At 42.6% G+C, this 61,173-nt stretch overlaps 2 protein-coding genes and 1 pseudogene across 2 annotated transcripts; 1 reads left to right on the top strand and 2 right to left on the bottom strand.

The window, feature by feature from the left end:
- Positions 1-1,499: 1,499 nt before the first annotated feature.
- On the bottom strand, positions 1,500-19,421 carry LOC101830032 (annotated as a pseudogene).
- A 92-nt stretch (positions 19,422-19,513) lies between these two features.
- LOC121135293 lies at positions 19,514-25,938 on the top strand. The gene is given in 5 exon segments (XM_040733816.1): positions 19,514-19,555; positions 19,875-20,065; positions 20,524-22,861; positions 22,931-23,984; positions 24,056-25,938. Coding segments are annotated over 5 exon segments (5,508 nt in total).
- Positions 25,939-35,704: 9,766 nt separating this feature from the next.
- LOC121135294 (zinc finger protein OZF-like) lies at positions 35,705-39,959 on the bottom strand. The gene is made up of 3 exons (XM_040733817.1): positions 39,948-39,959; positions 39,387-39,513; positions 35,705-37,206 (listed from the first exon to the last, which is right to left on the bottom strand). Exons 1-3 carry the CDS (start codon positions 39,957-39,959, stop codon positions 35,705-35,707), a joined length of 1,641 nt encoding a protein of 546 aa, XP_040589751.1.
- Between the last annotated feature and the right edge of the window lie 21,214 nt (positions 39,960-61,173).

Below are 61,173 nucleotides of genomic sequence, written 5' to 3' on the forward strand. Positions count from 1 at the left end.
ATTGATCTCACCCTAGACCAAAATCAGTGAATCATCTAAGAAAGGGAAAGACTCACAGAGTCCCACCTTTAAGTCTCAACTGCTCTCTATGAACACATTTTAGGAGGAGATACATTGCCTTTAGCTGTAGTTTTCTCTTAAGCTGAAGCTCTAACACAAGCTCCATATCCTCTGTCTCACGAAATTCCCTGGTTAATTCAGTGGGTCTCAAGCAAAATCAATAGAGATGAACATAGTGGAGAGATTTGTTGGAATTGTGGACCAGGGTACTAGAGAGTTAGGGGGTGAATGTGGGCAGTATTTGAGGTGTGCATGCACAAAACACGAAGACAGTATGTGTATATATGCATATGTGTGGGTGGGAAATAGTCACTAATAAAATTATTTTGGTTTTTGAAATCAGGGTTTCTCTGTGTAACACTAGCAGTCCTGGAACTTGCTTGGTAGATCAGGCTTGTCTAAAAATCCAGATATCTGCCTAAGTCTCTGCCTTGGGAGTGCTGGAATTAGTGGCATCCACCATCCTATCCAGGTCAGATTTTTTAAAGTGACCATTACAGTCTGCACTTTCTTTTTGATTGTATAATTTTTTGTTTCATTTTTTGAGACTTTTTTCTTTCAGCTGGAAGGTCTGGGTGTCATTTATTGACAGCAACTTACATTGTGTTTTCTTTCCTTGATTGCTTCCTTTGGAGCACTTGGGGGGAAGAGCAACCTTCTAGAGGGGGAGCAGGAAGGCAGATGCAAATGTCTTTTGCAAGTTGCTGAGACCAGGCAGGATGCAATCCTTCAAGCTGGACTCCCATTGGGTACTTGAGGGGACAAATGCGGGGAGTGGAAAGGAAGTCTTCAACAGGACTTACATCTCAGTCCATGCCGCTTGTACTATTTCAAGTTCATCCCAGTTTTAGGACTCTGGTGGCGGCAGCAGAATTAGCCCCCCCCCACCTTGATGGGAAGCTTCTTCAGTCCATGCCCTGTCCACACACACCTGTTTCCGCTGGTCACAGTTAGAGGGAACAGGCGTTATGGTTAAGATAGACCGGGTCCTCTGGCCCTCCCTAGCTGTGTCTGTGTAGGTTCAAATGGCTGGAAAAATTGAGGGCTTGACTTTTTGGTTCAACTGTGTGTGCCACTGTCCTCAGATCTTCAATATATGGCAGGATGGAGGCTATAGGCCTACTCAGGCTGCCAGCTGTGCTACAACCCATCACACACACCGCCCTGCCATTCTTCTGCCAACTGTCAGTGCCTGGAGTAGAAGGCCAGACTCCAAAAGGCTCCAAGCCAGTCTGTGTAAACACTTGGCAATTCTGGATATGAAAAAAAGTGGAACAACAAAAATTTCCTTTGATAATTAGAGATCTGAAGTGACTTTGCTTTTAATTCCTTCATGTTAAGACAATCATGAAATTCCACAGTGATGTCTGGGGTGGGGCAGAAGGAAAGTGTATTCAGAATGATCGAGGCCACAGCCTGGTTAGCCCCAGCAGTTGCAATCAGGGGAGGGCGCTCGGGGGAACCTGGAGGAGCACCGAGTGCCCAGCTGACAGGTAGGTCAAATTCCAAGAGTGCAAGAGCTGGTAAGCAATGTCCAGAGCAGCTTCCAGCTCATGCAGCTCAATCAGGCCATCACCTGCCGTGGAAAGGTGATTGGCCATCATCTCCGCTGCCTTGGAGTCACCCTCTGCAGAGTTGATGGCTGCCTTCTGCTGCTGGTCAGCCTTTTCCACCACAAATCTGGCTCTCTCTGCTTCCTGCTAAGCCACCTGTTTTGCTTTCACTGCTTCTGTGAACTCCTTCACAAAGGTCATATGCCTCAGGGACACGTCATCTAAATGAGTCCAAATGTCACTGCTCTCTATGTGGTGTCATCGCTCTCCTGCCTGGAGACCCACTCTCGCTGGGTGATCAATTTTCCAACGTCAAAGCGAGCCACTACCGACATGAATATCTCTGTGGTGATGGATGGCAGCGCCCTCTCATCATAGTCCTCACCGATGCTGGTGTAGATATGAGGAAGCCGGCTGGCCTCTTGCCGGAAGAGGATACGTAGTGTGATGTTGAAGTTCTGCCAGTCTTTGCTACCTTGATGACTGGTACATTCCGTGCTTGTGAGCTGCAGTCAAAGACAAAAGGTTTCTGTACCTAAGGGATGAGAAAGTGAGTCCCTTCTCCTACCACAACATCCTGTACTCCTCGGAATCGGTCAAAGATGACAGCTCTGTGTCCAGCGTCAACATTATATAAGGCAGAGTTCACCACGCCCCCTGCAACTGCTAATGTCAGGCCGAACTTTCCGATGGACTCAAACACTATGACAGCCAAGATTCCTTCTGTTGCACCCACTCACACCTGCTTTCACGCTGACCTCCTGGAGACAGCTTTTTCCTGAGTAAGAAACAGCCCTGGATGTTCTGGAAGTCCCTTTATCGAAAAGGATGCTCTTGAACTCACTGATATCCTTCTACCTCTCTTCAGGAATGCTGCGACTAAAGAAGAATGCCACCACACCCTGCAAATATTCTGGTTTAATATCAGCTAAACTCAGAGGCAGGAGAATCTTCTTTTTTTGGTGTGTAGATTATTTTTGTTTGCTTGGTTTGAGTTGTTTTGTTCTGAAAAAGGCTTTAACTGTGTGCTCCTGGGTGTCAAGGGATTCTGAACACCAGGCTGCTTCTAACTCCCAAGTGCTCAGATTTAAGGCCTGTGCCACTTCCACCTAGACATCAAAAAGTATTTTAAGTAAATTTTCTGTTAGTTTTTCTCTCGATGTCTGAGAGGATCCTGTAAAAGTGATCATGAGGGTGTTTTAATGTTTGCATTTTTTAATTTTATTTTTAAATTTAAATTTAACTTAGAAGCAAGTTTGCTTCACATGTCAATTCCATGTCCCTCTCCCTTTCCCTCCCCTCCTCCCATGCCCTCACACTAACCCCCTCCCCAATATCCCCTCATTTCCCCAGGGAGGATGAGGCCCTCCATAAGGGTGTCCATAGTCTGTCATTTCATCCAGGGCAGGGCCTAGACCCTCCCCCAAGAGTTCAGGGTGGGAGTGCATTTCTCAATCTTGGATGGGAGCCCAAAGTCCATTTGTATACATGGGATAAATACTGATCTACTACCCAAGGCTCAATAGATTACCGAGGCCTCCTCACTGACACCCACGTTCAGGGGGTTTTGATCAGTCCCATGCTGGATTCCCAGGCATCAGCCTGGGATTCAAGAGCTAACCCTTGTCTGGTCAGCTGTTTCTGGGAGTTAACCAGCCCAGTCTTAACCCCTTTGGTCATCAGTCCTCCCTCTCTGTTACTGGCTTTCTTGAGTTCAGCTCAGTGTTTAGCTGTGGGAGTCTGCCTCTGCTTCTATCAGCCACTGAATGAAGGTACTGTTTCCCAGACTCTCTGGCCATGGGATTGTAGGCTGTCACTCCCCAGATCTATGTCTAAAATTAATGGTTGCATTTTATGCATCCTTCAGTCTCAATACTGATTTAATACACTTATTTCATGGGAGTTTACATTTCAAGTGTTATATTCCTGTAATTCAATTAGAGTTTTTGATGCAGTGTATCAGAAGTCTTTAATGTCCATTAACAAGGGATCCAGTTGATCCCTCATTTCAATTATATAGGTTATTCAGTTAGCTTGTGTAATTGTCAATACATGATAATTAGATATGTTGTAGTGGCAAACAGCTTTAGTCCCCCTCCTCAGAAGACAGAGGCAGACAGATTTCTGTGATGTCAAGACCAGCTTGGTCTATAGAGAGAGTTCCAAGTCAGGGAGGAGGACAGAGAAATAACAAAATGTTATGTATACTACAGCAAGGTCATGCATGTCTTTCAACCCAGCAGAAAGGAGACGTGGGCTGGGGAACTCTGAGTTCAAGGCCATTGAGACTTACATTTGCATAGTGAGTCTAGGAAAGTGGAAATATTCAGAGACAATGTCTCAAAAGAATACAAATACAAATTGCTCCATGAGGAACAGTTTTTCTGGTATCAGAAGTACCATATAAGCTTCCACAGGAGGAATCCAAACAAAAGTCCTCCTCTGATGCAAATGGACCACATCAATGTCATCCTGGAACAATATCCCTAAGGATATAGTAGTGGCAAAGTATAGCTGGCTAGTAACCTGAAACACAATCTTTTTTAACTTATTTTTTACATTCCAATCCCAGTACTCCCTCCCCCCTTTCCTTCCACTCCCTCCACACACCCTCTTCACATCTGCTCCATGGAGAAGGTAAGGCCTCCCATAGGAAGTCTACTAAGTCTTCCCCTTCATCTAGTTGAGCCGGGACCATCTCTCCACTCCCACACCTGGTGTCTAGGCTGGACTTAGTATCTCTTCATATAGAATGGGCTCCATTAAGTCCGTTTGTACATTAGTTGAAGTACAATCTTAATGACTCTTATTAATGAAACCTGGAGCCAGATGTTGAGGGCGAAAGCTAAAAGTTCAGAGAAGGGGAGGCAATCACCAGAAACTACTTACCTTTATGAAATCTCATATGGAATGTCAGGGAGATCCTGTCCCTATGAATCCTAAGATCCTGTCTGCACCTGTCTTATATTCTCTTCTCCACTTCCATAGTGCTAGGATTAATCATGTGATTCAGCCACCACTGTTCTGTTTCTCATTTACACAGATACCATTTCTTATAGCAAAGGATAGACTTTAACTCCTGCTTCGTTCTCCCATGTGCTGCTGTAAAGCTCTTTGCCACCACTGCCTGCCCATTTGGTTCACTAGTGGCTAGATCTACCCTTGGTACATTAAGAAATATTTATTTGTCAGACACACAAAAGATATCTTACAACAGTAACCAACATCTCTCTCATTGGACTTAAGACCCCCTTAACAAAAGAGAAACCATGATTGCTTCCTAGTGGTGCTGGTAAAGACATGAATCTTGTAGAATGACAAACAGCTACCACTTTACTAAACCATCATTATACCTACAAATAACTACACATTAATCTTTATACACATAGGGAAGCATAGTTTTCACCACTCATTACAATAACTTCTCTTTTCAACACAAAGTATTACAAAAAACACCACAAATCAAAATGAAGAGTATGGAGCCCAGGCTCACTGGCTACATCTGTAAAACACTCTGGCTACTAAGGCTCAAGCATCATTTTTGAAGAAGGGCTATGAAGGTTCAAAGAGGCAGAGGACCAGGAGTTTGTTGTGAGATTTTGTCTCCTAGTGAGCTATAGTTCTCTAGTGTAAGATAATTTAAAGAATGCATATATGTATATGTTGTATTGAATGATATACAGGTCGCTGTCCAGCTAATCCAACAGTTACTGTTATAGCAGGAAGTCCAAAAATCAAGCAGTTGCTTACTCCACAAGACTGGATGTCTGGGCTGGACTTCATTATATGCTGGAATCCCAAAAACTAGACTTCATCGTCTTGGAAGAAATGCATGTGGTAGCAAGGAAATGAACTAACAGACAGTGAGAAAATTATTCCTATTTTCATGTCCTTATATAGTATTATAGCAGATGGTGTGGCCCAGCCTCTATCATAACCAAAGGTGTGTGTCGTTCAGCTTAAAGATGTGGATGAATGGCATTTGTCCGCATATGCCACAGTTCCAGACTAGAAGTAGATTCAGTTATTTCCAAACTAGAAAAAATAATGTCCTTAAGGCATGCCCTCCATTTTTGGATTGTCATTCAATCCACATTTGACAACCAGAAACAACCATCACACCTAGAAATGCCAGGATCTGTCTATAAAATGTCACCACTGATCTCCCAGCATGAGCTGGACAAAGTCAAGAACAATGGACAGGCAATGTGGATGAGGAAATAATCACATGATGAGTCATGTTTTTTGGGATCCGCTGGAATCAGAACAAATTCAGAACAAGTATCAACAGACACTGGAAAATCTGATCATTTCCTTCCCCCAGTATACAGTGATGCTTTTAAAGTCCACAGGTCCCTCTGGGAAGACCTCTAGAAATGCTAACTGGAGAAATTTTGGGTGTTTAATGAGGATCCTCCCTCAGAAGAACCTAGCCACCCCCTTTCATTCTAGCAGTTCTGGGTGTTCAAACTGGCTCAAGTCTGGAAATTAATTCACTGGCCAAAATTGTCTATTTCTATGATCCCATGTAGCCTTTCATTCATATGTTTGAGAATTTTCCTGCTCACAAAGATGAAATGTAAGTGCAGTAGGATTCTTATCAATTTCATGCCTGGAAAGACAATACAAGTCATCCGACTACAAAATTCACCTTGCCTCCAGTGCCTGCGGGACTGCCTGGGGATTGCCACAGAGTCTCCCCTCCTGGAAGGAGGCAGGCACCCCAGATTGCTGGTCTTCTTCTCCACCCACTGGACCAGTACCTACAGACTGCCAGAGAGCCTCCTCTCCCTGTGGGAGCCACTCACCCCAGATTCCTGGTTTTCTTTTCCACCAGTGGGACCAGGTAAAACAGGCCCTGTATCCGGGCATTCCTTCCAGTTCCTATGGGCTTCCTGGAGACTGCCACTGAGTCTCCTCTCCAGGTGGGAGCCTATGCACCCCAGATTCCCTGTCTTCTTCTCCACCCACGGGACTAGGTAGAGGAGAACTACCAGAGTATTGGACTTGCTTCCACCCACTGAAAGGGAACTCTGGTCCACTAACCACCAGACCAGTAAGGGATGGGAAAGAGACAATGCAAAAACAAACTTGGCAACAGAAAAATAAATATGACAGAGCCAGATTCTAAAGACTCCACACCAGCAAGACTTCAATATTCCAATGCAAATGAAGCAGAAGAGAATGACCTTAAAAACAACTTCATGAAAATGATAGAGGACCTAAAAGAGGATAAAGGGAAATCCCTCAAAGAAATGGAAAAAAATCAAAAAATGCAAGAATTTAAAAAAAATGGAAACCAAAAATGCAAGAAATGGAAGAAAAAGCAAACCAAAATATGCTAGAAATGGAAGGAAAAACAAACAAAAAAACCCAAAAAAGGCAACAAATGGAGGAAAAGACAAAGCAAAAATTGCAAGAAACAATTCAAACAGTGCAGGGGATGAAAACTGAAATAGAGACAATAAAATATACAATCTGAAGGGAGACTGGAAATGGAAAAGCTGGGCAAATGGTCAGGTACTACAGCTGCAAGAAGAACCAACAAAATAAAAGAGATGGAAGAGAGAATCTCAGGTGTCCAAGATACACTAGGTGAAATTGATTCATCAACCAAAGAAAATCTTAAGCCCAACAAATCCCTAACACAAAACATCCAAGAAATTTGGGGCATCATGAAAAGACCAAATCTTTGAAAACCTGTACTCCACGAAATTCAAAAATTTAAAGGAAATCGACAACTTCCTGGATAGCTATCACTTGCCAAAATTAAATCAAGAACAGATAAACAATTTAAATAGACCTATAACCAATTCTTCTCAAAGTATTCCACACAATAGAAGCAGAAGGGTCTTTGCCAAACTGTTTCTATGAGGCCTCAATGACCTTGATCCCCAAACCACACAAAGACACAACTAAGAAAGAGAACTTCAGACCAATATCCCTCATGAACATTGATGCAAAAATACACAATAAAATACTGGCAATTCGGGTCCAAGAACACATTAAAACAATCATTCACCGTGATCAAGAAGGTTTCATCCCAGGGATGCAGGGATGGTTCAACATACGAAAATCCATCAACATAATCCACCATTTAAATTAGCTGAAAAATGGGAATAAACCTACCACAAGACCCAGCAAACTCCACTCTTAGGCATATATCTGAAAGATGCCCATTCATACAACAAGGATGTCTGTTCCACTATGTTCATAGCAGCATTATTTGTAATAGCCAGAACTTGAAAGAAACCTAGATGTCCCTCACCCGAAGAGTGGATAGAGAAAATGTGGTACATTTACACAATAGAGTACTATTCAGCAGAAAAACCAATGGAATCCTGAGATTTGCAGGCAAATGTATGACACTAGAAGAAACCATCCTGAGTGAGGTAACCCAGTCACAAAAAGAGAAACATGGCATGTACTCTCTCATATAAGGATTTTAGACATAGATCTGGGGAGTGCCAGCCTACAATCCCATGACCAGAGAGTCTGGGAAGCAGAAACTTCATTTAGTGGCTTATGGAAGAAGAGGCAGACTCCCTCGGTTAAGTACTGAGCTGAACTCAAGAAAGCCAGTAACAGAGAGGGAGGACTGATGACCAAAGGGATTAAGACTGGGATGGTTTAACCCCCAGAAACAGCTGACCTGACAAAGGTTAACTCTTGAATCCCAGGCATCAGTCTGATAATCCAGCATGGGACTGATCAAGGACCCCTGAATGTGGGTGTCAGTGAGGAGGCCTAGGTAATCTATTGAGCCTTGGGCAGCAGATCAGTACTCATCCCGAGTATACACACGGACTTTAGACTCCCATCCCACAATGTGAGATGCACTCTCACCCTGAACTCTTGGGGGATGGTCTAGGCCCTGCCATATATGAAATGACAGACTATGGACACCCCCATGGAGGGCCTCACCCTCCCTGGGGAAATGAGGGGATAATAGGGGGAGTTCAGGGGAGGTCATGGGAAGAGGGGAGGGAAAGGGAGAGGGACCTGGAACTGACATGTGAAGCAACCTTGTTTCTTATCTAAATTTAAACTGAAAAATAAATTTAAAATAAGGAAAGACCAAACCTAAGAATAATAGGTATAGAAGAAGGTGAAGAAAACCAACTCAAATGGGTAGAAAATATATTCAACAAAATTATAGAAGAAAACTTTCCCAACCTACAGAAAGACATGCCAATGAAGGTACAAGCAGCTTACAGAACACCAAATAGAGTGGACCACAAAAAAGTTCCCTTGCCACATATTAATCAAGACCTCAAATATATAGAATAAAGAAAAAATATTAAGAGCAGCTAAGGAAAATGGTCAAGTAAAATACAAAGGCAAACCTACAGAAAGTTCTGGAAGGAAAACTCCAAACCAAGGAAGGTAACTACAATGAGAAAAACATAGGAATTAGATAATCCACCTTGCCAACAGTCAAAAGAAAAAAGGGGTGGAATTCCACACATAATTCAACCAGCGCCAACCATTACAAATCAAAGAAGAATGATCAATCCATGGTCATTAATATCCCTCAATATTAATGGTCTTAACTCCCCCTAAAAAGACACAGGCTAACAGAATGGATTCAAAGACAGAACCCATCATCTGCTACATACAAGAAACACACCTGACCCTTAAAGACAGTTATTACCTCAGAGTTACAGGTTGGGAAAAGATTTTCCAATCAAATGGACCCAAGAATCAGGCAGGGGTAGCAATCTAATATCTAACAAATTAGACTTTAAACTAAAATCACTCAAAAGAGATGAAAGAGGTCATTACATACTCATCACAGGAGAAATCCACCAGGATGAAGTTTCAATTCTGAACATCTGTGCCCCAAATACAAAGGCATCCACGTTTATAATAGAAATATTACTAAAACTTAAATCACATATAAATCCCCACACACTTATAGTGGGAGGCTTCAACACCCCACTCTTACATCTAGACAGGAATACCAGACAGAAACTTAACAAAGAAGCAAAGGGGCTAATAAAAGTTATGACCTAATTGGGATTTATACATATCCATAGAACATTCCATACAAATAAAAAAGAACATACCTTCTTCTAAACACAACATGGAACCTTCTGAAAAATTGACCACATACTTGGTAACATATCAAACCTCAACAGGTACAAAAAATAGGAATAACTCCATGCATCTTATCAGACCACCTTGCGTTAAAATTACAATTCGAAAACACAAATTGCAGAAAGCCTACAAACTCATGGAAATTGAATAATGCGCATTTGCAACATTCCTGGGTCAAAGAAGAAATAAAAAAAGAAATTAAAGACTTCCTAGAATTCAATGAGAATGAAGACACAACATATCCAAACCTATATGACACTTTGAAAGCATTGCTGAGGGGAACATTCATAACACTAAGTATCCACATGAAGAAACTGGAGAATATTTACACTAGAGAATTAACAGCACATCTGAAAGCTCTAGAACACAAAGAAGCAAACTCTCCCAGGAGGAGTAGATGCCAGGAAATAATCAAACTGAGGGCTGAAATCAATAAAGCAGAATCTAGGAAAACAATACAAAGAATCAATGCAATGAAGAGTTGGTTCTTTGAGAAAATCAACAAGATAGACAAACCTTTGTCCAAACTTACCAAACAGCAGAGTGTGGACATGTAATTTAACAAAATCAGAAATGAAAAGGGGGATATAACAACGAACTCTAAGGAAACTCAGAGAATCGTCAGGTCATACTTTGAAAACCTGTACTCCACAAGATTTGAAAATTTAAAGGAAATGGACAATTTTCTGGATAGCTATCACTTGCCAAAATTAAATCAAGAGCAGATAAGTAATTTAAATAGACCTATAACCCCTATGGAAATAGAAGCGGTCATCAAAAGTCTCCCAACCAAAAAAAAAAGCCTCAGTGCAGAATTCTATCAGAAATTCAAAGAAGAGCTTATACCAATACTTCTCAAAGCATTCGATGCAGTAGATGAAGGAGGGTCTTTATCAAACTCTTTCTACAAGGCTTCAATAACCTTGATACCCAAGCCACTCAAACACACAACTAAGAAAGAGAACTTCAGACCAATATCCTGCATGAACACTGATGCAAAAATACTCAATAAAATACTGGCAAATCAGATCCAAGAACACATCAAAACAATCATTCAACATGATCAAGTAGTTTTCATCCCAGGGATGCAGGGATGGTTCAACATATGAAAATCCATCAATGTAATCCACCATATAAATAAGCTGAAAAACAAAAATCACACAATCATCTCACTAGATGAAGAAAAAAGCCTTTGACAAAATCCAACACCCCTTTATTATAAAGGTCTGGGAGTGATCTGGGATAAAAGAAACATACCTAAACATAATAAAAGCTATATACAGCAAACTAACAGCCAACATCAAACTAAATGGACAAAATCTCAATGCAATTGCACTAAAATCAGGTACACGACAAGGCTGTCTACTCTCTCCATACCTTTTCAATATTGTACTTGAAGTTCTAGCTAGAGCAATAGAATAACAAAAGGAGATCAAGGGGATGCAAATTTGAAAGGAATAGGCCAAACTTTCACTACTTACAGATGATATGAGAGTTTACCATATCATCCAAAAAATTCTACCAGGGAACTCCTACAGCTGATAAATACTTTCAGCAAATTGGCAGGATACAATATCAACTCAAGAAAATCAGTTGCCCTACTATATGCAGATGATAAAAGGGCTGAGAAAGAAGTCAGAGAAACATCACCCTTTACAATTGCCACAAACAACATAAAATACCTTGCGGTAATGCTAACCAAACAAGTGAAAGTCCTGTATCGCAAGGACTTTGAGTCTTTAAAGAAAGAAATTCAGAAGACATGAAACTGGAAAGATCTCTCATGCTCTTGGATAGGTAGGATTAATGTAGTAAAAGTGGCAATCCTGCCAAAAGCAATCTACAGATTGAATTCAATCCCATTAAAATACCGGCACAATTCTTCACAGACCTTGAAAAAACAATTCTCAACTTTATATGGAAAACAAAAGAACCCAGGGTAGCCAAAACAACCTTACTCAACAAAGCAACATCTGGAGGCATCACCATCCCTGACTTCAAGCACTATTATAGAGCTGTTGTCCTGAAAATAGCTTGGTATTGGTACAAAAATAGACAGGTAGACCAATGGAATCAAATTTAACACCCTGACATTAATCCATGCATGTATGAACATCTGATCTTGGACAAAGAAGGTAAAAATATACACTGCACAAAACTTAAGTCCAAATGGTTCAAAGATCTCAACATAAATCCAGCCACACTGTACCCTTGAACAGATTGTTACAGGAGAGAGCTTCCTGAAGATAACACCAGTAGCACAGACCATGAGGTCAACAATTAATACATAGGATCTCCTGAAACTTAGAAGCTTCTGTAAGGCAAAGGGCACAGTCAACAAGACAAAAAGTCAGTCTACAGAATGGGAAAAGATATTCACTAACCCCACATCTGACAGAGGGTTAATCTCCAAAATTTACAAAGAAATCAAGAAGCAAGTCTCCAAAACATCAAATGATCCAATTAAAAAGTGGGGTAAAGAACGAAATAGAGAATTCTCAATAGGGAAGTTTAAAATGGCTGAGAGGCACTTGAGAAAGTATCCAATATCCCTAGCCATCCGAGAAATGCAAATCAAAAAACTCTGAGGTATCATCTTACTCCTGTCAGAGTAGCTAAAATGAAAAACACCAACAACAAAGGGTACACTCCTCCACTACTGGTGGGAGTACCAACACATGCAGCCACTTTGAAATCAGTATGGAGATTCCTCAGGAAAATGGAAACCAGTCTACCACAAGACCCAGCAATTTCACTCTTAGGTATATACCCAAAAGATGCCCATTCAAACAAGGATGTCTGTTTCCACTATGGTCATAGCAGCATTATATGTAATAGCTAGATCCTGGAAGCAACCTAGATGCCCCACAACTGAAGTGTGGATAAAGAATGTGGTACATTTACACAATGGAGTACTATGCAGCAGAAAAAAACAATGGAAACTTGAAATTTGCAGGCAAATGGATGGCACTAGAAGAAACCATCCTGAGTGAGGTAACCCAGCCACAAAAGGACAAACTTGGTATGTACTCATTCATATTCCTATGGGTATAACCAATGTCTCTCTCGATTGGCTTAGATACCTAACTTATAAAGAGAAATTAATGCTTTGGTTAAAAATTCAATCTTGGGAATTATATGTCAGAGGAGTGAACCTCCTTCTGTTTTTTAATGATATTTTTGCTAATCTGTCATCTAAATACTCATGTTTAGAAATATGAAGTTTTACTACTCTCAACCTTGGTGAAAGATGTCTCCTCTTGAAGTTTATAGAGGATAATGCAAAGACTCGTAACAGGTTAAAGTACTAGGAATTAGCAGGAGCAGTTATGATTTCTTTCTGGCTGATGGAGGGTTCCAAGTGTCTCCTATACCTCCATGAGGGTCTATGGGCAGTTAATGAAATATTATTTATGTTTGTGTACTAAATATTTTCCCATTTTATTCATTACTTCCAAATTAAGTCTTGGATTTCCTCTAATATTTCTTTCTTTTTTTCATTGTTTTGCTATATGATATTGGGTTTCTCTGAATATCTCTAGTTGACTTGGAGTTTTAACTTTGAAACATGGTGAACTCTCAGTGATCTACTTGTTTCTGCCTCCAGAATTTGGAAATTATGCACCACTGATCCAAGAGTCAATGGGGATTTCATTTCTTTTTCTTTCCTTTTATTTATTTTTTGGATTTTTGAGACAGGGTCTCTCTGTATTGTTTTGGGGGCTGTCCTAGAACTTTGTTGACCCGGCTGCTCTTGAACTCACAGAGATCCACCTGCATCTGCCTCCCAAGTGCTGGTATTAAAGGCGTGCACTACCAAAGCCCAGTTCCTTTTTTCATAAATTAAAAAAAGTTCATTTACATACTTATCTTAGCTTCCTATCTCTCCAGTCCTCCAAATTGCCCTACCATCTCCAAATCCTACACTTTTTCACTTCTCGGAGAGAATGAGGCCTTCCATGAGGGATCATCAATCTGTCCCAATATTTGGCTCAGGACCAAGTCCCTCTCCATTGTCTCTTGGCTAAGAAAGGTATTCCTCCATAGGGAATGTACTCCCAAAAGCCTATTCATATACTAGGGATAAATACTAGTACCACTGCCAGTGACTGTAGACTCCCCAAGCACCCCAGTTCATATGCACAATGAGGGGCCTAGTTCAGTGTTTTGCAGATTACCCAGGTGTCAACCTTGAGTCCCTAAGCCCCCACTTGCTTAGGTCCTCTGATTCTGTGGGTTTCCCCAACGCAGTCTTGAACCCTGTTGTTCATCACTCCTCCCTCTCTACAACTGGAGTCCAGGAGCTCAATCAATGCTTAGCTGGGAATCTCTGATTCTGCCCCATCAGCTCCATTGTTGATGGTAATGCAAACTCATACAGTTACTTTGGAAATCAGTATGTGCATTTCTCAGGAAATGGGAATTGATCAACCTCAAGACACAGCAATTCCACTCTTAGTAATATAACCAAAGGCTACACACTCATACCACAAGGAAAAACAATGACAAGAATCTTCTTTTTTGCATATGTCAAGTAGTTTTATTTTTTGTTTGTTTTTGATTGTTTTATTTTGAAAAATGTTTTCACTGTGCATCACTAAGCCAAAGCCATTGGGGATTGCTAAGACATTTGTGACTATGCCTGTTATGTCTGCTGCTGATTGTGTGGTGGGCAGCCCATTTGGTTGACAGGTTGCAAAGGCAAGGTGTAGGTGAAGGAGGGCTGAATTAGACTTTGCTGATTCTTTGTGTATATAGAATTCACTAAACAGTGATTGATTCATTTTGTTCTAAAACATTTATCATGTCATTTTTTCCAGAGTTGTGTTGCTGAACACCTTTTTATATCTTTTAGTCATTCCCGATAAACTGTGAAAAAGCAGTTACCTATTACAATATTTTTTAATTACCAGCCCAATAACATAAGGTATAAAAATCTAGAGGCAATTGAAACCCATTCTCAGGCTGGCAATTCTTGATGTTTCAAGAATGCTAGAATGAAAAATGTCTTAAGCCAGCTCTGGCAAGTTGCCATTTGCCTAACAATGTTTTAATAATGCTTATTGGTCAATGTGTCTAAGAAAGATCCTTAGCCCAATCCTGATGCAGGTAATGTTCTATTTCTGGCATAAATACAATATTCATATTCTATATCTTTACAAATTTAATATATATGTGTAATCTTGGTAGTTTTATTCTGTGGTCACAGTAGCCCTGAACAAGCTAACTTTTCTAAAAAATGAAGTTCCTGACACCTCATTCTTTGATCAGTTTTCACAATATTCTTTTCCCATTGGTATGAATCCCTGTGTAGGGTAGATGTAGCTCTAGCCACTCTAAGGTTGTTACTGGGTATAACACATAATCGTCTGCACATACTGAAGGGAGACTTGGACTTTGTTCTGATTAACCTATTCTTGAGTAAGTACAGGCATGGATGTTTCAAGAATATCTCACAGCCTCAACAAGAGACCTCTGTCTTCTTTATGTGCATCACATCCTGTAAGGCATAAGGAAGACCTTTCAGTTGGATGAGGATATCTCCCTAAAATCAGAGAGGTTCTATGCACATGATATTCCTGGCTAAGATTAGAAGCAGTACTCCTGGGAGAAGTCATCAATCATTCAAAAGAATTTGCATCACTCCAAAATGTCCACATTTACAGATAGGAACCACCCCAAGCATGCAAGATGTGGAGATCAAAGCATAAATTCAGGTTGAGGGCATCATATAACTAAGGTTTGCTGTATCTTTATGCTGGGCTGGATCCATGATTTTCACCATTCCCATCAGAAATGGCAGGATGAACATGGACAGCTTCTCTCTTTACACTAACTCACCCTCTTTCTATTTTAGGATTTTGTTCAACTATGAAGATTTTGAAGTGAGCAAATGATGAGATCACTTTTTTGCATTTAATTTAGGGTGGGATTTGCTTTTGTGAGTAATTTGAACACTAGGGAAAGGATTTGTCTAATTGAATGTGTTGGATGGGTGCAACTTCTAATGGATAATGATGCATAGGTAGTATATATGATAAAAATTTATGTAGCTCTTAGAAATATGAGTTTTGTGATGTATAGCACAGAGATAATAATATTATTATAAGACTGGGTATGAAGTGCTGACAGCCCTAGAACTGAATATGTAGACCATGGTGACCTCAGACTCACAGAGATCTTCTTGCCTCTGCCTACCAATTTTTGGGATTGAAGGTGTGTATCAACTTGCATGACACTAATCTCAATTTTTGGATGTTGAACAAGATACATAGTTCACAGCTGTGTTTAAGTACAGCTTCAGGGAGTATGATGCCCTCTTCTGGCCTCCAACAAATGCATAGTGCCAGAAATTCTTTTTTTATTTTAATTTTAAATAGCTTGCTTCACATGTGAATCCCAGTTCCCTTTCCCTCCCCTCCTCACATACTCCTCCACCATCCCCCCCCATCTTCCCTCCCTATTGCTACATCCTTTCTCATAGGGGATATCTAGAGTCTGTCATTTCACTCAGGGCAGGGTCCAGGCATTCCCCTAAGACTCCAGGCTGAGAGAGCATCCCTCTTTGTGTTATAGACACACGAAGTCCATTTGTATGCCAGGGATAAGCACTGATCCACTTCCCAGGGCCTCATAGGTTGCCCAGGCCTCCTCACTGACTCTCACATTCAGGGGGTCTGGATCAGTCCCATTCTGGCCTCCCAGCTGTTGGTCTGGGGTTCAAGAGCTCTCCCCTGTTCAGATCAGCTGTCTCTGCTGGTTTTGCCAGCTCATTCTTTGCCAATTTGCTCATCGCTCCTCTCTCTCTCTGACACTGGGTTGCTTGGGTTCAGTTCAGTGTTTAACTGTGGGTGTTTGCCTCTGCTTCCATCAGTCACTGATGAAGGTTCCAGGATGGTTATAGACATCAAGTTCATTATCAGGAATGGGCATTCAAGGTGGTCTCTCCACTATTGCTTAGCTTGCCAGTTGGTGTCATCCCATTAATCACTAGAGGTCTCACTGGTGCCAGATCTGTCTTCTAACCTATGATTCACTCTTCCCCCTGTTCTACCCCCACCCAACCTTCCTGTTCCCCCATGACCAACTCTGTCTTCTTCTTCTCCCCCTCTTTTCTTCCCAGCTCCCACTCACCCCCACCCCTCGCCATGTGCTCAATCTGTTCAGAAGATCCTGCCTCATTCCTCCTCTCTGGGGTACCATGCACATCTCTCTTAGGTTCTTTCCTGTTTCCCAGACTCCCTCTGTAAGTGGAAGTGCAGACTGGCACTATCCCGATCCATGTCTAAAATCCATATACGAGTGCGTACCTACCATGTTTGTCTTTTTCTGACTGGGTTACCTCACTCAGGATGGTTTCTTCTAGTGCTATCTGTTACCTGCGAATTTCATGATTCCATTGTTATTTTTCTGCTGAGTAATACTCCATTGTGTAAATGTATCACAATTTCTCTATCCACTCTTCAGTTGAAGGGCATCTAGGTTGCTTCCTGATTCTGGCTATTACAAATAATGCTGCTTTGTGCTGCACCTCCTATGCAGCCTGTATCCGAGAATGTGTGGAGGGGGTCGGTTTTGATGACACAGAGACACATTGGTGGTGCAAAAAACTTTTAAGAAGGCTTCCAGAAGGCTCATCAAGAAGGCTCTACTTTATTACTACCCTGGCTGGTTATATATACCCTGACACCAGAGGCAGTGGTGGGTGGGTCAGGAAGAGGCGTTTCTGTGGGCCAGCCCATATGAGGAACTTATTGCTCAGGGCACTGTATTGTTTTTAGTAAACATTGTCTTGCAGCTGTCTGCTCCCATGCTGATGGGGAAGTGGGCCTCCAGCCAAGGTTTGTTTTTCTCACAGCTATGAACATAGTGGAGCAGATGCCCTTGTTGTATGAATTTTCATCTTTTGCATATATGTCTAAGAGTGGAATTGCTGGGTCTTGTGGTAGATTGATTCCCATTTTCCTGAAGAATCTCCATACTGATTTCCAAAGTGGCTGTACGAGTTGGTACTCCCACCAGCAGTGGAGGAGTGTTCCCCTCTCTCCACATCCTCTCCAGCATAAATTGTCTTTGGTGTTTTTGATTTTAGCCATTCTGATAGGAGTAAGATAGTATCTCAAAGTTGTTTTGATTTGCATTTCCCTCATGGCTAAGAATGTTGAATATTTTCTTAAGTGTCTCTTGGCCATTTTAGACTCCTCTATTGAGAATTCTGTATTTAGTTCTATACCCCATCTTTTAATTGTATCCTTTGGTGTTTTGGAGACTTGCTTCTTGAGTTCTTTTAAATTTTGGAGATTAGCCCTTTGTCTGATATGGGGTTAGTGAATATCTTTCTTCATTCTGTGGACTGCCTTTTTTCTTGTTGACTGTGTCCTTTGCCTTACAAAAGCTTCTTAGTTTCTGGATGTCCCATTTGTTAATAGTCGATCTCAGTGTCTGTCCCACTGGTGTTATGTTCAGGAAGTGGTCTCCTGTACCAACTCGTTGAGTGTCTCCCACTTTCTCTTCTAAGAGTTTCAGTGTGGTTGGATTTTTGTTGAGATCTTTGAGCCATTTGGACTTAAGCTTTGTATAAGGCGATAGACATGGATCTATCTGTAGTCTTCTGCATGCCAATACCCAGTTATGCCAGCACCATTTGGTGAAGATGCTTTCTTTTTTCCATTGTATAGTTTTAGCTTCGTTGTCAAAAATCAAGTGTTCATAGGTGTGTGGGTTAAAATCAGGGTTTTCAATTGGGTTCCATTGGTCTACCTGTCTACTTTTGTGCCAATACCAAGCTGTTTTCAGGACTATAGCTCTGTAATAGTACTTGAAGTCAGGTATGGTGATGCCTCCTGAAGTTCCTGTATTGTATAGGATTGTTTTGTATTGTATAGGGCCTTTTGTTTTTCCATATAAAGTTGATTTTTGTTCTTTCAGGTTCTGTGAAGAATTGTGCCAGAATTTTGATAGGGATTGTATTGAATCTGTAGATTGTTTTTGGCAAGATTGCCATTTTTATTATGTTGATCCTACCAATCGAAGACCTTGGGAGATCTTTCCATTTTCTGGTGTCCTCTTTGATTTCTTTCTTTAAAGACTCAAAGTTCTTGATATGCAGGTCATTCATTTCTTTGGTTAACATTATCCCCAGATATTTGATGCTGTTTATGGCTATTGTAAAGTGTGATGTTTCTCTGAATTCTTTCTCAGCCACTTCATCATCTGTATATAATAGGGCCACTGATTTTTTAAGTTAACCTTGTGTCATGACACTTTGCTGAAGGTGTTTATCAGCACTAGAAGTTCCCTTGAGCAGTTTTTCAGGTCACTTTGAAAGACCCCTTCCCGATATAGCCTACCAGGAACTGTCTGAGTTCACGCTAAGGTCGAGGGCCCCTGGCGCCTCGAGGGCTTGACAAACAGGATATCAGTGGTCGGCCATCTGAAACTGGGGAGTTTCCCATCCACAATGTGCCCGAGATGAAAGCTAAGTCAGCCATCTGCGACTTCCTTGTATTCAAGCCAGGTGGCCCCAGTCTAACCTCTCACCTCATTAAAATTGACCAATGGAAATCCTGTGACCATGCATCCGCTTCTGTACCCATGCTTTTTGCTATATAAAGCATCCCCGTTCCCCATCTGGGCGCGCTTGGTTCCCGAGACCAAGATGCCCGGGTACCCGTGTGTGTGATCAATAAAACCTCTTGCTGATTGCATCCATACGTGTGGCCTCGCTGATCCTTGGGGGGGTCTCTCAGATTGAAAGTATCCCAGGTGTGGGGGGTCTTTCATTTGGGGGCTCGTCCGGGATGAAGACCCCTGCCCAAGGACCACCGACCCACCACTGGGAGGTAAGCTGACAGTGCGGATCCGCTGTTTGTCTGGTGTCTAGTGTCCTCCAGTGTCTGCCCGCCCGATAGTATGTGTCTCTGAAACCGCGCCTGCGTCTGTAGTACTCAGCTGTGTACATCTGTAATTGGCGGTAGGGGAGGAACCGATGGGTTCGTAACCCCCCTACTGAGGCTCCGGGAGACGTCAGTAGGGGGGTTACGAACCCATCGGTTCCTCCCCTTTGCTACTGAGGCAGGTAGGACCCATCTGCGTCTCTATCGCCAGTTGCTCATAGCGGGTCTCTGAGGGGCAGCTTGGCGCCCCACCAATTTGGCTCAGGTAAAACAGGTTTTGCAGCAAGCAGAGGAAACGCCCGCCGCGTTCCTCGAGAGATTGAAGGAGGCATACCGCATGTATACGCCTTACGATCCGGAGGACCCAGGACAAGCCACTGGTCTTGCCATGGCATTTATCTGGCAGTCCGCCCCAGATATCTGTAATAAGTTACAGAGGCTGGACAATTTACAGGGGTATATGGTCCCTGATTTGCTAAAGGAGGCAGAGAAGGTATTCAATAATAGAGAGAGCCAGGAAGAGAGAGAAGAACGTTGGAGAAGAGAAAACATTGAGAGGGAGGAAAGGCAGCGAAAGGAGATGGAAGAGAGAGAAAATGCCAGGGATAAAAGGAGACAGAGGGAGCTTTCACGGTTGATGGCCACTGTAGTGTCAGGACAGAGACAGCGGCAGGATAGACAGGGAGGAGATCGAAGAGGACCCAGGGTAGATAAAGATCAGTGTGCCTACTGCAAAGAACGGGGACATTGGGCATGGGAGTGCCCAAAGAAGCAAAATCGGAACAGAAATACAAGACCCCAGGCCTCAACTTCTCTCCTAAATCTAGAAGACTAGGGGAGTCGAGGCCAGGAGCCCCCCCCTAAGCCGCGGCTAACCCTACATGTAGGGGGACACCCCGTCACCTTCCTGGTAGATACAGGGGCGCAGCACTCCATTTTGACCAGGTCCCCTGGCACGTTGAGCGGCCGCACACGGCCTGGGTCCAGGGAGCCACAGGAGGGAAGACCTACCGCTGGACCACCGACCGGCAAGTGCAACTAGCGACTGGCAAGGTAACCCACTCCTTCCTCCATGTCCCAGACTGTCCATACCCGTTGCTGGGTAGGGACTTATTAACTAAATTAAAGGCTCAGATACATTTTGAAAAGACTGGGGTTAGCATCACTGACCCATCGGGAAAGCCCTTGCATGTCCTCACCTTGTCCATAGAAGATGAATATAGACTACATGAATGAAGCAAAAAGGCCCCAACCGATATGGAGGGATGGCTACTCAAGTACCCCCAAGCATGGGCAGAGACCGGGGGCATGGGTCTTGCCGATAGCTAGCCACCCATAATTGTGTCCCTGAAAGCGAACGCCATCCCAATCGCCGTGAAGCAGTACCCAATGTCCAAGGAAGCCAGAGAAGGCATAGCTACTCACATCAATAGACTGTTGGATCAAGGGATCCTCGTACCCTGTAAGTCCCCCTGGAACACCCCTCTATTACCCGTCAAAAAACCAGGAACGGGGGACTACAGACCAGTCCAGGACCTCCGAGAGGTTAATAAATGGGTTGAAGATCTACACCCCACAGTACCCAACCCCTACAACCTCCTTAGTGGGCTATCGCCTACCCTCGTCTGGTATACGGTCCTGGACCTCAAGGATGCCTTCTTTTGCTTGAGGCTCCACCCCAACAGCCAGTTGTTATTTGCCTTTGAATGGAGAGACCCAGCTCGGGGAATCTCCGGTCAGCTGACCTGGACAAGGCTACCCCAAGGGTTTAAGAACAGCCCCACTCTCTTTGACGAGGCACTGCAACGGGATCTAGCTGTTTTTCGGGTCCAGCACCCCTCTCTGATTCTACTCCAGTACGTAGATGATTTGCTGCTGGCGGCTATGTCAGAGGAAGACTGTCGCCGGGGTACCGAGACCCTACTCCAGGTCTTGGGGAGTCTGGGGTACCGGGCGTCGGCCAAAAAAGCCCAGCTCTGTTTAAAACAAGTCACCTATCTGGGCTACAAAATAAGGGAGGGGCAGAGGTGGCTAACTGAGGCCAGAAAGCAAACCATTCTAAACATTCCTGCCCCAAGAACCCCCCGACAATTACGGCTGGGGACCGCAGGGTTCTGCCGCCTCTGGATCCCGGGTTTCGCTGAGTTGGCCGCCCCCCTCTATCCCCTCACGTGGACCGGTATCCTCTATAACTGGGGAACAGACCAGCAGCAGGCCTTTGAGAATATCAAACAGGCCCTCCTACACTCCCCAGCCCTGGGACTGCCCGACTTGCTGAAGCCCTTCGAGTTATACGTTGACGAAAGACAGGGCTACGCGAAAGGGGTGTTAACCCAGAAGCTGGGACCATGGAGGAGGCCAGTGGCCTATTTATCCAAGAAACTGGACTCAGTGGCCGCAGGATGGCCACCCTGCCTCCGGATGGTAGCAGCGATAGCAATTCTGGTTAAAGATTCTGGCAAACTGACTATGGGTCAGCCCCTCACCATTCTGGCCCCACATGCTGTCGAAGCAATCATCCGGCAACCCCCGGACAGATGGCTCACCAATGCGAGAATGACTCATTACCAAACCTTACTATTAGATACCGACCGAATCCGGTATGGGGCCCCGGTGGCCTTAAATCCGGCCACCCTCCTACCTCTCCCTGGCACCCCCGAACACCATGACTGTCAGCAGATTCTGGCCGAGGTACATGGCACTTGCCCAGACGTCTCGGACTTGCCCCTCCCCAACCCTGAACACGTCTGGTACACGGACAGGAGCAGCTTCGTGGAGCACGGAGAGCGGCGGGCCGGAGCGGCGGTGACCACGGAAGATCAGGTAATATGGTCCCAAGCCCTACCTGCAGGAACCTCCGCTCAGAGAGCGGAGCTCGTAGCTCTGACCCAGGCCCTAAGACTGGCAGAGGGAAGGAGATTGACGGTGTATACCGACAGCAGATATGCCTTCGCCACGGCCCACATCCATGGCGAAAAATACAGAAGGAGAGGTTTGCTTACCTCGGAGGGAAAAGAGATTAAAAATAAAAAAGAAATACTAGCCTTGCTACAGGCCATCCATCTGCCGCGAGCTCTCATTATCATCCATTGCCCAGGGCACCAGAAAGGGGACACTCCAGTTGCAAGAGGCAACAGGATGGCCGACTGGGCGGCGAGGGCGGCCGCCACCGAGGGAAAATGGGTCGAAGCCCTATCGGTTGACTCTAGACCGCATTATGATGACTCCCGATGGGAATACACGGAACAAGATGTCAAGGCTCTGCGCTCCCTGGGAGCACGGGAAGATCTAAAAACAGGAAAATGGATGCACCAAGGAAAGGTAGTGTTGCCCTACAAAATGGGCCGCCATTTGATCTCCTGGCTGCATCGCCTCACGCATCTCAGCTACCAGAAGATGAAAAAGCTTCTAGAATGGGAGGAAGAGGTTTACTTCTTTCTACAGAAGAACGATCTTCTCAAAGAAATCACTGAACGTTGTGACGCCTGTGCCAGGGTGAATGCTTCTAAGATCAAGCTGCCTCCGGGTATAAGAACCAGAGGTCACAGGCCCGGCACTCACTGGGAAGTAGACTTTACTGAAATAAAACCGGGTAAGTATGTATATAAATATCTGCTGGTTTTTGTAGATACCTTTTCAGGATGGCCGGAGGCATTCCCGACAAGACACGAGACTGCCGCTGTGGTGGCCAAGAAGCTATTGGAAGAAATCTTCCCCCGATACGGAATGCCCCAGGTAGTAGGGTCAGATAATGGTCCCGCCTTCATCTCTCAGGTAAGCAGAACAGTGGCCACCTTGTTGGGGATTGATTGGAAACTACATTGTGCATACCGACCCCAGAGCTCAGGACAGGTAGAGAGAATGAACAGAACGATTAAGGAGACCTTAACCAAGTTAACGCTTGCAACTGGCACTAGAGACTGGGTCCTCCTGCTACCACTTGCCCTGTATCGGGCTAGGAACACGCCCGGATCACATGGGTTGACCCCATTTGAGATCCTGTTTGGGGCCCCGGTGCCCATTGTTAATTTCTTAGGCCCCGATGTTTCTGACTATGCTAATACCCCTTCTCTACAAGCCCATCTACAGGCCCTCCAGCTGGTCCAGAAGGAGGTGTGGGAACCTCTAGCCCAGGCGTACCGGGACCAAAGAGACAATCCGGTCGTGCCCCATCCGTACCAGATTGGAGACGCTGTCTGGGTCAGACGCCATCAGACCAAAAACCTCGAACCTCGCTGGAAGGGACCATATTTGGTTCTGTTGACCACCCCCACCGTGGTGAAGGTTGACGGGATTGCCGCTTGGATCCACGTGAGCCACGTCAAGCTGGTCCGATCAAACGACCCTCAGCCACAAGGAACATGGACAGCCCATCGCACTCAGAACCCTCTAAAGATAAGACTCTCCCGAGTTGTTTAATTATTTTACTGTGCTTTGTGCGAGTAGAGGGAAGCCCTCACACCCCGCAACTCTTAACTTGGCAGGTGTTCTCCCAGACGGGGGAGATGGTCTGGTCTCTCTCAGGCTACCACACGCCGGGTACCTGGTGGCCCACCCTCACTCCCGACTTCTGCCACCTGGCCGCCGGGCTGGAGACCTGGGACATCTCCACAGTCGGGGCCCATGAGATGACTCAAAATATACAGTCTCCCCTGCCACCCCTAGGAAAGACCTGGCCACAAGGATGCCGCAATCCTAGAGCTAGATGTCTCCTGGCACAAATGGACTTCTACGTCTGCCCTCAACAAAGACAGTCTCGAGCCTTAAGATGTGGGGGATACGAGAGTTATTTCTGTGCCAATTGGGGTTGTGAGTCCACGGGGGATGCCTACTGGAAACCCAGGTCATCCTGGGACCTGATTGAGGTACACCGTAATTATTCACGGCCCCCTCTGGGCCGCTTTGACTGTGATTATGGCTCCAGTAGATGGGGCTCTTGATCCTGCAACTCAGCCACCTGTCTCCCCCTCAACATTACCTTCACCCAAAAAGGCAAACAGGACTATACTCAATGGTTAAAGGGAAAAACCTGGGGACTGAGATGGCACATGCCATGGGAAGATAGAGGCGTTATTCTCAAAATCCGTTTGACCGCCCAAACTGGTTCGGCCCCTATCGGGCCAAACCCCGTGCTGGTGGACCAACGGCATCCCTCCGACCCATCCGCCCCTAAGCCAGAATGCCTTCCCTCACTGAACGCCACCAATTCGCCCCCCGCCAGCACCACTGAGGCTGCCCAACCCGGCACGGGGGACCGGCTTATAGGCCTTATCCAGGGGGCCTACCTAGCCCTAAATGGGACTCAACCTGACAAGACTCAGGATTGCTGGCTCTGCTTGATGTCAAGCCCTCCCTACTATGAGGGCACTGCAGTGGTCGGGAACTATTCCAACCACACTTCCCCACCGCCTACGTGTACCGAGGGATCCTCACACCGATTGACCCTAACTGAAGTCTCAGGACAGGGTACATGTCTAGGGAAAATTCCTCCCTCTCATACCCTCCTCTGCAACTCTACCCAGACCTTGGGCCCAGGAACATACTATTTGGCCGCCCCTAATGGCACTTACTGGGCATGCAGCACAGGTATGACTCCCTGTGTATCTGCCGCCTTTATGAACATGTCCCGGGACTACTGTGTCCTAGTCCAGCTATGGCCGAGAATTACTTATCATACCTCAGAATATTTTGTCAGCCAGTTCGAAGAAAGATCCCAACTTCGAATTAGGAGGGAGCCGGTCACATTAACGCTGGCCCTCATATTGGGGGTTGGGGGAATAGCGGCTGGGATAGGCACTGGGGCTAAGGCTCTTTCAGAAACCACCCAGTACCACCAACTACAGACAGCCATGCAGTCGGACATTAGAATCCTTGAGGAATCGGTAACGGCCCTCGAGAAGTCACTCAAGTCTCTGTCTGAAGTAGTCTTGCAGAATAGGAGAGGTCTGGACCTATTGTTCCTTAAGGAAGGGGGATTATGCGTAGCTCTAAAGGAAGAATGTTGCTTTTACACCGACCACACTGGAATCGTGAGTGACAACATGGCCAAGCTGAGGCAGAGATTAGATCAGAGGCAGAAATTCTTAGATGCCCAACAGGGTTGGTTTGAGGGCTGGTTCAATAGGTCACCCTGGTCTACTACCCTAATTTCTGCCACAGCAGGGCCCATAATGGTTCTCATTCTCATTCTGATATTGGGGCCCTGCCTTCTTAACCATTTAACCCAGTTCGTGAAGGATAGGTTCTCTGTCATACATGCAATGGTTTTAACACAACAGTATCAACAACTTAAACAGATGGACCCAGGGCTGACTAAACCACTTGAATGAAGGATTCCATTCAGTCGCAAGAGAAATGGGGGAATGAAAGACCCCTTCCCGATATAGCCTACCAGGAACTGTCTGAGTTCACGCTAAGGTCGAGGGCCCCTGGCGCCTCGAGGGCTTGACAAACAGGATATCAGTGGTCGGCCATCTGAAACTGGGGAGTTTCCCATCCACAATGTGCCCGAGATGAAAGCTAAGTCAGCCATCTGCGACTTCCTTGTATTCAAGCCAGGTGGCCCCAGTCTAACCTCTCACCTCATTAAAATTGACCAATGGAAATCCTGTGACCATGCATCCGCTTCTGTACCCATGCTTTTTGCTATATAAAGCATCCCCGTTCCCCATCTGGGCGCGCTTGGTTCCCGAGACCAAGATGCCCGGGTACCCGTGTGTGTGATCAATAAAACCTCTTGCTGATTGCATCCATACGTGTGGCCTCGCTGATCCTTGGGGGGGTCTCTCAGATTGAAAGTATCCCAGGTGTGGGGGTCTTTCAACTTATGTAAATTATCATATCATCTGCAAATAGTGAAAGCCTGACTTCTTTTCCTATTTGTAACCCTTTGATCTCGTTTGGTGTCTTATTGCTGTAGCTAGGACTTCAAGTACAATATTGAAGAGATATGGAGAGAGTGTACAGCCTTTCATGTTCCTGATTTTAGAGGAAATGCATTGAGTTTCTCTCCAATTAGTTTGATGTTGGCTGTTGGTTTACTGTATATTGCTTTTATTATGTTCATGTATGTTCCTGTTATCCCTGATTTCTCTAGGACCTTTATCATGAAGGGGTGCTGGATTTTGTCAAAGACTTTTTCAGCATCTAGTGAAATGATCATGTGGTTTTTCTTTTGCAGTTTGTTTATATGGTGGATTACATTGATAGATTTTCTAATGTTGAACCATCCCTGCATTCCTGGGATGAAGCCTACTAGATCAAGTTGGATGATTTTTCTTATGTGTTCTTGAATCCCATTTGCTAGTATTTTATTGAGTATTTTTTGCATCGATGTTCATGAGGGAAATTGGTCTATAGTTCTCTTTTTTAGTTGTGTCTTTGTGTGGCTTAGGTATCAAGGTAATTTTAGCCTCATAAAAAGAGTTTGGCAGTGAGCTTCCTGCTTCTATTGTGTGGAATACTTTGAAGAGTATTGGAATTAGCTCTTCTTTGAATTTCTGGTAGAATTCTGCACTGAAGCCATCTGAGCCTGGGCTTTTTTTCTTTGGGAGATTTTGATGACTGCTTCTATTACATTAAGGGTTATAGGTCTGTTTACATGGTTTGTTTGTACTTGATTTAGTTTTGGCAAGTGATATCTATCCAGGAAATTGTCCATTCTCTGGATTTCCTCAGTGTTCATTGTTATGTCCGTCTTTTCCTTTCTGATTTTGTTAATTAGCCTGGTCTCTCTCTGTCTTAGGGTTAGTTTGCACGGAGGTTTGTCTATTTTGTTCATTTTCTCAAAGAACCAACTCTTTGTTTCATTGATTCTTCTCAATGTTTTCCTGATTTCCACTTGATTGATTTCAGCCCTCAGTTTGATTATTTCCTGTGGGGACACCAGACCTTGGGCAGAGACCCACCTCCCCATCAGCCTGGGAGTGGGCAGCTGTAAGACAATGTTTACTAAAAACATGTTTACTAAAAACAATACAATACCCGGGGCAATAAGTTCCTGGAAAAGGCCCACCAGAACTGCCCTGACCTACCTTTTCCAAATTCTAACCACCTCTACTGACACACCCAAGTCAGATTCTAGTGTCAGAGCAGAACCAGCCTGGGGTAAGGAGAGAGCAGAAACTTTTCTGGAGTGAGTTCTGGGAAGTTTTCTTGAGCCTTTTTGGGGCCTGCTTAATGTTTTCTTTACATCGTTGAATGAGTCTCTGTGTGGCAATCCCAGACACACTCAGCACATTCTCGGACATAGGCTGTGCAGCGCGTGTGACAATTACCTGGCATCTGCTCCTCCTGGGTGAGTTTGCTTCTTTTTGTTCTAGAACATTCAGCTGTGCTATTAATTCTCTAGTGTGAGTTTTCTCCAGTTTCTTCATGTGAGCACTTATTGCTATGAACTTTCCTCTCAGCAATGCTTTCAGGGTGTCCCATAAGTTTGGGTATGTTGTGTCTTTATTCTCATTGAATTCCAGGAAGTCTTTGATTTCTTTTTTTTATTTCTTCCTTTACCCAAGGATGGTGCAATTGTACATTATTCAACTTCCATGAGTTTATAGGGTTTCTGTGATTTGTGTTATTTTTGAATTCTATTTTTAATGCATGGTGGTATTGAAAGACCCCGAATTTATAGAAATAAAATATAAGCTTAAACAGGGAGGGCACCCCACTAGAGAACTTGGGAAGTGAACAAAGGACCCCATCCCAGGAACCAGCCATACCACAGAATGGAATGTATGGTCTAGCAACTTTAATTGCAGAAGGGCTGTAAATCCACAAAAGGCCAATTATGGGCTGCCGACCATCTGTGAAGAACTGACCAGGGCGTCAGAGATGGGCAAACAAGACTAGTGGGAAACAAGGAGATAACACTATTTACTTAGGGAGAGATAATTAACTCATGCCAAGGTTTAAGGAATTTACAACAAGAAGGTCAGGAAGACATCTACTTCCCCAGGACAGGAGTCACGTACCCCCTTCCCCCATCATGAGATAGGGACCCCTCCCAAAAGCTTGTGGTTTTTGTCTTTAAAAGCTGATTGTAACTGAACCTCGGGGCCAATTGGTCTAAAAGATGACTGAGAGGCCCATCTGCAGATGCCTAATTAAAGCCTCTTGCGTGTTGCATCAATTGGTGTGTGGACTCTTGATTCTTGGGGTGACGAATCCAGCTTGGGGACCCCTCCTCAATTTGGGGTACCCCAACATTGGAGGTCCCACCGAGATTGTGTCCCCCAGACTCAACTCCACTGCCAATTGGAGGTAAGACTGAGCTCAAAATTTATGTTCTGTGTGTTCTCTCCTGTCTGAGTCTATTCTGGTGCGGGACCTGTATTTGTGCTCTGGGGGGCCTGTATTACCCGGATTTAGTTTTTGCACCCCAGAGACCTGTATTGTGCCCTGGGATGAAAGTTCCAGGGACCTGTATTGTGCCCTGGACAGAGGTGCCAGGGACCTGTATTTGAGCCTCAGATGAAAGTCGTGAGGACCTGAAGTGCCTACAGGACCTGTATTTCGTGCCCCACTGCAATCTCCTTTATAGCCGTGGCCTGTCTGTCATCTTTCGTACTGTTTGTCTTTATCTGTACCCATGGGACAATCTCTAACAACCCCCTTAAGTTTGACTTTAGATCATTGGCCAGACGTCCTGGACCAGGCCCACAATGAAGCGATGGAGGTTCAAAAGAAGAGATAGTGAACTTTCTGTTTTCAGAATGGCCCACCTTTAACGTGTGCTGGCCTAGGGATGGTACCTTTAATATCACCATTATTTTGCAGGTTAAAGCTCAGGTTGTTCAACCCAAACCTCAAGGCCATCCTGACCAGGTCCCTTACATCGTCACCTGAGAAAGTCTGAGCTGCAACCCACCCCCCTCTACCAGGCTGCAGCCAAGGAAAGATCGAACAGCAGGAGGGAGCCAATAAGCCTGGGACCTCCCAGGCTTTCCCACTCTGCTCGATGGGGGGAGGGAACTACCAATACTGGCCCTTCTCCTCTGCTGATCTCTACAACTGGAAAACTCATAATCCTTCTTTCTCACAAGACCCCCAGGCCCTAACAGGTCTCATCGAGTCCATCCTCAAGGGCAGCTACTACCTACAAACTCTCCTCACAACAGAGGAGAGGCAGAGAGACCTACTGGAAGCTAGAAAGAACGTCCAGCCCTACCTAGCTTCCCAATGAGATAGAAGCACACTTTCCCTTAACCCGCCCGGAATGGGACTTCAACACACCACACAGTAGGGAGCATCACCGTCTCTATTGCCAGACCCTGTTGGCGGGTCTCAAAAGGGCAGGGAGATGCCCCACAAATTTGGACAAGGTATGTGCAGTAACTCAAGGTAAGGAAGAAACCCCTGCTGGGTTTCTAGAGCGCCTCATGGAGGCTTACAGAATGTATACTCCTTTTGACCCCCAGGCCCAGGAAAGGAAAGCTGATATAATCATGTCATTCATGGGACAGTCAGCACCCAATATACGCCTTGAGGGGCTGCAGGACTTAGTAAAGGAGGATGAAAAGATTTTTAACAAAAGGGAAGCGCAGGAAGAAAAGGAGGAGAGGCTATGTAAGTTGCAGGAGGAGAGAGAGGACAAGAAAGATAGAAAGCACAATCAGAAATTAACAAAAATTTTGGCCACCGTAGTGCAGGAGTCTAAAAATAGGCCTAGACAGGCGAGAGACCTGGGAGACAAAGCAAGACCAAGCTAATGCAGTTGGGTACCCTTAAACCCTATCATAGTCCATGGAACACTCCCTTCCTCTCTGTGAAGAAGCCAGACACAGGGGACTAGAGGCCAGTGCAGGACCTCCGGGAAGTGAATCAGAGGACAGAGGACATTCATCCAACAGTACCCAACCTGCCTCCAAGCCAAGTCTGGTATATGGTACTCAACCTTAAAGATGCATTCTTTTGCCTCAGACTGAGCCCTCAGAGTCAGCCCCTATTTGCCTTTGAATGGAAAGATCCTGGGACTGGGTTCTCTGGCCAGCTCACATGGACGCAACTCCCTCAAGGGTTCAAGAACTCACCAACCCTCTCTGATGAAGCCCTGCACCAAGATTTGGTGGACTTCCGAGTCCATAACCCCAATATAATTTTACTCCAATATGTAGATGATCTCCTTCTGGCCACAGAATCAGAACATAACTGCTTCCAAGGTACCCGGGTGTTATTACAAAGGTTGGGGGAATTGGGATATCAGGCATCAGCAAAAAAAGGTTCAGCTCTGTAAGAAGCAAGTCACCTACCTAGGGTATCGGCTTCAGGACGGTCAGCGCTGGCTGATGGAGGGACAAAAACAGGCTGTAGCCCTGATTCCCCCACCCAAAAATTCCAGGGAGGTGCATGAGTTTCTGGGTAGCATGGGGTTCTGCTGCCTTTGGATTTCTGGCTTTGCAGAATTAGCAGCCCCACTCTACCCTTTGACTAAAGTTATGGCCCCTTTGTATGGAAAAAGGAGCACAAGGAGGCCTTTGACAATATCAAAGGGCCTTGCTGTCTGCACCTGCTCTGAGTCTCCTCTACGTGGATGAAAGGGCAGGACTGGAAAAAGGAGTCCTAACCCAGCAGCTTGGGCCATGAAAGAGATTGGTAGCATACTTCTCAAAGAAACTGGACAATGTAGCATCAGGATTGCCCCCATGCCTCCGAATGGTGACTGTAGTGGCTGTCCACGCCAAAGATGCAGACAAATTGACTTTAAGTCAGCCACTCACAGTGGTGGTCCCCCATGCAATAGAAGCTGTGGCCCGACAGCCGCCTGGTAGATGACTTTCAAATGCACAAATGACTCATTATCAGGCACTGCTCCTTAACCCTGACAAGTTGTGGTTCGGGGCAGCCACATTCCTAAATCCAGCTTGGGGACCCCTCTTCAATTCGAGGGACCCCAACATCCAAAGAACTCCTACTCCAGTTACATCGATGGACCCACCTTGGACATAAGAAACTCAAAGACAAGAGGAGCAACCTCAACAGCCTCCTTCAACAAATCACCAGTTCCTGCTGTGCTCCCTGCGCCTAAGTAAACACAGGGCGGGCGGCTCAACCTGCCTGAGTCAGAGCAGAGCCACCCGGAACCAACTGGGAAGTCAACTTCACTGAAATCAAACCTGGAAGCCTCTGAAACAGGTACCTTTTGGTTTTCATAGACACTTTTTCAGGATGGACTGAGGCATTTCCCACCAAGCATGAGGCTGCACAAGTGGTGGTCAAGAAAATCCTTAAAGAGATCTTCCCACGGTTTGGGCTACCCAAGGTAATGGGGTCTGGTAACAGACCTGCCTTTGTCTCTCAGGTGAGTCAAAATGGTTTTTTTTTTTTTTTGTGGCCAAAACATTGGAAATTGATTGGAAACTACATTGTGCATGCAGACCCCAAAGTTCAAGACAGGTAGAGAGGGTAAATAGGAAAATTAAAGGGACCTTAACCAAATTGACCATAGGAGCTGGCACTAGAGACTCTGTATGACTCCTACCCATGGCACTGTTCCAGTTCGGAACACTCCTTCAGTGCATGGGCTAACTCCATTTGAGATCCTATTTGGAGGGCCCCTGCCTATCCTGAGTACACTTCCCATAGACCCTAATCATCCTATTGACCCCCCCATCCCTCCAGGCCCAGTTACATGCCCTTCAACTTGTTCAGAATCAGATGTGGAAACCACTGGCTGCAGTATACCAGGCTGGAAATCCCACAGTGCCCCACCCGTTCCAGATCGGGGACTCTGTGTACGTCCACCACCACCAAGCTAAGACTCTTGAACCCCGCTGGAAAGGCCCTTACACTGTGATTCTGATGACCCCCAAAGCTCTCAGTGTTGACGGGATTGCAGCATGGATTCATGACTCTCACGCCAAGAAGGCCGTGGCCAGTGGAGGTTCAGCAGAGGATAAAAACCGCTCAAGCTAAGACTCTCACAAACTGCTTGATTGTCTTGTTATGCTTAATGCTTTTCTGTTTCCCCACCCCAACTGAGGGAACCCCACATGCTCCCCAACAGCTGACCCTCACCCAAGTCTCAGGAAAGGGCACATGCTTGGGAAATGTCCCTAGGTCCCACCAGGAACTCTGTAACCAAACCCTCCTACAACCCAAAACTAATATGGGCTCTATGTATCTGGTACCCAACCCCAGACTATGGTGAGCCTGCAATACTGGGCTCACCCTCTGTCTCCTTAACAGGCTTTTGCAGTTTATATGAGAGAGGTTGTCTATTACCCAGGCCCTCGTCCTAACCCAACAATATCAAGCTGTATCTAACATTGAGGCCCCTAAAAAGTTTTATGATTAAAACTATGCCCTAGAGAAAAGGGAGGAATGAAAGACCCTGAATTTATAGAAATAAAATATAAGCTTAAACAGGGAGGGCACCCCACTAGAGAACTTGGGAAGTGAACAAAGGACCCCATCCCAGGAACCAGCCATACCACAGATTGGAATGTATGGTCTAGCAACTTTAATTGTAGAAGGGCTGTAAATCCACAAAAGGCCAATTATGGGCTGCCGACCATCTGTGAAGAACTGACCAAGGTGTCAGAGATGGGCAAACAAGACTAGTGGGAAACAAGGAGATAACACTATTTACTTAGGGAGAGATAATTAACTCATGCCAAGGTTTGAGGAATTTACAACATGTAGGTCAGGAAGACATCTACTTCCCAGGGTCAGGAGTCATGTACCCCCTTCCCCCATCACGAGATAGGGACCCCTCCCAAAAGCTTGTGGTTTTTGTCTTTAAAAGCTGATTGTAACTGAACCTCGGGGCCAATCGGTCTAAAAGATGACCGAGAGACCCATCTGCAGATGCCTAATTAAAGCCTCTTGCGTGTTGCATCAATTGGTGCGTGGACTCTTGATTCTTGGGGTGACGAATCCAGCTTGGGGACCCCTCCTCAATTCGGGGTATTTCAACAGTCTGATAAGATATAGGGGGTTATTCCATTTTTTTTTGTATCTGTGCAGATTTGCTATGTTTCCTATTATGTGGTAAATTTTAGAGAAGGTTCCATATGGCGCTGAGAAGAAGGTATATCCCTTTGTGTTTGGGTGAATGTTCTATAGATGCCTGTTAAACCCAGCTGAGTCATAACTTCTATTACTTCTTTTTTCTTCTCTTTTTTAGATATTTTTTATTTTTAAATATAAATTTAAATTTGAAATAAGGTTGCTTCACATTTCAATTCCAGGTCCCTCTCCCTTTCCCTCCCCTCCTCCCATGCCCTCTTCACCAACCCCCCCAATATCCCCTCATTTCCCCAGGGAGGGTGAGGCCCTCCATGGGGGTGTCCATAGTCTGTCATTTCATCCAGGGTATGGCCTAGACCCTACCTCAAGTGTCCAGGGTGAGAATGCATCTCTCATTGTTGGATGAGTGACCAAACTTCATTTGTATGCCCAGGATAAATACTGATCTACTACCCAAGGCCTCTTCACTGACACCCACATCCAGGGGGTCTTGATCAATCCCATGCTGGGTTCCCAGGCATCAGCATGGGATTCAAGAGCTAACCCTTGTCTGGTCAGCTGTTTCTGGGGGTTAAACCAGCCCGGTCTTAAACCCTTTGGTCAACAGTTCTACCTCTCTGTCACGGATTACTTGAGTTCAGCTCAGTGCTTACCCGTGGGAGTCTGCCTCTGCTTCCAGCAGCCACTGAATGAAGGTTCTGTTTCCCAGACTCTCTGGCCATGGGATTGTAGGCTGGCACTTCCCAGATCTATGTCTAAAATCCATATATGAGAGAGTACATGCCATGTTTCTCTTTTTGTGACTGGGTTACCTCACTCAGTATGGTTTCTTCTAGTGCCATCCAATTGCCTGCAAATCTCAGGATTCCATTGTTTTTTTTTCTGTTGAATAGTACTCCATTGTATAAATGGACCACATTTTCTCTATCCACTCTTCGGTTGAGGGGCATGTAGGTTGCTTCCAGGTTCTGGCTATTACAAGTAATGTTGCTATGAACATAGTGGAACAGACATCCTTGTTGTATGAAGGGGCATCTTTTGGATATATGCCTACGAGTGGAGTTGCTGGGTCTTGTTTTAGGTTTATTCCCATTTTTCTGAGGAATCTCCATACTGATTTCAAAGTGGCTGTACATATTGGTACTCCCACCAGCGAATGTTCTATAGATGCCTGTTAAACCCAGTTGGGTCATAACTTCTATTAGTTCTTTTGTTTCTTTGTTAAGTTTCTCTCTGGAGGTCTTGTCTAGCAGTGAGAGTGGAGTGTTGAAGTCTCCTACTACTAGTATGTGAGATTTTATATGCGATTTTGGCTTTAGCAATGTTTCTTTCACAAATGCGGGTGCCTTTGTATTTGGGGCATAGATGTTCAAATTTGAGACTTCATCTTGATGGACTTTTCCTTCGATGAATATGAAATGTCCTTCTTCATCTCTTTTGATTGATTTTAATTTGAAGTCTAGTTTGTTAGATATTAGGATTGCTACACCTGCTTGTTTCTTGGGTCCGTTTGATTGGAAAATCTTTTCCCAACCCTTTACTCTGAGGTAACATGTGTCTTTGACATTTAGATGTGTTTCTTCTATGGAGCAGAAGGATGGGTTCTGTCTTCGTATCCATTCTGTTAGTCTTTTTATAGGCAAGTTGAGACCATTGACATTGAGGGATATTAATGACCATTGATTGATGATTCTTGTTTGTGCTTGATTTATTGGTAGTGGAGTTATTGTGTGTAGGTTCTCCTCCCTTTTTCTTTTGATGCTTTGTAAAGTGGGATTATCTATTGCCTGTGTTTTTGTGAGTGTAGCTATCTTTATTGGGTCTAGGTTTCCCTTCCAGCACTTTCATGAAGTCAAGGCAACCACACCCATTTAAAGTAATTCACGCACTTACATTGTCAGAATTTTATTTCAGTATGAACTCTGTGCAACTTTATAAGTTTTAATACTTATATAAAGGCTTTACAAATTTCCATATCTTTATGTTTCCATTATGCATATCTGGGATTTTTAAGTCAAGAACACTGTATAAATGCTATGGCACATTATTTACAATGATATTTTTCTGTCCAGTTTGAACTCTCTGATGGCTTCTAAGATTAGAATGGTGGATATAATACATGCTATAACCTTAACTTTTGTTTAGTTTCTCTGTGATATTAATTTTCTGATGTGCTCCAAGATATGAGCAGCTACTCAAAATCTTCTTACATTCCTTTTGTCCATAATATTCCTTTCCAGTGTGAACTCTCTCAGGTGCACTAAAATATCTTGTGTAGGAAAAAGATTTGCCACATTCCAGATTTTTTTTCACTTTCCTTTCCATATGGACAATCTGATGTGTACTAAGATTTTTCTTGAAGGATAAGGATTTCTCACATGGTGTACATTTGTACAGTTTCTCTCCCGTATGGACCCTGTGATGTTTTTTAAGATTTGACCTCTGGACAATGGACATGTCACATTCTCCACATTTGTAAGGCTTTTCTCCAGAATGAATTTTCTTATGTTTTCTAAGATATGTGAATGTAGCAAAAGATTTGCCACATTCTCCACATTTATAAGATTTCTTTCCTGTATGAATTTTCTGATGTTCGCTAAGATATGTGCATGTAGTAAAAGATTTGTCACATTCCTGGCATTTGTAAGGCTTCTCTCCTGTATGAATTCTCTGATGCACTCTAAGATTTGACTTCAGAGTAAAAGATTTGCCACAGTAATTACATGTGTACGGTTTCTCTCCTGTATGAATTCTTTGATGCTCTGTAAGAGTTGACTTCACAGTAAAGGATTTGTGACAGTCTTTACACGTGTAAGGCTTTTCTCCTGTATGTATTCTCTGATGCACTCTGAGATTTGACTTCAGAGTAAAAGATTTGCCACAGTAATTACATGTGTACGGTTTCTCTCCTGTATGAATTCTTTGATGCTCTGTAAGAGTTGACTTCGCAGTAAAGGATTTGTGACAGTCTTTACACGTGTAAGGCTTTTCTCCTGTATGAATTCTCTGATGCACTCTGAGATTTGACTTCAGAGTAAAAGATTTGCCACAGTAATTACATGTGTACGGTTTCTCTCCTGTATGAATTCTTTGATGCTCTGTAAGAATTGACTTCATAATAAAGGATTTGTTATAGTCCTTACAAGTGTAAGGCTTTTCTCCTGTATGAATTCTGTGATGTACAGTGAGGTATGCAGTAATGAAGCATTTCTTACATTTCCCACACTGGCTCCGTTTCTCTCCAATGTAGTTGCTTGTTGCTTGTTGCCAAAGAGTATTTGTAGTATCAAAACATTCATCATCTTCTCCCTCTCTGTGTTCTTTCTTTTTAGTGTAGAGTCTCTGGTCTTGAGTAATGCCTGAAGTCAAGTCTAAGGGTTTCTCAAAATCTTTAGAATTGCAAGGTTTTTCTCCTGTGTGTACGCTTTCATGTATATCTGTATTTGATAAGTCAAGAGAGGCATCTCCAGGACTACTGCATCTACAGTCATTAGAGGTTTCTGTAGTTTCACTTATTCGAATAAGTGCACATGTGGAGGGGTCATGAAGAATATCCCCAAACTGATTACACCGACAAGACTCTTTTTCAGTCTTCCCATGTTGATGGACAGGATAACATGTGAAATAGTTCTCTGGAAAATGATTAAGCTCATATTAGTAAGGATTTTCCAAAATAAAACATCTGATAAATAATCATCTCTCTTTCTTATCTCGTTAAAAAATGTCAGCCATCAAGCATTTAGAGATGTTTCTCAAACACTAATTGAATGCATTCTCACAAAATCAGACTGATAATCTTCAATGTCAGTGAATTATAACAGACATCTCAACCTTATGAATATGTGTAATCACACCAGATAGATCAGGGAAATGAGGAAGAAATAATTAGCTTTGGGATGTGCTCATTGATTCATTAAATCCAAAATATATGTGTTTCTGTTTAATTCATTCCTCTGAAATTGGATTAAACTCTCCTTCCTCTATCCCAGGTTCACAGTATTACACTATTAAATGAGAGGCAATGAAAAGTAGTGTTCATAAGTACAGATTCCTTAAGAGATTTAAGTCTTACTTAAAAGTATCAAAGAGTTTATTTTTTCTCTAGAAAAACACATTAGATTCTTCAAAAGTAGCAGAATGAAAGGCAGTATACTGGCAGTTATCAGGGACTCAGATAATTTGAGACAGGGCTGTCATAGTCATTGATGGGTTATTTGTATTCTCCATTGTCTGAGATCCATGTGATGGAATGTTTCCTTATCTTTCTTCATATGGTTATTTAAGTCTAGTGGGTACACCACCTCCAAGGAGTATTTTTCAGAAGGAAGGCTGTCTATCCTGTAGTAGTTAGAAAATGAAGGATCGCCCAGCCCCTGGGGCAGGTGGGGGGGGCATGGGAAGTTGGGAAAGAGAGGGAGCTGAGATTTACATGTGAAGCAAGCTTGTTTCTAATTTAATTAAAAAATCTAAAAAAACTGAAAAAAAGAAAATGAAGGATTACTATAAAAACAGACATCAAGGAAGGCTATTAAAATAATAATTTTTCATTTACCCACATTAGGCTTATAATTTGGGAAATTATTTTAATCTGATGTCAAGAACTTTAAATCAAATTGCATGTTGTACTAGTATTCTCATCATAATTCAGGCATTATGGGCTCTTGTTGTAGTAGTTACACAGACAGGATGCATCCTTGTACCAAGAATCTACACTAAATTAAATGATCAGGAATGCTTTCAAGTAGAATTGAATATGGCAAAAACCATACTCACCTCTTGCCTTCTCTTTTGCCAGAAGCCATTATTCCCAAGCCCACTCTGCTTTCTCTCCTCTCTATATCTCAGGGGAATCTCATTTGCTTTCAAAAGGTTACCACTCATACCATGCATACAATAATCCACATCTTCTATGAAGTACACCTGACCCATGTGCAATTTTGAGAAAGAATACAGACATCTAACAAAATACTCTCCTCAGCAAATAAAGAGAACACAAAGCAGAGGAATATAGGGATGTCTTCCTGTTGCTCTTTCTTGTCAGAATCTTTAACAAATTAAGGAGAATGTACACTATGCATACCTTGAGATTTTTCTTAGTATTGTACCATGTCAGGTACAACTATAGACACAGAGATTTACTATATGTGTGTAAATAGTACATGATACTAATTCTCTGCCACAACTGTTGCACAGCCTGTGTCCAAGAATGTGCGGAGAGTGTCAGGATTGATGACACAGAGACCAGTCGGTGGTGAAAGAAAGCTTCAAGTAGGCTTCCAGAAGGCCTCAAGAAAGCTTCCAAAAGCCCCTCCAAAAGCTCCTCTTTATTCTTACCCTGCCTGGTTAATATATTCTCTGACACCAGAGGTGGTGTTGGGGGTCAGGAAGAGGCAGTTAGTCATTGGAAAAGGTCAAGGTCAGGGTGTTCCCGTGGGTGGGCCCTTATCAGGAGCTTATTGCTCCAGTAAACATTTCTTATGGACACCGTATTGTTTTTAGAAAACATGTTTTCAGTAAACATTGTCTTACAGCTGCCTGCTCCTAGACTGATGGGGAAGTGGGCCTCCTGCCAAGGTCTGTTGTTCCCACAATTTCTGAATGCATTATGGAATCAAGATGTGGCATGGTTGACACATTTTACATGGAAAATAGAAAGGAAAAATGAAATATTGTGAAAAGGTTCTTTTCTTCTTCCAAAATTTCCATGGATTCCTGCTGTTTCTAAGGCAACTTCACATTGAATTTACAACCAATAGTGCCAATACATACAAGGGATCACTAGTTAGGAATTCTACAAGCAAAATGTTCTTACCCACAGAGACCAGGTTGTTGTAATTCTCCAACATCACATCAATGCACAAAATCCTCTGAGCAGGGTCAAGGCATTGCCACTCCTCTTGGGAGAAGTCCACAGACACATCCTTGAAAGTCAACAGACTCTGAAACAAGAGAATTGTTTGACCATGTGTTAATAGACAGAGTGCTTTTGAGTATATTGTTACAGTTGAGGGAATTAAGGATGTAAATGATGAAGACATGTAATCAAACTCATGATTTCCATATAGGCACTTTGTATAATGGATGTTCTAGGTTTGTAAAAACTGTATGACAAAACAGGCTCACAAGCAGTATAAACAAAACTACACACATTCAAGGTCTGGACGTTGTTATGTATCTGTTGCAGATAGTGTGATTATGTCCCACAGGATCAGAGTGTGCATGAAACATAAGGAACACTTATGGTGAGGAAAAGTGCTTTAATTGCTGTTCCTGTAGATCATGGCAATATACTGCCCCTCACTCAATTCTGCAAATTCTTTGATTTTTACATGATTCTAGTCTAACATGCTCAGTTCCTGTGTTTGAACCTCACATCCCTTGCCATTCCGTTACACAGGAGAGTGGTAGATATGGAAGGTATAATCCATGGTTGAGTTCACAGGCAAATAATTTTCTCTTTTTTCCTCAGTATCTCTGTGTGTGATAACATTGGATATTGTTGCTTTAAACTTTAACATATAAAAACAGGTAACCTATGCGCTTACTTCTACAAATACTTTTCAGTCACTAGAAGCAGACAGAAAAGGTCACATCAACCACTTTTAACATAATGTAAAATTTACCTAACAAAATAAGACTATAGCAACTTACATGGAATAACAATTTCAGATATTTGGAAGAATATTTAATTTCTGCAGAGTTCTAAAAATTGAGAGAAGTCCTGTGACAGGATACTTCCTTTCACTGCGTGCTTGACCATGTGTGCATGTTTTGCCTCAACCTTCTTAATGCACCTGATTGGTTTAATAAATAGCCAAATGACCAGAGTTTCATGGAAAGAGAGAACTCAGGAAGAATCTAGTGGGGAAATAGATGCCAGAAAAGTCAATCACAAATTATAAGAAAGGAGGACAGGTAAAAGCCACATGACAGAACATAGATTAATAGAAACAGGTAAAGATGAGTTATAAGAGATAGCTTGGAAGAAGCCTAAACTAAAAGGCAAGTTTTCATAAACAACAAAAGTCTCATTGTCAGCCGTGAGTTGGTGGTGCATGCCTTTAATCCCAGCACTTGTGAGACAGAGGCAGGTGGATCTCTTTGAGTTCAAGGCCAGCCTGGCCTACAAAGCAAGTTCCAGGAGAGCCTCCAGGATAATACAGAGAAACCCTGTCTCGTAAAACAAACAAACAAACAAACAAAAAAACAACCAATAAGTCTCATTGTCATTATCACAGACTTGGTGGTCCCACAAGATAAATCAAAGTACAGTCTCAAAAAATATATCCTATGATGTTTAAGTTGTACTAAGCAAGTACTCAGAATTATAAATGTGGATTTATTCAGAAGTGACATATATTTAATGTAAGCAAAAGAATATAGTAAATTCTGTGAGAAATATCATCACCTAGTCAGTGCTTTTGAAATGTTACAGAGCACAGAAGAACAGCTCAAGAATAAATTTGGGCTTTTTTGCATCTGAATTTTGTAGTTGTAATGTGTTCCTTTTTAGTACTTATGCCATATTATCTAAAAGATTTTATGTTATTAGTGTTTATGATTTTTTCTTTATTACTCTGGAAGTGCATGGCAATGACACATTCTGTCTGAAACATGAAGAAGGTATAAATGCAAACCTGTTGGTCAGAGCCCATTCCCCAAGTCTCCACTTTAAAACACTGTAGCTTCAGGGTAGGGGAGGAGAGCCATGACCCTCACAGCAACTGACTAGAACAAAGCAATCGTGAGGAAAGTTCTTTATGCATTAAACCTGATGGCTTCTGCACATCTATCATTCAATCCCATCAAGATATTATTCCTGGTGCATTCCACATAATGCTGTATAATGATTCCCCACCATGAAAACCTGCATAGTGGGATTCTATGGGGGGGTGAAGACTAATAGAAATACTAATCTCTGGCATAATGTGGTGGTATATGCCATTAATCCCAGCACTTGGGCACAGAGACTTGTGGATCTCTGTGAATCTGAGACCAGACTGGTTTACATGCTACTTCTCGGAGAGCCAGGGATGCACAGAAGGATTGATTTCCAAAACAAAACAAACAAAAAACCAAAACACTGTTCTCTGTAGCTTGGGTAGTTACAACTGAACATCCTAAACATGTGAGTGGTGGGAGGAGCAAATATCCTGAGACAACTAGATGGCAGGTGTGAACAAATACATGGATATATCATCACTACTATGTGATGGGGGAAGTCCTTGCGTATACGTTGTCTCATTGGTTGATTAAATAAAGTACTGTTGGCCAATAGGGAAGAAAGATAGGTAGGAATAGGAATCAAGGAGGATTCTGGGAAAAAGAGGCAGAGTCAGTCACTATGTAGTTCACAGGAGAAATAAGATGTCCACACCCTTTTCTCCGGTAAGAAAAGACCATGTGGAAATACTCAGATTAGCAGTTATGGGTTAATAATTAAGTCAGAACTAGCTGATTAGAAACCATAGCAAACAGCCAACATCTTCACAGTATAGTGTTTCCTGTGTTATTTGGGGGCTGAGACAGCTCGGGACAAACTGGAATATCATGCAGTTGAAGAGAAAATGTCAACAAAATTTTCTGTAAAATGGACATTGAATGTGCACTATTAAGTGAAGTCACACATTGTCAGAAAGAAGAAATCACATTTTTCTCATGCACAGAAGCTTGTCAATAATATGTGTATATGAGAAATAACATGCATGAAAGCACACCATAATACTGAGGAAAGCAAACAAAGACTGAATATCAAGGTTGGGGTAGGACTGAATAAAGGTAATCAACACCACTTATAAAATCATATGTATATATATATAAGCATATATATATGCTCTTCTACCTCTAATTCTATCACAGTTACTTTTATTTTCTGTTGGATAACTTGGTAAATATATATTCAATAACCAATGTGTAAAGCTCCTTTTGTAAGACTCCAGAGGTTCTCTTCTCAATGAATAGTCTTACTAAATAAAAGTACATTTTTTGTTCAAAGTGTGGGTCTGATTAATTGCAGAGTGTTTTTTTGTTTGCTTGTTTTTGTTTATTTGAAACAATTTTCATAATAAAATTTAAAATATTACCATCAGCAAAAAATTAATGACTTACAATATCTGAACATATATAATTTCTAGAAAAGTGGACATGTCCACTGACCTGGGATATGGTTACTGGAAATTCAGTCATTTCTGTTTTTTTCCTTTGAGTTTCTCTTTCAGGAACAATGAGTAGATAGATGGCTTGCTCTCCTGTCATATAAGGGAGAAAAGAAAAAAAGAAAAAAATTAATATTGAGAGCTGTTAGAGAAAATGTCAATTCACATGAAAAATCCCAAGCAACCAAAATACTATGTGTTCAGACAATGATCCTAAATCCAGAGAACCTTGGTTGACATCTAAAGGTTGAAGGGAAAATCAGTATCAACTATATTATTACATTTGGAAAAAACATCTATCTTAAAATTGATAGAGGCATAAGTGAATTTCAAGATACTCTAAAGTTAAGATAATTCATTTCACTAAAACAGTTTTGCAGACAATAATTAGAGGCAAAATTTATACAAGAGAATCAGAGGATTTACCTGTGAGAACATGTGAAAAATAAATTTCAAATACATAAATCCTCAACTTAAGTAAATTTAGCAAGTCATCCCAGCCCTTTGATTCCTTGACATATTCTCAAAGGACTTAGCATCCTTCTTCACAGGTACTTGTTCAGGCATATTTATTGTTCTCTATTATATGTGTAAAATGAAACATCCTAAATGTCCCCGGATTGGACAAATGGATAGTGAAAATGTGCTACACATACAGTATGAAATACTATTCAGCTCTAAAGAAATTGAAATCAGGATCTTTTCAGATAAATGGATGGACTAAGAAAAGATCATAATGAGTGGAGAAACCCATACCCAGAAGGACAGAGATTGCATCTTCTCTCTTATAGGAAGTTCTTATAGGAAATCTTTAGATGTGACTGCACAACATTGAGTAACTTTAGGAACCAGAGATGTAAAATGAGACCACTGTGAGGTAAGACAGAATAATAGACATAATAAAAATTGGGAACAAGGGGCTAAAAAGGGGGAAACTATAATAAAGTGTGTGTACGTGCATGCATGCGTGTGTGAAAAGTATGGAGAAGGGAGAGACATAAACACAGGTGAGTGAAATGTCAGTAATGATCTCAGGAAAAAAGTCATAAGGAATCTTACTGTTATCAACCACCAAAAATGCCTACAATACACGTATGTCTCTGTAAGCATGTTCAGTTAGAGCATAAATGAAAATTTCCCATCTCAGTTCATGATTCTCCTCACAACAGTCACAGATTTTCTATCAAACCACCCACAGCAGCCTGCTTTGAAGTTATTGGTCACGGCTGTCCTTGAGAATCCAAAAACAGTACAGGCTACTGGGGTTGTCCACATTTGCCTCCCACAGGTGAGTCCCTACTGCTGAAGAAGCCATGTGCTACAGTCACAGCCAGAGGACTTGAGACGGACCAGAATTTAAATACTCTTCCCTGAGGAGATGCAAGGGAGACTGCAAAGAAACTATTGTTACCAAAAGAAAGCAGAATGCAATTGTGCAGCATCCATTTTCAGTTTAAAAAACCCTGACGGCTGGGCGATGGTGGCACAAGCCTTTAATCCCAGCACTCGGGAGGCAGAGGCAGGAGGATCTCTGTGAGTTCAAGGCCCAGCTGGACCGACAGCCTCCAAAACAATGCAGAGAAATCCTGTCTCATAAAACCAAAAAAAAAAAAAAAAACGAAAACAAAAAAACCTGAAATCAGGCTGTAGGCATTGACTCTCCTCCTGTGGGAAGTCAACAGTCACACCACTGGACCTCAACAAACCACACAACTGAACACAACATGTTTTATAGCCAAAAATCTAGTTAGTCTTAATAAACCCAGAGTCAGATATCACTGCTAAGGTTGAAAAATCATAGAAGTTAAACAGACTGCCCCTAATGAGACTTCTTACCTCTACTGAATCCTCAGGCCTAACGGGTGAGATCCAGTTTCTAGGAGTTCTCAGACTGAATGGGCTGAGGTGTGCATGCTCCTGCCTTATATACCTCTCTCCACCCAGACAAATTAACTCCTGTCTCCACCTCCATAGTGCTTGGATTAAAGGTGTGTAACCCACAAGTACTGGTATTAAAGGTGTGATATCCATTTCCCATTGAGACTGATTTAAACTCTGGTAGTCTCTGGTGGCCTTTAACTGCTGTAAGCTTGTTTTCTCATCCCTTGGACTGGGATTAAGGGGGTCAGCCTCCACTCCCTGGCTTCTATGGTTTACTTCTCCCTAGCCCCCAAGCTTCAACAATTGTTTTGAGGCACACCTTTAATCTTAGTCCTCGGGAGACTGAGGGAGATGGAACTCTTGAGGTCCAGTACAGCCTGTTATATGTGGTGAGTCCTGGGAAAGACAGAGCTACACCATGTGTTCAGTTCTCAAACACAGCAAACACAAGAGCCAAAATGAACAAGGATGGCATGTGTCCATGAACAGAGCTTATTTTGGACCAAGAAGACTCTTGTAGAGATTTTTCTAATGTAGGTGTGTTATGGTAGATATTCAAAAGATGCTTTCAAATTTTATGCAGTATGATAATATCTTTTTATTGTTCTTATTCCCCACCCCCTGGAGACATGGTTTCTCTGTTTAATCACAGCTATCCTTAAACTCCCACTGTATACCAGGCTGGCAAGGAACTCCAAGCTCTATCTGTCACTGCTTCCAAATCCTAGGATTAAAGGCTAGTATCAACACTATCTGTTTTGTAATGCTGTTTCTAACTGTGAAAATAGTGTGATCTGATACCATAACACAGCATACTGTGTTTTTCTAGGTTTTAAGACACAAAATTAAGGACTCAGCACAAGAAGACACATTTCTTTTTCCTATTTTTTCCTGACACAAATCTCACCATGAAGCTGGCTGTCATAAAACTCACAGCCTATCCTATAATGCACTGAGATCCACCTGTCTTTCCCTAACCAGTGGAGACATTAAAGGTATTTGCTCCCAAACTGTCAAACAGTTTTCAGAGTGCTGTATTTACATAACATAATGCCAATGTCTCAGATGGCATATTAATGTTGGGTAAAAATTTAACTTTTAAATATCAGTGTTTAAACAAAATATACCTTTGGATTCAAATATATTTAGAGATTGGGAATGTCAAATCACTAGTTTTATGTGCCACTCTCTTGAATAGGAAAGCATTTAACATGGAAGTGAGAATGGATGAATGTTATGTTGAAGAACTTTTCCGTTAATAATGTAAAAAAGAGAACTGTTTGCAAATATCCACACATAAATATAAATATTCTACTAGGCTATTCTAAAAGAATAATTTGTAGTTTTTCTTTTCTAGGTAGTTTATATGGTTGATTATATTGACAGGTTTTCACATGTTGAACCATCCCTGCATCCCTGGGATGAAGGAAAACCACATAATCATCTCAACAGATGCTGACTAACCATTTGATAAAATTCAACAACCCTTCATAACAAAGGTCTTGGAGAGATTAGAGATAACAGACACATGCTTAAACATAATAAAAGCAATGTACAGCAAACCAATATCCAACATCTTCACAGATTGTCTCCACACAGCCTATCCACATGATTGCTGCCTGCCTAAAACAGAACTGAATGTAGGAGGATTCTGCATCCCGGTATCTGTCCCACACAGTGAGTCTGAGGCCTTCAGATAAAATCAGGTAGCCTCCCCTCAATTTAACTACGAATAACTCCAGCGTCAATTTATACCAACAAAAGCAAACTAAATTTGATGCCAGTGTCCTATATCTAACAGAAACCCAACAAGTCAAAAGCAAATATGGCAATTGTGACTTGGGGAGAGAAATTTCAGGAACTTGGATTCTGAAAAGAAGGCTCATGCCTTAAATCCCACTACAGGGGAGGCACAGGCAGCCTGATTACTGTGATTTCAATGCAAGTCTGCCCTACCGATCGAGTTCCAGGACAGGCTCCAAAGAAATGCAGAGAAACCCTGTCTCAAAAACCCAAAACAGACATTTTAGACTCCTCTGTTAAGAATTCTCTATTTATTTCACTCCCCCACTTTTTAATTGGATCCTTTGGTGTTTGGGAGATTTGCTTCTTGAGTTCTTTATAAATTAAGAAAGTGCTCAACATCCTTTGCATTAGGAAAATGCAAATCAAAACAACACTGAGATATCTTATTCCTGTCAGAATGGCTAACATCAAAAACACCAATGACAGGTTATGCTGGAGGGGATGTGGAGAAAGGGGAACACTCATCCATTTCTGATAGGAGTGCAAACTTGTACAGCCACTTTGGAAATCAGTATGGAGATTCCTCAGAAAAATGGGACTCAGTCTACCACAAGACCCAGCAATTCCACTCTTAGGCATATACCAAAAAGATGCCCATTTACACAACAAGGATGTCTCTTCCACTATCTTTATAGCAGCATTATAAGTAATAGCTAGATCCTGGAAGCAACCTAGATTCCCCACAACTGAAGAGTGGATGGAGAAAGTGTGGTACATTTACACAATGGAGTACTACTCAGTGGAAACAAACAACGGAATCTTGAAATTTGCAGGCAAATGGATGGCACTAGAAGAAACCATCCTGAGTGAGGTAACCCAATCACAAAAAGACAAACATGGTATATACTCACACATATATGGATTTTAGATATGGATCAAGGGAATGTCAGCCTACAATCCCAGTGCCAGTGAGCCTGGGAAACAGGGAGGTTCCCAAGAAATATGCATGATACCCCAGAGAACTAGAATGAGGCAATATTTCTTGAGCAGATTGGGAACATTAGGGGAGGGGATAGAGAAACAGGAAAAACAGAGGGGGATAAGAGGAGGGGAGAAGAAGGCATGGGAGAGCAGGAAGGTTGAGTCAAGGTAAGAATAGAGGAGAGCAGGATGAGAGATACCATAATAGATGGAGTCATTATAGGTTTGTGGAAAGAGCTGGCACTAGTGATATTTTCAGAGATCTATAAGGATAACACCAACTGGCAAACTAAGCAATAGTGGAGAGACTACATTAATAGCCCCTCCTTGATGATAAGGTTGATGACTACTTCATATGCCATCCTAGAACCTTCATCAAGTGACTGATGAAAGGAGAGACAGATACCCAGAGCCAAACATTGAAATGAGCTCCTGGAACCCAGTGCCAGAGATGGAGGAATGATGAGCAAAGGGGACAATACCATGGTGGTGAAACCCACAAAAACAGCTGACCGGACAAGGGGGATCACTTGAAGACCAGACTGATGGCTGAGAAGCTAACAGGGGACTGATCCAGACTCCATAAATGTAGTGCCAGTGATGAAGCCTCAGATCTCTGGGGCCTTGGGTAGATTAGTGTTTACCATGCTGTGCCAAAGAACTCTGGCAGCCCATTCTACATGGAAGGATGCTCTCTTTGCCTGGAACCATGGGGAAGGGCCTAGGTCCTGCCCTGGATGAAATGACAGACTCTGGAAATCCCCCCAAGGAGGGAGGGCCTCACCCTCCCTGGGGAATGATGTGGGGATTGGGTGGTGGCTGGGGAGGGAGTTGGTGGAGGCACAAGGGAGGAGGGGTGGGAGAAAGAGCTGGGACTGACGTGTAAAGCATTCATGTTTCTAATTTAAATAAAAACATATATTGATGGAAAAATAAAAATTAAAAAAAACACAAAACAGAAAGAAAAGAAAAGAAAAAATGCCAGGCAGTTGTGGTGCACACCTTTAATCCCAGCATTCAGGAGGCAGAGGCAAGCAGATCTCTATGAGTTTGAGATCACACTGGTCTACAAGAGCTGGTTCCAGGACAGCCTCCAAAGCCACAGAGAAACCATGCCTTGACCTGTGCCACCCCAAGTATGTGTTTCAATAAATTAGTGGTCAGCCCATGCTAACATCCAACGTCTCAGTTCATCCTGCATTGTACTGCTGTAGATGGTGGTCTTATCATTTTAGTAATTCAAAAACACATTTGTCTTCTTTGGCTTATACTATAACTAAGGTGCTTAGACCACCCCCCACCAAACACACACACTGTCCCCACCCACCCAAAAGGGAATGCCAAGACAAGATGCAGGAAATAAGTAAGGTATGTATAGTGAAAGTTTGTTGTAATATAACAAGTAAAGCTTGCCTGAAGATCAGAAAAGCAAAGAGGGATGTCCCTAGCTCTTACCTCTCAATCACAATGGGCAATCCTGTTTCGAGGAATCCTCAGACTACAATGATCTCCACCAAACCTCACATGCACTGCTTCTGTCTCCTGCTGCCTTATATTCCTCTCTCCAACCAGTCATCATTCCTGTTCCACCTCCCTAGTCCTGGGATTAAAGGCTTGTGATCCTAACTGCTGGGATCAAAGGTGTGAGCTCCCTTTCACTTTTAGGCTGAGTCATTCTTGTATAGGCTAGGGAGGCCTTGAACTAACAGAAATCCATCTGCTTCAGTCTCATGAGTGGTGATATTAAAGGTATGGCCACCACTGTCTTGCCTCTATGACTAAATATTGACTCAGATGTGTGACTAACCAGTGACTTTGATCATTTTTTCTATTTTATTTATTATTATTACTTAAATTTTAAATAGCTCGTTTTACATGTCAATCCCCGTTCCTTCTCCCTCCCCTCCCCCACACCCCTCCAACATCCCCCCCTCATGGTCCAGGCACTCCCCTAAGAGTCCAAACTGAGAGAGCATCCTTCTTTGTGTTATGGACACACGGTGTCTGTTTGTATTCCAGGGATAAACACTGATCCACTGCTCAGGGTCCCATAGGTTGCCCAGGCCTCCTCATTGACACGCACATTCGGGGAATCTGGATCAGTCCCATGCTGGCCTCCCAGCTGTCAGTCTGGGGTCCAAGAGCTCTCCCCTGTTCAGATCAGCTGTCTCTGCTGGTTTTGCCAGCCTATTCTTTGCCAATTTGCTCATAGCTCCTCTCTCTCTCTGTCACTGGGTTCCTTGGGTTCAATTCAGTGTTTAACTGTGGGTGTTTGCCTCTGCTTCCATCAGTCACTGGATGAGGGCTTCTGGATCATTATAGACATCAAGTTCATTATCAGGAATGGCGTTCAAGGTGGTCTCTCCACTATTGCTTAGCTTGCCACCACTATGTTCAAAGTAGCATTATTTGTAATAGCCAGAACCTGGATGCAACCTAAATGCCCCTCAACTGCAGAGTGGATAGAGAAAATGTGGTACATTTACACAATGGAGTATTACTCAGCAGAAAAAAAAAACAACGGAATCTTGAAATTTGCAGGTAAATGGATAGCACTGGAAGAAACCATCCTGAGTGAGGTAACCCAGTCACAAAAAGACAAACATGGTATGTACTCACTCATATATGGATTTTATACATGGATCAGGATAGTGCCAGTCTGCATTTCCACTGACAGAGAGTCTGGGAAACAGGAAAGAACCTAAAAGATATGCATGGTACCCAAGAGAAGAGGAATGAGTCAAAATCCTCTGAAGAGATGGGGAACATGGCGAGGTGTTGGGGGGAGTGGGAACTGGGAAGAAGAGATGAGGAGAAGAGGAAGAGAGAGTAGGTCATGGGGAAAGAGAAAGGTTGAGTGGGGGGGTAGAATAGTGGGAAGGGTGAATTATAGGTTAGAAGACAGATCAGGCACCAGTATGGCCTCTAGTGATCTAAAGGGTGACTTTGATCTTAACTAGGAGTGTGCCTAGCTAGCAGCCTACATTTGCACTCTCATTGTCAGGCATACTTATTGTTCACATTACAAACAAAATTGCATTTTTCTCAAAAATTAAAAAGTTAAACTAATGCATTTCAAACTTCATTTGTTTGAATACAAACAAAATATCTCTATGTGTATATGTTTCCTGGCCTAAAACATCACTTACACCTTCAATCTGAGGCTCTGGGAACACTGAGGAAGGTGAGGAAGAAAGGAAATAAGATTAGAAAGAGAAGGAAGTGCTAAGACATGCCACTCTGTAGACTCCATACAGCTGTTGTAATCAGTAACCAACCACAGCTGTCCTTACTAGCATTGACCTCACACTAGACCATAATCAGTAAATCAGTCTAGGAAAGGGAAAGTCTCACAAAGCCCCACCTTTTCCTCTCAAATTCTCTCTATGGATGCATTTTACGAGATACATTGCCTTTAGGTGTGGTTTTCTGCTGAGCCAAAGCTCCAACACATAGTTCCAAATCCTCAGTCTCACAAAAATCCCCAGTTAATCCAGTGGGTCTCAAGCAAGATCAGTGGAGTAGAAAGATAGGTGGTGAGAGCAGGAAGCATTTGAGGTGTGCATGCACAAACATACAGGCAGTGTGTGCACATATGTGTATGTGTGGGTGAGAAACTGGCATTGGAATGTAAAAAATAAATTAATAAAAAATTTTATAATAGAATAAGAGGAAAAACAAAATGTAAGAAATCACAAATCTCTTAAAGCAAGGAAAGACAAGATAAAAACAAACAAATAGGATAAGGAGACAGTTCAAACAGTTCAAGATTGAAACCTGAAATAGAGGCAAAAAAGAAATCACAAACTGAGGGAATGCTGGGAATAGAAAATCTGCATAAATGATCAGGAACTACAGTTGCAAGCATAACCAACAGAATACGAAGACGGAAGAGAGAATATCAGGTGTTGAACATACATTGGAGGAATAAGATCCATCAACCAAAGACAGTGTTAAATCCAACAAATCCTTAACACAAAATATTCAGGAAATCTAGGACACCTTGAGAAGAGCAAATATAAGAATAATAGGCATAGAAGTAGTTAAAGAAGTCCAGCTCAAAGTGCAGAAAACCTACTCAACAAAATCACGGAACAGAGAACCATGGTTCAGTTTTCAACATACACAATAGTTCACAACATTTTTTACTACAGTTTAACTGAATGTAAAGCCCTCTTCTGACCTTCAGATACATCAGATAGACATGCAGTGAACTGAAATTCTTGTAGATTCAACACACGTAGACTTAATAATAATCCACACAGTTACTATTGCAGTACTTAATTTGAATATTAATTCTGTGATAATTTATAAGATTTTGAGAGACCCCTACCCAGGACCCCCTAGGAAAAAAAAAACAAGGCCAGGCCGTTGCCTAATGAAACAACCCAGACCAGGTGCCTCGCCCAGCTGGCGGGATGTCAAACAAGATCTGTGGTCACCAGAGCAGTCATGGGACCTGGATAATGATTGCTGAAGCATGCGGGTCTTTCATGAGGTAATACCAGGAAATTTAGTCCATGGGAACTACCACTGCCCCCAAGATGAGCCAATGATATGCCTGTTGCTATACTGATACTTATGTAGCCATTAAAACTCTATTAATATTGTGCTCCCTGCAAGCCCGGTATGCTCTGCACCCAAGTTGCAGAAGCATCCGCAGGTGCCTGTGTACACAATAAATCACCTCTTGCATTTGCATCCAGTGGTCTGGCCCTGGTTCTTGGGCAGAGGGTTTGGTTCGGTGCCCGGTGCTTTGATGCCGAGGTCTTTCAATTTAAGACTTCATTAATAGCTTTCATAATTTCCTTATCTTTATGTTTCTATTTCGTATACCTGAAAATAGTAAGTACAGGTAATAGTAAGGACATACAAAAATAGTATGTTCAATGATTTATGATGCTTTTTTTTCTGTTCAGTAGGAACTTTCTGATGTCTTCTAACATTTGAAAGGTGGATGTAAGATATACCAAACTAGCCGGGTGGTGGTGGTGCATGCCTTTAATCCCAGCACTCCTGAGGCAGAGGCAGGCAGATTTCTGTGAGTTCGAGGCCAGGCTGGTTCAACAGCCTCCAAAAATCTGTCTCATAAAAAAAAGATATGCCAAACTACTGGCATTTGTGAAGTTTCTCTCCGATATGACTTTTCTGTTGTTCACTAAGATATGAGCATCCAGTAAAAGACTTGTCACATTTGTAATGGCTCTCTCAAGTATAAACCCTCTGATGTGTTCTGAGATCTTTATGTAGGCAAAGGATTTCTCACATTCCAGCCATTTTTAAGGATTCTTTCTAGTATGGACTCTCTAATGTGTTCTAAGATTTTTTTTGTAGACAAAGGATTTGTTACATTGCAGATATTTTTAAGAGTTAGGGTTAGGATTGCAAAAGTACAACCAATACTCCAAGCAGCAACAACATCCAAAAGAAAACCATAGTGAATAAAATGCCATGACATATAAAATCTAGCCACTGGAAACACATACAGATAATCCACTCTTCAATAAATTCCCAACTTAAATAATGTCAGCATGTTGACATAGTTGTTCCATTCTTTGGCATATTCTCAAAGAACCCCTCATCCTACTCCACAGATGCTTGTTCAGCAATACACATTGCTGCTCTATTCACAATTCCTACATATTAGGAACAATGTAAATGTGCATGAACTGGATTAATGTATAGTGAAACTGTGGTACATGTGTCACCATGTAATAGTATTCAGTTGTAAGAAAAATTGAAATCATGATGTTTGCAGCTAAATGGGTGACTATAAAGATATCACATTGAGTGATACAAGCCAGACCAAGAAAGAAAGACAAAGTTCCTAGCTCCAAATCATCAAATGGGAGTACACAGCCTGGAGTAACTGAAATAACCATACAAGTAAAAGGAGATTCCTGTGGGGAGTGGAGGAACAATGGGCAGTAGAAAAAAACAGGAAACAATGATGTAAGAAGGGGAAAATGGAATACAGTGTGTGTGTGTGTGTGATTAATGGAGAAGGAACAGTCATAAACACAGGAGAGAAAGAGAGAGAGAGAGAGAGAGAGAGAGAGAGAGAGAGAGAGAGAGAGAGAGAGAGAGAGAGAGAGAGAGAGAGCAGGAAATAACAGTAGGGATGTCTGAAAATGTCATAAGGATTCTTACTATTATCTTCTATCAAAATGCCTATAATACATTTAAGTCTCTGTAAGGATATACAGTTAGAGGATAAATGAAAATTTCCCCTCTCAGATGATGATGCCTTTCAAAAGAAGGTCAGATTTCTAACAAAGCACTCACAACAGCCTGCTTTGATATTGTTGGTCACTGCTGTCCTGAAATTTCCAAAACTGTACACTCTACTGTGGTTGTCCACTTTGCCTCCCAGGAGTAGCCTGTGAGACCCTAAATTTGAAGAAACCATGTGCTTCTGTCACAGCCAGGAAACTTGATGTGAACCAGAATAGAAAGCCTCCTCCCTGGGAACAAGCTTTCCTAGTATCATAAAGCAACATGCAAGCCTTTAAGGGAGGGAACCAACATCCTACCCAGGTATGAAAATTATGAACCGTAACAACGATCTTCCCTGCACGATAACATGAAGGGTGCAGGAGTGGCACAAATAAATTGGTGGTAACCAGCAGCTTCTAATTGGATTTAGTTCCTGTTCAAAAACAGGGAGATCATGTACCGCACTGGAATCCTAGCCTGTTCCTGGGAGTTAGCGAAGGATAGATCTTGGAGAAGTACCAAATCAACTATGCATGAATCACAGGCATATTCACATAAAATTTATTTGCCTCCTACTATCAGTTCTCATGTGAAAATTCTAGTAGCTATAGTAGGATATAGTGATCTTTGTCAGTGGATGTCTCTAAAATTATTTATAGTGAAACAGACTGTGGCAAAAGTGAATTTGTCTCATCAGATCTTTAGCTACTGTCTCCTCTCTGTTTTCCAGGGATCCTTGTTTGGCTCCACAGGTGAGCAGGTCTGGGTGATAAGTAGCCCTGCACTTGAGAAAGAGATCATTCAGAAAGTACCTAGAATTTAAACTCAGTACTATACTCAGTAGGTAACGATACAGGATTCTATATGCAATTCTCCATTGTAACGATACAGGATTCTATATGCAATTCTCCATTGTCATGCAGAGTCATAATACTGAAAATACCTAGAAAGAATTTTCAGTGAATGTAACGTGAATATCACTTTGAATCACTTTTCAGTCAAACCTCAGGAGTAGAAATGGAACTGAATGATCGGGACCAAAAAACCATAAAAGAATATGTTGAAGAATTCATTGTAGATCAAATTTGTTGAAAGTGTTAAATTTGCCAAACGGAAATACCCTAAAGATGTAATTTTTCAAGAAACACTGTGGAGGACCAAACAAGCTGTTCTCACCCACAGAAACCAGACAGCTGCAACCCTATGACATCATTTCTGAATATATAGCACTGTAAGTAAACTGCAGACATTGACCCACATCCTGTAAAAACTCCACAGTTACATCACTGGGGATTAATAGACCACAAATTAAAACACAACAGGTTTTGTAACCAGAATATTAATTAGTCTTAATAAACCTATAGTCAGAAATAGGTGTAAATGCTGAAAAGTCAGAAAATCAAAAGACCCAAAACCAAGTGAAACTTCTTATCTCTACGGAATCCTCAGGGCAAAAGAGTGAGAACCTGTGTCTAGCAATCCTCAGACTGAATGGAGTGAGCTGGCTCTCTTCCTGCATTATATACCGCTCTCTGCCAAGCCACACCACTTTCTGTCTCCACCTCCCATGTGCTGGGATTAAAGGTGTGAGCTCAGTTTCTCTTTTAGAATGATTCAATCTCTTATAGTCAGTGGTGGCCTTGAACCTTTCCTCATTTCAAATGCTTGGATTAAAGGTGTATGCCACCACAGCCTGACCTCTATGGCTATCTAGTGACTATCTCTACACCCTGATTTTCAGACAAACTTTATTTGTTAGAACATGAACAAAATGTCACCACAATGTGGAACAGTTCTTTTGATGCACACATTTAATCCCAGTACTTTGGAGAAACAGGGGACAGCACTCTCTGATGTCTAGGTCAGTGTGTTCTACATGTTGATGTCTGGGTAATACAGAGCAGCACTGTGACCTCAAGTCTCACACAGAGCAAACACAAGAACCAAAAATAAGTTTGGACGTGTGTCCAAGGACAGAGTGCTTAGCTTGGACGAAGGAGACAAAAGACATTTCTGAATATTTTTCTAATATAGATGAGTTGTGATAATTCTTTAAAGATGCTTTTTAAATTTTATCCTGTATAATAGTACATTCTCTTTTTGCCTCCTTCCCACACCCTGGGGACACTGTTTCTCTGTGTAATCCCAGCTACCCTTAAACTCCCACTGTTGATAAGGCTGGTAGGAATCTCCAAGATCCACCTGACTCTACCTCCCAAATTCTGGAATTAAAACCTAGGACAACAGTACCTATTTTATAATGCCTTTCTAACTGTGAAAATAATGTGATCTAATACCAAAAAACAGCATACTCTGATTTCCCATGATCTAAATTGCCACATTAAGAAGCCAGCACAAAAACACACATTTCTTTTGTTTTCTTTCTTTTTTATCTTAGCATATCACCATGAAGCCTGGGCTGCAGCTGAACCCTCTATTGAGACCAGGCTGCCCACAACACACTTAGATTCACCTGTCTCTTCCCAGTGGTGGGATTATAGGTGTTTGCAATCAAGCTGTCAAAGACACTTTTCAGAATGCTGAAATAAATAAGAATGTGCCAATGTCTCAGCTGGTTAAGAATTTCACTTTTAAATGTCACTGTGTACAACCCTACCTGTGGAACTCATAAAATGTGTATTTTGGATTCAATTATATTTACAGATTTGGAATGCCAGTTTTATGTGCCACTGTTTATAAAAGGGAAATGGTTTAACATGGGATTGAGTGTGAATGAATTTCAACTTCAAGAGTGTTGATCTTTCTACTAAAGCAAAGAGAACTGTTTGGAAACATCAACATATACATTCAAATATGCTACTAGATTATACTAAAAGAATATTCTGACAATGAAAATCAATAAAAAGATGATTCCTGTCCATATAATCTCAAATTTGTGCATAAGAGTTACACACCTGTGGCAGAAATTCACAGAAAATTCATAGCAGAGAAAACAATTGCACCCCTGGTCCCTTCACTCTTGTGTCTGAGGCCAGAATTTCCTGCTGCTGTGTTGTTAAATGGTGACTGTCCCTTGACTCCAGACCTGTAAGTATCTAGCTTTTTCTTCAGCACATAGGTCTGCACCGCACAACTCTCCAACTGGCAGGCCTGCAATTTTTATCTGGGACCTGGCCCTTGACACTTAACTCTTTGGCTCCATAATGCAACTTCACAGTCCCCAATAACTTGGTGGCCCAGAGGCCAATCAATGGGACTCCTCTAGTTTCTTCCACTCTGCAGTCTTCCTGTACACATATCCAGAGTCCAAACCCCTCCCACATTCGGTTTACAGGTGAGTGGCCTTGCCACTATCCACTAGTCCCTCCCACAATCTTAGGATGCCTTGCACACAGCTAGTTGTCAGGATGCCCTGGACAGGCTCCTCACTCCTCCCAACATGCTTGCTGCCAGCCTAGAGCAGAACTGGATGTAGCAGGAGGTTGCATCTCTGTATCTGACATCTGCAGTGAGTCTGAGCCCTTCAGTAAAATCAGGAAGCCTAACTTCAACCAGACTACTACCTTCCCTGGCTTCAGTTTACACCAAAGGATAACACAGTAAATTTAGAAGGCAGCTTCTAATCACTTACAGAAATCGTAGAATCCAAAATCAAGTATATCACTAGTTACTTTTGAAGAAACATTTCAGGAACTTGGATTTCGAGAAGAAACAGATATCTCAAGAAGTCAGCGGTCTCTGAGAGACATGGGGAAGCAAGAAGGTTGAGTCAGGGGAAGAATAGCAAGCAGGATGAGAGATACCATAATAGAGGGAGTCATTATAGGTTTGAGGAGAGATCAGGCACTAGTGAGATTTCCAAGGATCTACAAGGATGACACCAACTGGCAATCTAAGGAATAGTGGAGCAGCTACCTTAAATGCCCTTTCTGTATAATGAGATTGATGACTGCCTTATATGCCATCCTAGAGTCTTCATCTAGTGGCTGATGGAAGCAGAGGCAGACACTCACAGCTAAACACTGAACAATCTCCAGGAACCCACTTGCAGAGACAGAGGAGTGATGAACAAAGGGGTCCATAATGGGCTGGTGAAAACTATAGAAAAAGCTAACCTGAACTAGGGGTAGCTCATGGACTCCAGACTGATTACTGAAAGGCCATCATGGGATTTATCCAGATCCCCTAAATTTGGGTGTCAGTGAGGAGGCCTCGGCTAGTATATCAGTACTTTTTCCCTGGTGGTACAAATGGACTTTGGGAGCTCATTCCACATGGAGGCATGCTCTCTTAGTCTGGACACATGGGGGAGGGCCTAGGCCCTGCCATGGATGATATGACAGACTTTGGAGATCCCCCATGGAGGGCCTCACGCTCCCTGGAGAAGGAAGTGGGGATTTGGTGACTGGTTGGTTGTTGAGGGCAAGAAGGGAGGCAGGGAGAGGGAGCTGGGATTGATATGTGAAACAAGCTTTTTTTCTAATTTAAACAACAAAAAAAGAAGTCAGTGGTCAGAGTCCAGGGTTGAGTTCATTCTGCACTGCATGGATGTCTGCACTAGATGGGGGTAATGTCATTTTACTAACTCAGAGGCAAACTGGTCTTCTGGAGCTCACTCAAGACTGTGCTCCCTTCACCCCTCCTCAAGACACTATCCCCACCCAACCCCAGGTGATTGCAGAGATTATTGACTCTACTAGATGCAGAGAATAAATAAATTATGTGAAGTGATATTTTGTTTGTAATCTTACAAATAAAACTTGCCTGAAGATCCGCAAAGCAAAGTGGCTGTAGCTCTTACCTCTACCTCAGATCACCATAGGCAATCCTGTCTCCAGAAATCCTCAGACTGCAATGCTCCTCAACAAACCTCAGAATGTACTGCTCCTGTCTCCTCCTGACTTCTATTCCTGTCTCTAACCATCTATATCCCTCCTGTTTTCACTTTCCTAGTGCAGGGATAAATGTCTTGTGATCTTCAGTGCTAGGAGCAAGGGTATGATCTCTGTTTCTCTTTTAAAGTGATTCTATATTGTTCAAGACAGGGTGGCCTTGAAGTCACAGAGATCCAACTACATCTGCCTCCTTTGTTCTGGTATTAAAGGTGTGGCTCACAGAGATCCAACAACCTCTGTGTGCTTAGTGCTGGTATTAAAAGTGTGGCCCACATTACCTGGCCTCTTTAGCTTAGGTGTGTGGCTAATTAGTGACTTAGGTCTGCACTCTGATCTTCAGGAAAGCTTTATTTGTTAGATTACAAACACAATTTCACTACAGGTATGTGATTTTTTTTTGCCTAAAAACATCAGTTACACCATCCACATATGGCTCTGGGTATATTGAGGAGGAGAAGAAAGGTTGTAAATAAGACGGGAAAGAAGAGAACGGCTTAGACATGTCATTCTCTAGAAACCACACAGATACCTTAATCAGTAACCAAAGGCATCTGCACTTACATTCACTAAACTCACACTAGACAACAATCAGTCTACTATAGGAAAAGCGCACAGGGTCACACAGTTTCCCTCTGTAATGTTGTCTATGGATGGATATTTGGAGAAGAATCAATGCCTTAAGTATAGTCCTCTGTTGAGCCGACCAGATTCCAACACATAGTTCCAAATCCACAGTGTCACACATGGCCCTGGCTAATCTCAGTGGCTTCCAAACAAAATTAATAAACAGGAAAATAACAGAGAGATTGGTTGGAAATTTAGACTAGGATGGTAGAGAGATAGGAGGTGAGAGAGGACAGTGTTTATGGTATGCATATACAAACTCACAGAGACTGTGTGTTTATAAAAATGCATGTGTGTGAAATAGATTTTAATGGAAACTATTGATTTTTTGATCACCATTCCTCTGTGTAACACTGACAGTCATGCGAGTTGCTTTGTAGAATCAGCTGGCCTAAAATACCAAAGGTCTTCTTACCTCTGCATTGGACCTGCTGGTAATGATGGCTTAGGCCATCCTGCCCTGCTCAGATTTTTTTTTGTGACCACATCTATCACTATTTATCCTTTTTGTTTTATGATTACGTTTGTTTTCTTTTCTTTTCTTTTAAGAGTGTGTTTGTCTGAGAAACAGGGCTGGCTGTACTGGCACTCCCTGTTTTAGAAAATGATGACCTCAAACCCACTGAGATCCACCGACCTCTTTTTTAGTGTGCAGAGAATAAAGAACTATGCCACCTTACCCTGCTCATTATCCTGCTGAATATCAGGTGAAACTAACAGGCACTTGGATTCTCCTTTTATGTGTGAGTCAATTAGATTTGTGTGCTTGGTTTTTTTGTTTTGTTTTGATAAATACTGACTGTACTGTAACTCTGAATACCAGGCTGGTTCTGACTCGTGAGTACAGGGATTGAAGGCTTTTGTCAGCACAACCCATATGTCAAAAAATATTTTAAGTAACTTTTCTGTTAGTTTTTCTCTGGAGTTCATCCTCTGAATTGCTGGGATAAATTGTATGTGCCAACAGAGCCTGACAATTTTGGTTCACCAGTGGCTATCTCTGTTATCTGATATCTCAGCAAGATTTACTTATCAGAACACAAGCAATATACCATACAACATCAGCCAACACCTCACTCAGTGGACTTAAGACCCAGTTGACAAACGAGAAACAATGGCTGTTACTGGAAATCAAGCTACCTACTGGTGCTGGTAAAAATGTGAATGTTTTGGTAAGGAAATCATGAATTTCCTCTAGTATTTCATCATTTTTTATTGTTTTGTTTTATGAGGTTGGGTTTATCTGTATATCTCTATTTGTCTAGGAGGTTGGACTATGAAACCTACTGAACTCTCAGTGATCCACTTGCTTCTGCCTCCAGAATTCTGAGATTATGCACCACTGAGTCAACAGTCCATGGGGATTTTATATTTGACATAAACTAAAAAGTCTCATTTACACCCCAATCCCAGATCACTCTCTCTCCATTCCTCCAACTGGCCCACAATCTTATCATCGTACTTTCATTCAAGAATCAGAGAGAATGAGGCCTCCCATGGGGAATCCTCAAATCTGTCCCAATATTTGGGGCAGGACTAACCCACCCCTGTATCTAGGCTAAGCAAGGAATTACTCCACAAGGAATGTGCTCTAAAAAGGCTATTCATGTACTAGGAATAAATAATATTTCTACTGTTAGTGGCCCTAAACTCCCCTAAAATCCCAACTAACACCCACAATCAGGGGGCTTTGTTCAGTGTTTTGTAGATTCCTCAACTGACAGTCTAGAATCCCTAAGCTCCTATTTGCATAGGTCGGCTGTTTCTCTGGGTTTCCCCAACATAGTATTGAACCCCTTTGTTCATCACTCCTCCCTCTCTACAACTGGACTCCAAGAGTTCAGGTCAGTGCTTAGCTGGGAATCTCTGCTTCTGCTCCATAAGCTCCATTGCTTATGGGAATGCAGACTTTTACAGCCACTTTGGAAATCAGTAGGTTGTTTTCTCAGGAAATGGAAATCTATCTACACCAAGACTCATCAATTCCACTCTTAGTAATATAACCAAAGGCTGCAAACTCATACCATAATGACATAACACAATGGGAATCTTCTTTTTTGCATGTGTCAAGAGGTTTGCTTCTTTGTTTGTTTGTTTTTGGTTGTTTTATTTTGAAAAAGGTTTTCATTTTGCACTACTG

The sequence above is a fragment of the Mesocricetus auratus genome, unplaced genomic scaffold, assembly GCF_017639785.1.
Source record: "Mesocricetus auratus isolate SY011 unplaced genomic scaffold, BCM_Maur_2.0 Super-Scaffold_100037, whole genome shotgun sequence".
In the NCBI taxonomy this organism is placed as follows: Eukaryota; Metazoa; Chordata; class Mammalia; order Rodentia; family Cricetidae; genus Mesocricetus; species Mesocricetus auratus.

Excerpts from the sequence above, each read along its gene's own strand:
- LOC121135294 (XM_040733817.1), bottom strand. Across the intron at positions 37,207-39,386 it reads CAACAACCTGGTCTCTGTGG|AGAACTATTTCACATGTTAT; the intron begins GTAAGAACATTT and ends ATCATTTTCCAG.